General features: G+C 39.4%; 1 protein-coding gene and 1 long non-coding RNA gene across 2 annotated transcripts; one reads left to right on the forward strand and one right to left on the reverse strand.

The window, feature by feature from the left end:
• Positions 1–34992: 34992 nt before the first annotated feature.
• Positions 34993–60652, reverse strand: C5H14orf39 (chromosome 5 C14orf39 homolog). The gene is made up of 17 exons (XM_068685601.1): positions 60567–60652; positions 60180–60236; positions 57298–57424; positions 52625–52714; positions 48589–48776; positions 48105–48147; positions 47571–47691; positions 46935–47029; positions 43727–43866; positions 43174–43253; positions 41721–41806; positions 41558–41622; positions 40377–40447; positions 39165–39322; positions 38512–38647; positions 37050–37107; positions 34993–35900 (listed from the first exon to the last, which is right to left on the reverse strand). Exons 1-17 carry the CDS (start codon positions 60616–60618, stop codon positions 35698–35700), a joined length of 1770 nt encoding a protein of 589 aa, XP_068541702.1. The 5' UTR covers positions 60619–60652; the 3' UTR covers positions 34993–35697.
• Positions 60653–64241: 3589 nt separating this feature from the next.
• LOC137858141 (uncharacterized) lies at positions 64242–66640 on the forward strand. The gene is made up of 3 exons (XR_011097513.1): positions 64242–64915; positions 64991–65082; positions 65194–66640. It is a non-coding gene; the product is annotated as an uncharacterized lncRNA (long non-coding RNA).
• The last annotated feature ends 659 nt before the right edge of the window (positions 66641–67299 follow it).

The following is a 67299-nucleotide window of genomic DNA, read 5'->3' on the forward strand; positions in this document are numbered from 1 at the left end:
CAGAGCCTCCTCAGTGTCAGACCCATTAGCACTTCATTCCTGCAGAGCTTAATCTTGCCACCCCTCCTAGTGCTGGTTCCCTTACTCATGTGAGTAAACAGGTCTTCTACTTTGGGCTTTCTAATCCATAAACTGTTTGCTATTCCTAGAAAATCTTCACCACAAGGAGAATTTCCAGATGATTTCCACTTCTGAAAAGCATGCCTGAGCTGAATTCATTCAGACAACTCAGTGCTATCATAGAATCACGGAATCATAGAATATCTTGAGTTGGAAGGGACCCACAAGGATCATCAAGTCCAACTCCTGGCTCTACACACGACCACCCAAAAATCAGCCCACTTGTCTGAGAGCATTGTCCAAATGCTTCTTGAACGCCATCAGGCTCAGTGCTGTAACCACTGCCCTGGGGAGCCTGTCCCAGTGCCCGACCACCCTCTGGGTGCAGACCCTTTCCCTAACCCCCATCCTGACCCTCCCCTGTCCCAGCTCCATGCCGTCCCCTCGGGTCCTGTCGCTGTCCCCAGAGAGCAGAGCTCAGCGCCTGCCCCTCCGCTCCCCTCGTGAGGGAGCTGCAGGCCGCCATGAGGCCTCCCCTCAGCCTGCTCTGCTCTGGGCTGAACAAACCAAGGGACCTCAGCTGCTCCTCAAACCAGGCATCAAAGCCATGCTAGCCAGGGTACAGCTGGCCCATTTGGCTGCCAGGGCACACTGCTGGCTCATATCCAACTTGCCATCAACCAGAACCCCCAGATCCCTTTCTGTGGGGCTGCTCTCATCCCCCAGTCTGTACAGATATCCAGGGATGCCTCTTTTCAGGTGCAGAACCTGGCACTTCCTTTTGTTAAATTTCATATTGTTGGTGATTGCCCAGCCCTCTAATTTTCCAAGATCTGTCTGTAAGGCCTCTCTACCCTTGAGGGAGTCAGCAGCTCCTCCCAATTTATCCAGGCCTTAGCTCTAGTAGCCAATAATTTGCAGGGTTTTATGACACAAGTTATTAACCTTTCCAATTTAGTGGTTCTGTGCAGCCCCAGCCCCTTAAATATCACCTTTGTATAAACCACATGCCCTGACCCTCCTAAAATGCAAAGATTCTTAATGAAATTCAGCTTTAGAAAATGCAGGTGTTGCAACACCTGCTTTTACTCTGACAACATGTTAATGCAATTAGCTTCCAAAAGCCTTACTGTATGGGGAGCAACACACATGAGAACTCCAGGCATTGCTTTAAGCAACAAGTATCTCTTTTCTTTATGGTGCTAGAATTAGGAGACAAAAAGTTTCATGGGTGGTCCACAGTGATGGGAGAAATCTTTTCCTTTCCTTTTCTTTTCCACCCTCCACAAACAAGCAGTAAAGAATACGTTGCTTTCAGCAGGCAGAATGTCCCTATCGCTTTTAATTGCACCTTTCAGCAAATTTACCAATTGCTCCTTTGCCATTTATTAGCCAGGGGCCAGAGTGTGAAAGGTGGTTGGTTATCTGAAGTGTGCTCTGTGGGGCTGAACTCACTGTGAGGTTGGTGATGTCTAACCCATGGCTTGTTTGATTACAGTCCTGCCCAGTCTAAGGGGCATATTTTTGACCCACAGTAAAAATAAAGCCAGAAAGCTGTATGAGATTTAGTTTTCTGGGTTCTTTTTTATTAGAGAAAGCAGCTGCTCATATTTGGTTGGATTCAAACTGAATTGCATGCTTTGTTTTGCCCATATTACATGGTCATAAGTTTCACAAATCTTAATGTTTAATTAATGTCTCCCCATCCACACGCCATAACTCCAGGCAGGAATCAGCGATGTTACCCAGCTTGCACCAGTTTAACTGCTGGTGCATCTCCTTCAGTCTCCCTAGCTGTCCCCTAGAGCTGGATGTAGATCCCCTTTTAATCACACTCTTTTATAACATGGTGACCGTGGGAAAACACTTTTGCCCACTCTGATGTTTCAGAGTGTTCCCATGAACAGTGAATGCCTGTGTCCAAGCCCAGGCAGATTTTCTTTCTACGTGAGGAGAGGAGCAGCTGGCCTGGTGGCCAACCAGCAGTGCTCTATGGTTGGCACAGATGTGGTTTGTGAATGGAGATGGTCTCAGGAAGCTGGCTCACTCCTTGGCATTGGTACAGACTCCCTGTGGGAGTTTTGTGCATGGCACATAGATACCTCCACTGTCTCTGAGCACCAGGTACTCTGGGCTTTCTCTGGCATGTGGTTTCTAATCACTTCTACCAGTAGAATTGGATGTGGGCAGATTGGAGAGGTTCCTGCTTCCCCTCCTTGAGCTACTTCGATGTTCACTTACCTCATCCCATTACAGCAGCCAGATTGAGGAACCAGCTTTATTGCATCGTTCAGAAACAGGAGCACATCCAGAGCATTCAGGGAAGGAAACCACTTCCATTCTCAGAGCTGGTGCAGACATCTCCATTAACCCATTGTTAATAAGGGGACCATACCTCCCTGCACATGCGTGCACATTCAGCCCAGTGCACTGAGCTGTGAAGATGCCAAACCCCAATCCTCACAGGTTCATTTAGGCATCAGATCTAGACTCCTGCACTGCTTCCCCCTTTGTAAAAGGAAATAATAACACTTGAGGAACCCCCACGTGGTGCTGAGCTCTTCCCTTTTTGTCAGTGTGTCTGTGGAGCACCAAGCACATCCAGGGCACAGTGACAGCCTCTGGGCACTGATGTATAACAAGTAATAGGAGACACTGGCAGCCCATCTCTCATAGCCGGTGTCCTCATGTGCACACTCATCCATGCACATGAAAGAAGGGGAGCATGACAGCTACAAAACCTGAGATGTGAGATGAGGAAAGGCACTAACAGCTCCAGCCAGAAAATGTCATCAAGAAAGAGGTGTTAACTCAGCACAAGTTCTCTCTCCACATCACCTGAAATCTGGCAGATAAAAAAAAATGAAAGGTATGCTAAAGAGCTCTTATATTATAAATTCTAATCACTTTCCTTTACAGTTTCTTTATTTAATGGTTTCACTAAAGTCCTCAATAAACTCTAAACATAACATTTGATCCTGTGAATTCATGCCCATGGAGGTAAGGTGTTTTCATACAAGCAGCTCAGATCTGAAGGTTTTCTTTGCATGAAGCAAGTTGCCATTAGCTTTATAATAATTTTGAAGATGAATTTGCTCCTTGCTGGAATATTGGATCAGCAATATCCTCAAGACTTGCACTCTCAGTTTGAATATGACTTGAACCATACATAAAAAAGAGTAAATTAGGAAATTAGTAAAAGACTGGCAGGTTAAATTGATTTTCTTACAGCGAGATCAGATGGTTGTGAGTATTGAAAATGTTTTCAGATGTGTATTTCTTCCAGGTAAAGTGAACCATGTGTAAGCGAGGCTTAACGTAGCTGATCAGAGGTCTAATATAGGTGTACTGCTGAGCAACAGATTTAAGGGAAACACAGCCCTTAACAATACTACAGCACAAGGGCTGATTGCACACATCTCTGATAGAGAGCAGCCTGTGACACTGGGTAGACAATGTCAGGGGGGACTCTGGCAATCTACCCTGGTTTTGGAGCATCCACTGCTCTTACCCCAATGACAAAGAAGAGCAGCACATTAAAAATGTTTCCCTGTCTCCTTTTTACCTTCCTCCAATGTTAGAAAATAAAATTCCTTCACAAGATGTTTGTATATGCTGCAATTCTATTAAAATGAGATGATAAGTTTATAATGTTTACAAATATACATTTATATTTTCTACATAGTGTCTTATTAGTACTCTAGAGCAATTTTTTTTTTTCAATATCATCTGTCCTGGATGTGTTTTCAAATGTGTGATTTCCTCCTGAGGACTGTGTTTTTTAAACTGTGGGTAAAGAAGTCTCAAGAGAATAAGGTTTTTCAGACAAAATATCCAGGGCACAATATCTGCTTTCATAAAGCTCTGGGCATGCTGTTTGCCATTTCCTAATCTTATTCCCGTTTTTCATGCTATTGGAGACTAACTTCTGGTGGCAAAGTCCTTGTACAGAGAAAAGTGAATATTTTGACCAATAGCTTGAAATCACACATTCTTTCATTCAAAACAGTTAATTAGGAATTGAGCTCTGAAGTTAATTTCACCAAGGTCATTCACTGTTCTATTGGGTCCAGTGACCCTGTCTTAAGTAATCACGGCATTAACATACAAGGTTATAGCTTTCTTTTCAGTTGATGACATAATCTCTTTAATTGGTGTCAGGAGGCCTGCTTATGAAAGAACCATGGAAAACACCTATAGACTATAATTTTACTTTCCCCATTCACAGAGCAAATGAAACAAGCCTTAAGAATGTACTAGAGGCTCATTACATCTCCTAGCCTGTCAACACAAAGCCCCTCCATTTCAGCCAAAGCATTAGGAATGATCAATTCTGTTTACTTCTAACTTCAGCCTGTGAACTATTAACCTTTTCAGCAAAACTGGTGAATAGTAAATGTCAGATAATCCTCTCTGAGAAAGTTAAGAGGGTAGATAATGCATTTTAATTGATTAAAACTTTCATGAACAAAAGTTTAAAATATCAACAGGAGAATCCCTTGCGATTCCTATTTTTGGTGGGATGTGATCCAACTATTCTGCACTGACCCCGGTGTCCACTTTAATTTTATCTTTTCCAAGATAAAACTTTTCCAAAAAATATACTTGAAAATTAATATCCTTCATAGCATAAATTCTGTTTTTAGAATACCAGGTCCCTTTCGCAGCTGGTGTGCACTGGCTTGGCAGGGAAGGAGCTGCACAGATTTAAGCTCAGCCAGGATTTACACAGGTTGTTCTTGTAGGTAGATTTAAAACAAATGTCTCTGTTGAATATATTTGCAAAGCTCCAGAAATAGGTGTAAACACTTCTATGTGTTCTCTTCATTCTGTACTACTAGGAGTTACTTCTTAGCCTAAATATTCGCTTTTTTTTTTTTTTTTTTTTTTCATTTTTTGAGCAGTCTGGACTCTTGTATATTCTACGATTGATCCAACTCCTTTTTCTTTGAAACTCCTATACGAAATCTGTCAGCACTCTCTGAGTGACAGGGGATCTTAAGTTCTACTGTAAACAACACTATACCGGTTTGGGAGATAATAAGATATATTTTACCAGTACCACAGTTATTCATGTCTTCTGCTTTTTTTTTTTTTTCTTCTTTTTTTTTAATTTTTATTTTTTTAATTCCATTGGACTTCTCTAAACCTTCTATTATTTCACATTTTTAACAACTCTTTGGGGTTTTCATATAACCCACTTTCCTACTGTTACACATTATCTTCTGATTGTTCCCAGCTTCATGAAGTTAATCCTTAAATTTTAATTCATTGGTTTAAATTATCTTGAAAATAAATTTTGGTTTTGCTTAAAAAAGGCAATAAAAATTTCAAAATGAATTGATTGGTTTCAGAGAAGCAATCATTTTTAAGAGGGAAGGTTTTAAATATATAGCTCTACTTTTTCTTGGTTGTGGGCACGTAATATATTCATGGTAACCCTTCCTAATCCATTATTTTTTAACAGGTGCGTTATACTCACATTGTTATTAACCCTCCATATCTTCAGAGCCATGGTTATTAAAATAAAGGAAACAAAGAATCAACTTGTTATTTGATATATAAAACAATACAAAATGAGAATAAATGTTAGATCAGCAAAAGCACTGATATAGAAAAGAAATTGTTAAACATGTTTCAGTAACCCAGAGAATAAAGTCAGCAATACCTGTCTCTTATTAGTGAAGTATTTAACCTTTTATCCTTATTCTGTGAGATGAACCCTGAGGAAAGCCCACACCAATTGGCCATGGCTCAGCCACACCAAGCACCAAAAAAAAAAGGATCTGGGTGTAAGTTATTAAATAAGATATATCTATTTTCAATTTGTCCCCAGCTTACTTCAGCTCAGCCCCAGAAAGGAACGGGAGCATTTGGGCAGGAATGAGCATCTGAACATTACAGATACAAGCAGGGAAAGTACTTTATTACCTCTGGAAAAACCCAGTAGTTAAACCATGGCCCTTGCCTTTTATCCCTTCTCTAAGGGAAGGGATCCTGAGGAAATCAGGTTTTCCTGATATTTTCTACCTGTGCTGTGCCCTGGAGCTCTCTGGGACCAGTTCGCCCTTCTTTGCTGTCATGGTTTGGGACATGAACCTCATGCTCCACACTGACATACGGACTAGTCTTACTCTGTAAGGGACTCCAGATTATTTCTGAGGCTACCACTCATTTAGCTGGAGTTTCACACTTGTTGAGTCAGCTGGACCACATCAACAGAAAGGTTTGTCATGTGCTAGTGCCATTACCTGCACCTCTGGAGCTCCTCAGATGCCAGGCCTCTGCTTCCTTAGGTGCTATACAGAGGACAAATGAACCATTTCCATCCCAAAGAGCTCAGTGTGCCAATTAGGGTCAAACCCCAGAGCCTTCAGAGGGCTTGTTTTCTTCTGCTGAATTTGCTCTGGGCACCCATGTGAGCTGGATAGGGCTGTAATTTCTCCCTTATTTCCTTCCTCCCTCTTGCTACTGTCTTCTGAAGACCAACCAAGGTTTAAGACATAGGACAAGACACCCAGCTACCACCAGCTATCCTGCTGGTGGCAGCAGTGACACCGCTCTGCCTTTCCTCTTGAGAAGCACTCCCCCAGACTTCTGCCACAGACTGGAAGAGAGTTCGCTGGGTCAAGACTAGGGTCTTTTAAGCTGAACACCCTGCTTATTCTTTGTATTTAGGTAATCATTATCTCAAAGCACAGCCCAGACTTTATGTGGGCACACAGATCGTTCCTGTTTTTGCTTATAATTTACTGCACGGACTCATGAATAAAACAACTTTTCTTCTCAGACAGCAGTACCTGCTAGTCAAAACAATTACAAAACATATTCAGCTTTCCCCACCCTAGTATTCCTTCAGAAGTAAGGCAGCTTTCCTCCGATGCTGAAACGCACAACAATTTTCCTATTTGTCTTTTCTCTTTTCAAACTTGTTTAAGTCTTTAGGAGCTGGTCTTGGCCATTTAGTTACAAAATGCATGTGCGTGCATGCGTGCGTGTGTGTGCTTCCAGTGAAAAGAAGGGAAAAAACCCACAGGTTTGAGTTTGTACAATGTTTGCCCCTTTTCCCAGCAGGGATGGGTTTTGAGAGCCAGGAGACAAAAAGCATGGCCTCAACAAGCTGAATTTAAAAAAGAACATCATTTTCATTATGTAGTCAATCTCAATTACAAGCAAATGTTTTCTCTGTTGAGACTTTTCTCTTTTCAGAGCATTATGCAAGCCTCTTTTGTGGGTTGAGAGAAAGGATCAGTGGTCAATAGGGAGCAGAGTGTTGTGTACAGTGGATTTTTGTATCCTTTAGTCTACTACATAATGCGTTTTGTCAGGAGAACAGCCCAACATCCTGAGCAGATTTGCTGAATTAAAGAGCACAGCAGGGATAGGAAACTTGTTGCTAGGTGACTGACAACTGCTGCATGTCAGTATCTCTGCGCCGGAGGTTACTCTTTCCTTTTCTTCCACTACTCAGTCTTGCCTTTTAATCTGCATCTATAATTAACTCTCTTAATACCGCGTATCCGTTTGTTTCCCTTTTACTGCGCTTCGGATGGCCGTATCGCCATTATTTAATCTCGAACAGAGGGAAAAACTATTTAATTTTTGTGCTTGGCTTGGCGTGGGGAAGTTGGGGATTTATGCAGTGCAATGTCTCATGTCTGCGCAGCGATGAGACGGCTCTTAAAGACATTTCAGAAGATATGGTCTTTGTTAATCTCAATGCTCAGTGAAACATTTCTGTGTTTACCGTTCTCTCTAAAGCCTGTTTGTTTCAGTTCAACTTAATTGAAACGCGATTGCTTTTAACTGTTTAGGTTTGGTGACCTTCCAAGCTCTTTCACTTGTGTATCTTGCAAAATAGATTTTCTTTGTAAGAGGCTCTTTCTTAAATGACTGGAAATCCAGGGCTGCATCTGGCCTAGATTTGTAGTGGCAGAAGTCAATTAAATGACACTGTTCACCCCGCTTATTTTTGCTGTTATTTTTCGTGTGCAGACCACCCGTCAGTCACATTTGTGAAGTTTCGTGTTGTTCTGAGGATTGGTCAGTGCTGAAGAATTGCATCCCTCATTTGTGTCCAACAGTCAATCTGGAAATGTGTTTATTTTACTTTCAGGTTTCATTCCAAGACCTGATGCAAAATACATGGTATTTAGTGAACATACAAATTACAATATGGTTATATGCTTGCTTTTTATTAGAACGTGAGAAGAAAATATATGTCAACCTTTATTCTGGATGCTCTTTAAATGACACTTTTTCTGTGTCATGTGTGTGTTGTCAGGAAGTTGAATTCAGAAGTTTGAAGGAGTTAAAACAAGAATGAAAGCTCTTATTTTTCCTGCAGGTTTGTAATAAAGTTGCAATCATGGAAAAGTAAATAACTTAGACACTCTTTATACTGAAAATTAGATGGCAATTTAAGAAGAATAGCCAAGTAGATGTGAGAATTGTTGCTGGGGAAAATAGATGACAGTGGTTGCTTCTAGGGCACTATCTCTTCTTTGCTCAGTAATGCCAAATTTGGGGAATTTAAAGGGGAAAGAAAAAAAAAACACCCAAATTGTTAAGTAGGTGTTTCTAAGCAGGACTTCTTTCCCCATCAGCACAAGGGCTTTAATGACACCAGGAGCTGTGAATTGTATCACCCTTGTTCTGTTTCTGTAAAACAGGTCCACTGAGGGCAGATCTGATCACCAGAAGCAGGCAGCATAACAAGAGCAATTTTATTAATATCCATGGTTTCAGACTTCAAGTTTATATCCTGGGCATGTTAGCACAGGAACTTTCACCTATAATTGTGTTGTGTGGTTTTTTTCCTTCCTACTAGCAAAGGGCAAAATCCTACATGGGGAAAGCCAGCTTTGAAACGGAGGAGGAGAGGAAAATTTGCAAACTCTTAAATGTTTGGAGGAACAGCACACGCAGTAATGCACAGGGCCAGGAGAGGGCAAGCACTGAATAGGCACAGGCATGGGGGATGTGTTGGCATTGCCATGCAGAATTTGGAAAACCCCACAGTGGATAATTAAGAAGCACAGATTACCTATAAATTATCAGCCTGATCAAATTCGTTGAACCTGAGTCTTTCCAACCCAAACAAGGTGCCAATGTATTTGGACTCTTCTTGGGATCCCCAAAACAGCCTCATCATGTGGTAGTTTGGAATTGAACTGCAGCAATTCCATCCATTTCTTGTGCAGACAGAAGCCAGTGTTGGTGCTGAATGAAACAGTTTTGCTTTACGCTCTCCTGACTGCTCTGAGAACAGAAGTTGCTCTTTTGTACAAGTCTCAAGTTGGCTGGGGCAGGCATAGATAACTGGGGCAGGCTGGGGCAGGATGCCTGGTCTAAAGGTTAGGCTGTCATGTACAGTGTGTCCTGGAGACACGGTTTTGTCACACTGATCTTCATCATGTCCTCCTTTCTTCACAGTGGTACTTCACCTACATTCATGCTGACACATTTTGAAATGAATTTTGGCCAAGTAGAGCAAACACCAATCCTTTTGTGTGCTGCCACGGATCGAGTTCTGCTCTCTTGACGTGGGTAAATAGTCTCTTTGAAGCCACTTGGAAGAGGTGAGTTGGACTGACTCTGCTACTTGGGGGATTGGTAAAGAATTCAAACATTAGTTAGTCTGAGTTGTAATCTTCAGAGTCACTGACTGACACTGCAAACTTGATGGCTGATTTATATGCTGTCAGTGACAGGGTCAAGCCCACAGCAGTGCCCCAGCTTCAGGCTCGTGCTCTAAGCACAGGAGCAGGTTCTTGTCTTGCTGTCCCTGACTTACAAGGGTGATGGGCACACAAGTGTTATGGCAAAGCAGTCAAAAGTGGAAACTTCCCACTAAGTAAATAAAAGGCTGTAATTTTCTTGAGTGCAAGCTCTAACCCCAGAGAAAGCAGAAGCAGCATCACACAAACCATTCATGTTTACCTTTGCCAAGTCCTGCAGAGGTACATTACCACAGGAAAGCAGGCTCTCTGGCATCAGAGCCTCCATTCTCATCCGACACCTTTCCTCCCCCACATCCTTGTCTTGGAAGCTCCCTCTTGGCTTTTTCAGTTCCTAACCTATTTCATGCAGCAGCTGTGCTGTTGGCACAATCTGCCACTCCAAAGCTGAGCGAGCCCACTGCAGACAGCGATCCCCAGGTAAGAACAGGAGTAAAGGAAGGGAGGTGAAAGGAGATGTTGGGAGAGGCAGACACAACATGGACAGGAGGAAAAGATGGTAGACAGGTAACTGAGTAAGTGTCTTGGTCCCTCATCCAACACTGACCACTCTCTGGACACAAGATCTACACCAAATGAGACCATTTCCCCAAGTATTAAACATAAAATCTACAACCCTACTGTCTGTACCCGTGTTGTCCTTGCAGAAGAAATGCATTGTATGGGACAGGAGGATCATGAGAGAAATGAGAGAAGTCTTTCAAGGCTAAGTCTAAGGTTTAATTCCTGGAGAAGCTTCCAGGCTTCTTCAGGAGAGAAGCTCTTGCACAACGTGACATGCCTGAGAAGTATAGGTATGTGAAGAAGGGCAGTAAGACAGATTATGTCATTAACTACCATGAGGTGACATCTTGCCTACTCTCCTCTTCTGGGAAGATAAGACTTTCTCCAGTGAAGGGCACGAATTCCCTATTCATATCCCTCCTCTTTCAATTCCTACCTTGCCACGCAATGGGTCAGCTACTTGTCAGCACTGGGGACGTATCATTTATTCTTGCTATGGATTTATTTTCTTATCTGGAAGAAGTTGTGAAATAACTGGACACCTCTGTGAAATGTCTAAGATTAAAGGTTAAGGACTGTGTGAGGAGTACAAGCATCAACCATCACACCTGCTTTGCAGAAAACATGCAGGCACCAGCTAGGGCTTCAAAGGGACTCCTTTGATAGGTGACATGTATGAAATACTGCTTAGAAAAGAGCTCTTATTCTGCTTATTTTCACTATGACAGATCCTGAGACCTTGTTATATCCACATGTTGGGTGTTCCTATGCCAGACTGTCTCTTCTAAATAGAGACACCAAACATGACATGAGTGAGGAACAGCTCAGAGGAGCTGGTCAGAAAGACCAGCATGATAATGAGACATGAGAGCCATTGTTTGGGAAGGAGTTAAGTCAGGATTAACAACTGGGAAAAAGGGGAGTGAGCCAAAGGGCCAGGGAAGCCAGAGGAAGCAGTGTGGAACAAGCAGCCCCTTGGCACGGGAACATCCTGGTCAGGGGTGCCCATATAGCTACTTCTCCTCTGTGGAGGTTTCTTCCACAGCTAATAGAAGAAACCTAGACCTAGACATGTCAATTGGAGATTACAAAACGTGTTTCAAATCCCAAAGTATCCTTGACCCACTAAAAGGGGAAGCAGCTCTGCATCTCAGGGATTCTTTCCTGACTCGTCTTGATCTCCCTTATTAATAAATTTATAGACTCTAAGATGACTTGGCCAGACTGTATTCATGTCTAAATTTAGCAGTCAATTTGGTTTATTGCTTCAGGGCTGCACTGAAGAAAAATCAACAAAAAAGCATCCTTTTTTTTTTTATTATTTTTTTATTTTTTTATCACTGCTGTTGAAAGTGCATTTGTGTGAAAATGGATCTGAGCTTGGAAATAACGGGATTTAATTATTTATTAAGCCCACACTGGGGACAGCCTTTAAAAATAATCACATTGCACAACATCTTTTCCACATAGCCACTCATTTGTCCTTTGTTTGTTGTCTGCATGTTGCACTGGGTCTGCCAGTGATATTCCCTACACAAATGCTGCAGGAGGAAGCAGATGTCTTTGAGCTATCACAAGGGAAGGAGATCCTCTTGGTGACCAAGTCACCAACAGCAGGACCGACACCGAAGCTGCTTTGCAGCAGGTTTCTGCCATTTCAGGAGACTGAGATGCATCTCCCATATTTTAATCTGCTCTCCCTCCTTGGAGATATTCGGAAGCTGTCTGGACATGGTCCTGGGCAACCTGATCTAGGTGTCCCTGCTTGAGCAGGGGGGTTGGACCAAATGACCTTCAGACCTCCCTTCCAGCTTCACCCATTCTGTGATTCTGTGATTCAGCTGAGAAACAAAATTAAATCCCTTCAGTGAAATCAATATGACCAAGTAAAACTTATCTGGAACCATCTGCTGCCTAGTTAGAGCACAAAGGAAGACAGTTTCCCAAATTGCTCTTTCAATGGAAAATGAATAGCAGGTTTTATAACAGAATTTCGTCTTGCGGGAAACCAATCAGAAATGCTTTTGTATCTGAACTTAGTAACTGGCTGCATGTCTCATAATCTCTTACAGAGGCTCCAGCCCTGGCAACTGTGAAAGAGTCTTCTGTTTTATTTTGTTGAAGAAAAAATACACAATGGGAATTAGGTTAAAATCTCCTCTCTTTGAACCAGTTATCAGTCATTTGAACAGTTGTTGGTTCAAGGTCTATTTCAACTCATTTTCAAGGCTCGAGTGTGTTGGAGTGATGAAAACCCTTGTTGCATCTTCACTGCAGTCTCTGTTCCCTCTTCTTTTCTGCCCAATTACAACCAGATTCACATTCTTTTAAATGCTCCCACAAAGCTCTGTTGTTTTGCTGGTGAGATGTTGGTGAATGTCCTGGTGAGCTTTCCAAACAAGTGATAATTACAGAAATGTGGAAAATGAGCAAAAGATGAATTTCCAGTCACCTTTTTCTGCTTGAAAATGAAATTCTTCAGAAAAGTAACCAAACTTGTGTTTATTTATGTAGCAGGGAGCTCTGATGCCATTAAATTAGTTTTGACATTTTAATGTAATTAGACAACATTAGTGTCAGATGAGATTCGTTAATGGACCTTGATCTTTGGTGGTTGTTCAAAATTGATTTTTGCACTGGAAATCTATGTTACATTAAATATATGTATATATAAATTCACCTTTCTGCTAAAATGCTCAGCTAATTGACATAAGTACATTAATGAGAGCAACACACTAATAGGATTATATCAATATTCCCCCTGCATCAGCCAAAGACCCAGCAGCAACAGTCATTAATTATTGCCTTATGGTAATCCTTGGCAGCTCTTGCAGGAGTTGGATTGTTCTTCTTTGAGATCCTTCTGCTTTATTATTTTTCCCAGGTTTGTGGCTTTGTTGCTATTTACACTAATGCAATCCCGTTGTTCAAAACTTCAAGCTTGGGTGCCTAAAATTATTCTCCTAAATCTACATTTTTGATAATCACTCTGAAATACAGTCAGATTTTCTCCTCCCAGAACAGCTGCAATTGAAAAGCAACCAGCAAAACACAACTAAAATACAGGATGCTTTTGAGGTCAGAGCCTAACTATGCACTTGGAGGGTTTTTGCAAGAGCAGGAAAGATGAGGGTTCAATTCTCACTAAAAATAAGATTTATCCAACAAAAAGTCCCGCTTTTCTATTTCCAGTCTGGAAATTTTGGCTAAAGATTTCAGCAGAATTACTCCTCATTTATACTAATACTTTTATATTCCTTGCTTTGAACATAGCTGCATTACACTGAAAGAAATTGTTAAAAGTGCTGAGTTTTAGTTATAGGCTAACATGATAAAACAATTTGAGTATTTTGGCACTGGCTTGGTTTTGTGTTGTGAAAAATAACAGTGGTGTTTAATCTTAAACAACATGGGTTTAGTGGTTGTTGTTTGTCTTTTCCATAAAATCCAGTTTTTGTTTATCATCTCAATCCCCCCCATTTTCACCCCAAATACTTGATGTATTGTATATCAGTCCATCAGGCTGCAAACAGCATTTCAGCTGCATTTCTTCCATTGGGTTTTTCTGAACAGAGAGTATCTATATCTCTATATAAAAAAAGCAGAGATACAAGTAATCCCACTGCTACGTACAAGAAGCTGTATGTTTATTACCAGTACCACTCATCCACTCGGGGAAAGGCAGCCTGTAAATAGAGACTATTCCTCTGTTTATAAACCAGTTCATCGCCGTTAGATGTAATCCACTTTGGAAGCCTTAGGGAAAGAAATCCATTAACTCCAGGTAGCTTTGGACCAGACTCTGTCTGGAGGGAGACATTTCCACTTGCAGATACATCTCCACCAGCAATTTTCCCTGCAGAGTCTGAAACAACACGACACAAACTTTCCAGGCTGAAGCAGAGGACTGCATGCTGAAGTGTGACTCTCAGCAACAACCTGAGCTGAGACAGCTGTTTCCCAGCCAATATTTTGGAATTGGCTAATACCATCTTCTTATGAGCCCAGGATGTTGGTGTCCATGAAAGTAAATCTCTACAACGGGTGCAAGATACCTTTGCATTACACAAGCAAGTGGCTTTGCAAACAGAGAGGAGTTGGGGGACAGAGGACAGACCCTATTAACAGCATACAGCAGCAAGCCTCTCTGAAGAGGTGGAAAGAAATAGGTTGCTTTGTCCCAGCCAAAAAGAGATGGGAAATTAACTGAAATGTTCCTGATTCAAGAATTCTGCAATGGCTTGTTCACATAAGTGCACAAGCCAATTAAATGAAGGCAAGATAATAAAGCAATGCAGAGTAACGAAGTACTGCATCATGAAGCAGTGAAGCCTCAGTTACAATGGATCTGTGCCCTTTGTCCCCCAAATTTCTCTCTGCGGTTGTACCCTCAGCTACCTCCCCCTCTCCGGCAGTATGCAACAGACTGCCTGGGCAGGTAGGCAGACAGGTAGGACAGGGAAGCTTAAAGGCTTATGGATAGAAGGAGGAACTGCTGGACAGTCATCCAGATTCCCCCTGTTTTGGGTGATAGTCCTGGTTACAACATCTTGGTTTGCACAACGTGTGTAACACCTGGTCTGATTTTAAATTGTCTCCTAACTTACACAGGATCTTGCATACATGCAAATCAGCAGAAGCAGTCTGGCTTTCTAACCACTTTAAACTCCTGTTCAGAACGGATCACTGCTCCTTGCTACCTCCAGAGAGCATCCTCACTGCTGCAAGGAGCCCTCACCTAGAGCAGAATACCTCTGCTCGGGAAGCTGCACTCACTCGTCTGATCAGAGGGAGCAAAGAGGCGAGTGGAGGTTTCCCAGCTGCGGTTTGCAGATCCCCAGGGAGCTGTGCATGGTGTTTAAGAAACAGGTGGAGAGCAATTAAGGAAAGTCAGCCTTTTGTCAGAGGCTAAAAGGCATTACATAGGGGTGCTTACTCACACTGAAAATAAATAAATAAATAAATAAAAAATAAAAAAGGAAAAAAAAGACATTTATGAATCAAACCAAATTTTTTTATTATTATTATTATTATTTTTTTTTTCCCAGAGACAACAAAGCTTTGGAGTGTCCATTCTGTCTGACCTCCAGCACAGGTGGGACCCCACGGAGATTCACAGTTCCTGCCAAAGGATGCTCACGAGCAACTTTACAGCAGCCACCGAGATGGATGGGCTGGGGAAGCACGGGCAGGCACACCAGCACTGAAGCTACATATTCAGTGAGACTAATGCAGAGGAGGAGCGACAGTCCCTGTTGTAATGTGCTAAGCAGATGAAGCCACCAGGTGTTGTGTTTATTTAAGGTCATGGAAGAAAAGGTTCTTCAAAAAGTGTTGAAAGTAGGTGAGGGGGATGACTTCGTGAAGCGCCTCAGGAAAGCTGTGAATAGTGGCAGCAGGGGAAATGCCAAGAGGTTCACAGAGAAGCAGATGCACAGGATGCTGAAGTTGGTACGTAGGGCATGGAGGATGCGCGGGGGGTAGCACGCGGAGTGGGGAAGAGCTGGAATTATGCAGGGCACAAAGGCAAGGACAAGAAGCTTGAACAAGATGCAGCAGAGAAAGGGGGAGTTAGGGAGGGATTGAAAAAGGCTGGGCTGATCTTGGCAAATACAGAAAGGGATTTTAACAGCTGTGTTCTGCCTGGGTGGCAGGGAGAATAGAGAAAAGGAAGTTTTATTAAATAACTAATAAGCAAATAATTACCCTGGATTTTTAGCAGTGCAATTTGAAAGGCAGAAATTTAGCTCTTTGCATTCTCCCCACAGACAGACCTTGCTTGATTCCTGGCATTGCTGAAAAGAGCTCTGGCATTTTATTTAGCTTTGCTTTCATTTGTATTGAATTTTTCTTCCTCAGTCACATGCACGGTAAATGTTTTCATTTCATCCTGGCTCAGAAATGCTCAGGACTGACTCCTATCTCTCTTACTCCAGCCCTGCATTGCTGCAAATCCATTGGCAAACTGCAGTTCCCTCAATTTTTCTGCGGATGTAAATGCAAGAAGCATCGAGCCTTGTATTTGGATCAGGAGGACTGACTGCCTCTTAATAGAAGCATAATGAAACCATCAAGAGTTTTCATTCAATTAGACTTCTTTTCCCTCTGGCAAATGATTATAACACATTTATAGCGTAATGGGCAATTACTTTATACTCCTTGTCTGTTGACATCTTATTAAGTCTACATTTTCTGTCCCTAACAAAGAGATCAGATATAATTGTTAGGAACTACAAGGAATACATAAGAACTACCAGAATACATTTAAGCAGAATGAATATGTATCTGTTAGTGAGACGCATGATACGCGATGGCAGATTTCTCCACTCCTTTCTGCTCTGGGGAAATCTCCATTACATATTCTTTTATTTCTTCGTACATTAACTTTTCCTCTGATGTCAAAGAATGATCTCTGTGCTGAGTGGGTGTGGATTATACAATGAATTCTGCACTTCTGAATATGAGATTGAGAGATGCGATGAAGGCTGCGGAGGAAAGTTTTGCCCCTGGAGGCTTTGCAGATGCGTGTGTTGTTGTTTGGTTTGTTTTTATCCTGTAGCAGGGAGGCAGGGAAGGCAGGGCAGGGGCACAAAGTGATGGAGTCAGGTCTGTTGTGAAGCACAGTGGGTCATTCTAACGAAGCTGATGTTTTCTTTAGCTTTATAGCATTTCTAATCCAGCCTCTGAAGAGCGGGAAGCTTCCTGTGGTGCTCTGCTACCTTGGGATGTCCTGGTGCCAGGCAATAGGCAGATGCATTCAGCATGAGTACGTATTAATGGGGGCTGTGTGTACGTGTCCCTGAGAGCAGAATACAGCCTTTGGGTTGTGCTTCCTAGCAAAACTCTTGCAGAAGGGTTTTAGCAGTAGAAATCCAGTAAATCATTGCTTTTGAGCAGCAGTCTGCACAACCCACTGTGGTCACACACAGGCTGCCATGGATCTGGGACTCTCCCAGCTCAGCAATAATCTGGAGATCTCATATGTGGCAATAATTCCCTTCTGAGCAACCCTGCTCACCCTGCTGAGGTGTTCAAAACTCCTAGGGACGCACTTAGGTGATGTGCCAAGAAGCATCTCACAACTGCTCTACGCTTGCTCCTGTCACCTTGTGGAATTGCTTTGGGTATGTATCCTATGTGAGACAGGAGGCCACTGACTGTGGCAAACCACAAGAGCTTGTGTGGGACGTGTCTGGGCCCCTGCAAGCCGTGGGTCTTCAGTGAGGTTAGCAAACACCTCGCTGGTCCTCGCTGGTGTCCCAGCTCATTGCATCAGAGCTTCTAATGACTGCAGTGGTTACTTTTTCTTGACTGCCAGGTTAAAGGACAAGCAACAGGGCATACAGAGACCTCTTTCACCTCCTTGGCTTTGTGCTTTGTTATTTCTTAATCCTCTGGGATTATACACCTATGGCTCATCTAGTTTGAAAAAGATCTTCAAGATCATGAAGTCCAACCACCAACCTGACCTACCAAGAAACACCACATCCCGATACAGTTTGCCTGGGAATCCTGAGCATAAACCAGTATGATCCCTGCCTGCCTGGCTGCTATGAGGTCGCTTTACAGCTCAGGGGACAACTTGCATTGCAGACGGACACATGTACATGTACTTGGTTTAGGGATACAGTTTTTTAGCTGTTACCCATACTTTGGGGGTAAAATCTCCCCAGTGTCATCCACGTTTTCACTAGAACTGAAAGCGTTAATTCAGTGCACTGAAGGTGTTAAATTTGGTGTCACTGTCAGAGACTGCTGTGAGACACAGAGGCCAGAAACGATGGCACGTGGGGACTGGTGTGTGCTGTGCTGTGAACCTCCGAGCCTGTCACCAAAGTGCTTGTGACACCAGCGGTGTGCTTTGGTAAAATAGGCGACCCTTTCCAAGTCTTTGTCTCCATTTACCTTTGCATTCTTCTAAAGAATAAGAATGCAAACATCTGTGCTTCTGCCTACTGTTTGCTGTTCTCTTCATCCCATAGGTTCAGGCATTACTTTGTTTTTCGCACCCTACCTAAACTATCTATTTTGCACCCATTTTTCAAGTATTTCTTCTAAAAGGTATTTATCTGGATTTTCTTAAATCAAATACCTGCATGTATTTTGTTTTCAGAGTAAATATGAATTTCATTCTACTTTGATTATTGTTTAATAGCACTGGGATGTTTGGAGGCAGTGTGAATTTTGATTCAAAATGTCAGGTCTTTTTCTGAATAGCTCCTTCAACTGGAGACCTTCCCCATCAGCTCTTTCATAAAGAGAAAGGAGACAAATGGGAAGATAAGCTGACTAGGAAAGAAAGAGATATTCCTTCCCTTGACCTAGAAGCCTGGCAGGACTCTTTTTCAATGCAGTGTATTATGTAGTGGTTTTCACTATTATGCATATATTTAGCAACTGCCGCTCACCAATCTGCAAAGGGAATAGGGTGGTGAAAGATGGAATTCAAGGGAGGAAAGAAACGTGGGAGATGTTTTGTCTCTGCTTTTATATTGCAAAGATTGCACTGGAATATACACAAGAATATATCTCCATTGTAACTTGGGACTCTGTAGCTTTTATACCTTTGGCATCTCTCCATTAATATACTTCCTGGTGACATTTCTGAACAAAAAGACCACTTCAAACTGCTGTCAAGACCAATCAAAAAGCAGCTCTAATTACAAACAGAGGTAAAAAGATGCACCACGGTGCAATGAGGAATGTAGGGGCCTACCAGAGTACATATACCAAAACAGTCCTCATCCTCTAGCTAGAGGATATATACTGAGAAACACTTTGTCCAGGACCTGGATTTTGGGCATCTTTTAGGCAGGTTATTTTTGCTGATTTTTTTTTTTTGTTATTTTTGCTTATTTTTTTATACTTTGCATACTGGCTTGTAAGTAACTTTCACTAACAAATTCTGGCATCTTGAGTGCTTGGTACCTGCTAATGCTTAGATTCCCCATTTTAAAGAACTTCTGGGGGAAAGAACCTCTAAATGCTATGAGTTGTTACATATTCTGAGCATTCTTTGTTTCCTTGCCATTATTCCCTGGCAGATTATCCAGCTTGCACATAAATCACTCTTGTGGACATCGTGCAAGCAATATAGATGAAGAGGGTCTGGTGCAGAGTCACAGAAATGCTGCTGTTCTGCTCTTTCTGAGTTAATTTGAGTATCTTCACCCCATCTAGATCAGAACTGACTGTATATCATAACGTGACCCATAAGAAGTAGTCCAATGGCTGAGTAGTCTAATGCACAGCTCCTGCTTCACCCTGCTGAGGTTCCTGGATATGTCTACGCTGTACAATTTAAGGAGTAACACTTCATGCTGGTACTTTCAACGCAGCAAAGAGGATCCAGTTGCTCACTTATTCATTTTAAAATATTACAGACAGACTGTGAAGACAGAACTTGGTTTCAGTGTCAGGAAAGAGAAAAAATGTTCTGCTTCAGTAGCCATGTCTCTGGGTCTCCATAAAGACAAATGGGGAAGACAAGGGAGCTTCAATTCCAGAAGGAGAAATAAAACCCTGAATCTCAGCACTGCGATATGCAACAGGAGGAAAGGCACATCTGAAAGGTATGGTAAAGCCAGCCTAGATAGAAGGAAAAGAGAAAAGGGTATGAAGGTAACTGTAAGACCTTAGGTATGTAACTGATGCATGTTTATGACATAGGGCAGCCATCTGAGCAAACATACAAGCCAAGAGGAAATAAAGTCAAGAAAAGATATAATTTTCAGTATAAAATATAGTTATTTAATACATGGTTGGTGGGGCATCTTAGAGCAGATCTTGTTTTCTTTGTATATGCAGGTATTCAGCATTATTTTTGAAGTTTATTGCAATGTCTTTGTTTCACCTCCCATCTGGTTAAAGGCAATTCATTGTGAATATCGAGTGCTTGTTACTAGAGAATTATTCATTGGATTGAACTGAGCATAGAGTGAATATTCAGTCATCAATCCTCATCCCTCATCATTAGTCCTCACCTGCTGGAGTCCCTCCACAACTGCAGCACAAATCCCTATGCAGGACAACTTGAAATTGCCTTTCTGGCCCAGAGGACCTGGTGCAGGGGATGTATGCACAGCCTGTGACCTAACAGAGGAGTCAGCCCTTAACCAAACAAATTCAGAGAGAGGCTAAAGTAGCACGGCTTGAAATGTTGGCATTTATGGTCTCTTCACTGTCTTCAGCACCGGGTGTATCAGAGCAGATGAACATTTCTGTGAAAGCATCCATCAACTGACTAAACCAAGTGCTTATCAGGTGCCTACTATGGATTCACTCTTCATTCTTGCAGTGGTCACAGACTGGAGAGTGAAAGCCTCCAGGTGAGCCTCCACCACAAACCTCCTGTGTTCAATGGCTTATACTGACAGTGTTTCTTCAAAGATATTTTTTGTTTATATTACAATGAAAGCCCAGCTCACTTTACGAGGTGCTTAGTCTCTACTATAGGCTTTTAGAAGCAAAGTGTGTGGCTCAAGTTAATTCTGTCCTTGGCTCTGCAGTAATCCCAGTAATGAGAATCATTTCTTAAGTTACCTACTACCCACTGCAAGAACTATTTTTGAGTGGACACTGAAGCAATGGAGAATCCCATAACACCTGGCTATAATTTGGTGGTTGCAGCAATCAGAGGCCAAATGACCTTACAACAAAAAAAAAATCCAAATTTATTTTTCTTTATCAAAGTGATGATTGATTGGCTTAAGGCAAAGCTGGTGACTAACCATATGGGGATGTCTGTTACACGATTGGATTAGTGTTTGCATCTAACTGCACTCCAGCTCCAGCGTTGGGATCTATAGGAGATGATAAAGCATGATTAGCCTTGTAACCTCACTGCATGTTGTAACTCTTTAGCCACAGAGAAAAATAAAAATAAAAAGGAGAAACTAAACATTGAGAAAAATAGCTATTATGTCTAAAATGCCATTCCTTTTTTTCCTAAACTGAGAGAAGCAGTAATCAGCAACACAGAAATACCAAATGCAGATTCTTATTTAGTTCAGCTTCCTCTTCCAAATGCCTCTACTGCTAGAAGATGCAGAATCTTAAATGGTTTGGTCATTTGCCCATAAAAACTGTCAGAGAATTAGATCAAATTTCTTCCTTTCTTGGAGAAATAATAAATGGAGAATAATGGATTTTACTGACTAAAAAATATGAATTCTTCTAAAGCTTTCTCCATATTCTTTCAGAAATTTGTTGCCTCCCCTTTATTCAGTTTTTAGAAAATAGTACAGGGCTGTTTTTTTCTGCTTTTGGATGAATGTGGAAAAAGAGATTTTAATACTGAAGAACCCCCTACCTTCTAATATATGAGACGGCTTGGGTTACTAATCCCTATTACTAGGAGCAGATGCTGATTGTCCAATTAATCAAAGCAAAACATTAGGCATTAATTACACTTAGTAACAGAATAATTGCTTGGTTTACCTAAACTGTGGTAGGAATGCTTTTTTTTTCTTTCTGAGTAGGATAAGCTTATTTAAATTATGTCACGTGCACACTCACAAAACATAATGAAAATAGATCAAAATCTGCTTTGTTTTGCACATCTAAGAGGTGAGTTGATTTTTGAAACAGGGTTAGTGGGTTGATGTGTAAGTCTGAGGAATGACTGGTCCCAGATATGTTGTGGCAGAGGGGAAGATTGTTGTGATATAGGAGAAAATACTCCATAATTCTTGTGTAGAAATACTGGGAACTGTTTTCTATTTCTGCTTCCCCTGGTCGAGGCTAGAATGCTTGGGGGTTCAGCCCTTCCACTGCAGTACAGTCAGTCAAATAAACCCCCAGTGTTAGTGGAATAACTTCTCTCAACAAATAAAGCTGTAAATAACCAAAGGAATAATCTAACAGCTGTAAATAACCAAAGGAATAATCTAACAGCACATTATGGTCTTTAACATATTCTATGTATATGTGTTTTGTTTTTTTTTAATTTAACTTCCTTTGATGAGATGGGCATATATGTTCCACCTGGATTTTAGGCACCCTGTCTGTCCCAGTGGTGTAAAGAAAGGCTGATGTGGCCAGACCATGCCCGTGGCACCCAGAGCTGTTCCAAACATAAAGGAGAGGTAACAGTTGTGTCAGGAAGATCGGAGCATGAAAGTATCTCTGTGCTAAAATAATAAAAAAATAAATGAACAGCATTGGCCTTTCCTGCCAATAGCTTTGGAAATGCCATACCTTTCCCTGGAATTTCCCTGGATTCACCATCGCTATATCCCTGGTGAATAAACAAAGCAAAAAATTAAAATAAATAAAATAAAATAAAATAAAATAAAATAAAATAAAATAAAATAAAATAAAATAAAATAAAATAAAATAAAATAAAATAAAATAAAATAAAATAAAATAAAAAATGCTGTCAAGCATTTGGAAATGCTTTTGCCAGGTTTCCACCTGTAGTTCTTGGAGCAAGCAGCCTAGCTCAGCTTTGCTGTATTTCTTACCAGTAGCCTGTCCTATGAATGTTTGTGATATTTCAGGTATAGAAAAATGTGTCTCTTCAGTACCCTGACAAGGAATGAACCTTTTTTCATTCCCATTTAAAAGAAAAAGAGAAAGGTGGAAGTAGAGAAGTGCCTCTTTGCAGGATGCCAGGAGACACACACAGCACTTCTCTTGCTTTTGTGGAGACCCTTTTAGGCCTTCTTGAGTAACTGGCCTTAAGATAATAAAAAAAAAAAAAACAAAAAAACAAAAAAAAAAAAACAGACGCCCTTGTAGTGGATGCATTCTCAGAAACACATCCTGGGCTTAGCAACCCAGCACTGGCATTGAGAAGCACTTGTCATGGAGAAGTTACAGTGTCCTAAGGTGACAGGGACCGTGTCTTCCTAGCCAGGAGTAGCTGTTCCTCCTCTGTCTCTGCTGCGATTCCCAGCCGTGGTCAGAGTGTCCTGTTCCTCTCGTGGAGAGCAGATGGGAGCAGCACCCAGGTCAGACGGCTCGCAGCAAGCTTCGTGCTGAACTGAGCATACATGTACCTGAGAAACCTAAATGTTTCTCACACGGCTTCACAAAAAAAAAAAAAAAAAAAAGCTGATGGGCAAGATATGAACTGCTTTTTCTTCCTAATTTCTAATCTAGAATTTCTTCCTAATATCTAATCTAAACCTACCCTCTTTTAGTTTAAAACCATTACCCTTTGTCCTGTCTCTCCACCCCCTGGCACAAAGCCCCTCCCCAGCTGTCCTGCAGCCCCTTTAGGCCCCGGCAGGCTGCTGTGAGATCTCCCTGGAGCCTTCCCTTTGGGCTGAACCCAGCCCCAGCTCCCTCAGCCTGTCCCCACAGCAGAGGGGCTCCCTCCTCTGAACATCCTTGTGGCCTCCTCTGGACTCGCTCCAGCAGGTCCCTGTCCTTATGCTGGGGCCCAGAGCTGGGTGCAGGGCTCCAGGTGGGGTCTCAGGAGAGCAGAGCAGAGGGGGACAATCCCCTCCCTCGCCCTGCTGCCCACGCTGCTGCTGGTGCAGCCCAGGACACGGGTGGCTTTCTGGGCTGCAGGCACACGTTGCCAGCTCATGTTGAGCTTCTCATCCACCTCCACCCCCAGGCCCTTCTCCTCAGGGCTGCTCTCAATCCATTCTCTGCCCAGCCTGGGTTTGGGTTTGGGATTGCCCCAGCCCAGGTTCAGGAGCTTGCACTTGAAAACAAACTGTAGCTAAGTCAAATTATGATAGCTTTTTTTTTTTTTTTTTTTTTCTGAATCATTCAGTCTAATAAAAGGCATTACTTCTTCTTGTAGACTTTTTAGCACATAAAAAATACTAATGACAGTAATGTCATTATTAACATGGTAATTTTGATCCATTGAGAGTCGAGACGCAGGAAAACTGACTTGCCCAGAAACGTATCCAGTTCTTCAGAAGCTTAATAAAACAAATACATTTGGAGCTTGACCATTGAATTTAATAAAATAGGACTGGCCCAGAAATGATGAAGCTGCATTTATGGTTGCTTTAATTAGAAATGTATTTAATGGCATAGATACACAAGGATGATCGTGGCTTTCCCTTCATTCAGCAGTTTGTTTAGTCTGCACTAGTGCCAGGCTTTCCTACATCCCCATGTGCTTCAGGAAGTAAGAGGCTGACAACTGAAGTGCGTATGCAAGAGGGAATGTATTGCTGTTTGTTTGTGTACATGAGCCTGTGTCTGCACGTATTTCGTTTATGGAGATAATGTTCTTGCTGCTCATGAATGCTTGAACAGCCGGGTCTGCCAGCCACAGCAGCGTGTGAGTGCTACTTATACCATGCTATAAGTATGGGCAAGAGGAACAAAGCTGAAAAGCAGTTTGTCCTTGCTTTACTTTCCAAGGCTTTGAGAAAGTACTGACAAGCAATGTAAACCAGACACAGTTATCACTTGGTTTATTACAGAATAAACACATCATCATGTGAAATAAATTTATGATACGATAAAAAACATCGCCAGTTTTGGAGAATCCTGTCAACAAACTTATTTTTTTAAATCAGTTGGTACCTCTGGCTGTCACAAGGAGATGGTGAGGTGAATTCTGAGTCCATGAGCCTGGCTCCATCCATCACAAAACCCCAGTGATGCACACATCCTCCGTAAATGATGCTCTGAGTGTCCTCACATTCCTGACAGTACATCCAAGAAGCTGGCCAGACACAAGTCCTGTTCTAACGGTGTGCAAGCAGCTCGCACACAGAAATCAATTTTAGCAGAGCCTGTCAGGCTGGAGCAGCGCTTAGATCAAGTGCAGCCCACTTCACTAACAAAGAGCAGCCGCTTTGGTTTGCTCTGGTCAGCTCTGCAGAGGGACGACCCTGGCATTCTGGAGCACTGAGGCACAACGTGGGGCATGAAAAGATGCTTCATGCAGTGGTCAAGCCCGGCCGTGCAGCGGGGTGTGCCAGGCCAGGCACTTGGCACAAAATGGGGGTTATGCAAGCAGAGGCACGCACAGGCTTAGGCATTTTGGCATCACAACTTCCAAATTTCTTTGCTACTGTCCTTCTCGGCAATGGTTTTACTTTCTGAGCATCGGACTTGAGCATCTCCCCTGATCACTGCCATCTAAGTCGATGTAATCAGCCACTGAGGTACCAACAATAAGCTTCAAAAGCAGTAAGAAAGCCGAGGGCCCTGACCAGCAGCACTCAGCCACGTCCTCGCAGCACTGCCCAGCCTTCACTGGAGCCAGCGCACAGCAGGGAGGAGATGCTGATGAGGCAAGCAAAGCATTCAGGTCAAAGAAAAGTGATTCAGCTGGAATAAACAGGGCCCGGTTGGGGATCTGCTTTCCCACCCAGTGTTCCTTCATTGTGCTTTGTGATCCTGTTCTTCTCCTGATATCCTGCCTGTTGCTTACTTCTGTTTTCTTGCTTGGCTCCCCTGCCTCAGTCTCCGTTTAAATGCCCACCCTTGCACCGTGTTTGCAAATGCCCCTTGTCCTCCTCTGGATCTTACGACACCTGCAGTAGCTAACATTGCATCTGGCCAACTGATACTGCCAGCTTCTTGAGAGCTCACCACCAGTGAGACTATCGGTAGCATAAATAGGTTTAGTGGTTCACACCCACTCCCCCAACTTTTATTTTCTCACACAGGGGATGGAAAAAATGAAGAAGAGGCCCAAAGCTGCCTGTCTGCAGGTCCACTCCACCTTCAGTCCCACTGTTGTTGGAGAAGAGGTGATGGCAGCGTAAGAGCCTGTTTAATCATGGTATACTCTGCACACATGTGTCACTCTGGGCATAATTTAATACAAACAGAATTGGCAGGGATTAAGGTTTTGTTTCTGCTCCCACTAATAAAGGCCAAAATCCCCATTGACTTTACAGAAACAAAAGCAGGCCTTAGATGACCCACCACTGACATTGTAAGGATCTTCCCAAACACGGGATTCTTTGGGTACAATACACAGAGCCATATGGACGGCCTTCTTTCCACCTCCCCCAACAGCTGCCAGAAGCTGTGATGCTGGCTCCAGTATGACAATAAAAATTACCCCAGCGGAGATGGCATTTACTATCTTACACATAGGCCTACACAATCTGGGGTAAGAAAGAATAAATGCATTGCGTCTGTGGTGCTAATTGGCAGTCTTTGTTTGATACCAATGATTTTTCCATAATTTTTTCTTCTGTGCTATTTGCCTCTCTCTGCCTCACCAGATTTGCTCTTTCATCATCTTTCTAGACTGACATACAATTGAAAGGACATCCAGCACTTTGAAAGCTGCTGTTCTTCAGGTTTTATAAATTTCTCCCAGATTAAGCTCTTGATGACAACTCTGCTCAGAGCATGGCTTGTCAGTAACACTGATCTAGTGGAAACAGCCCAGTTTGAGTCTGGTGAACGATGCCTTCCTGAAACATCCTACAAAACACAGCCAAAGAGAGGAATTCTATTTCCCACAACCACAATTTCCAAATGCCTAGTGCTTTTCTTTTTCTTTTTCTTTTCCTTTTCCTTTTTTTTTTTTCCTTTTCCTTTTCTTTCCTTTTTTTTTTTTTCTTTAATAAATAATAATAAAAAAACTGATATTTTATTTTTTAAGGAGTCCTACAGGCTTGATGGAGCAGACTGACTGGTACCGACTGGTACGGAGTTAAGCAACCTTAACCCCCATTGGCTTCCAACTGGAAACCAAAGGTGCTCAGCACGTATGGGAAGCACTCAGGATTTTATGATCCAGCCCACCATTGTCTGCCCAGTCTTTTAAAACTGTGAAATATTTAAAGTTTGGACTCTCTCAGAATGCAGCCCTAAACGAAGCTGTACCCTGTGGGCACTTCTGCAATATACATGCTAATTGCTACATACGTCTCCTAGCTATACATATGAAGTAATTCAGACCTGTGCTTGCTTTCACTGATGAAGGGAAAACAAGAAGGATTGCTCCTGAATCAATCTTTCGAGTCATAACAGCAGTGATGTGTTCCCAGCTAGGAATATTTACACAAGGTTTACCCAGTTCTCACATACAGGGAATAAGAAAGTCAAACTAGCCATTATTTAGGAGTAGCTGAGTGCACAAAACTAAGTTTTGGTCCAATATTACGCAGTTCATGGAATCTCGACCATAACATCAAAATAATTTAGCAGTAATCATGTTTTCCCTTGCCAACACCAGGGTCACACTGCTCATACTTTATAACTCCACTGCAAATGCAGCTGTATGTATTGATACTTAACCATCATTGAGTCATATGAGTGAAGGGTTAATTATATGACTTCACTATTTGAACTTCACCTTTCTCTCTCTTTTTAAACATGATACATTCATTAAACTGTATACGTATTACAAGCCTCAGTGAAATAACTTTCTAATTATAAGGACTAGGGCTTCACCTAGGGAAACTTGAGGTAAATGTTACCTACATGTATGTATAGGCACTAGGTTGTAAAAGTTTTCAAGAGACATGCTCAGCATAGTATTTTTCTCTTCCCTGCTCTGTTACTGCAGAAAACCTGTCTCCTGCAGTTATTTTGCACATCCTACAAGGATCAAGGATTTTGCCAGATGTGAATGTACACACATGACAGACAATTCCATGGAATTAACATTTTAAAAGTGGAGAGTACGTTTGTAAAAGTACATTTGCTGCTCCTAACTTCATTTAGTAATTTACAAAGACAATAAATAAGCACTGACCATCATCTGTCAGCCTTGATATGATGATAATAGCAGATAACTTAACTATTTCTGAAGCTCTGGAAGAAATCACTAACCCAGCAGCACTCCCTTGTCAAAAACATCACGGTAACTGACAATGTAAGCCATGAAAGACAGAAAACAGAAATTCGAATCATTATTTTACTTTATGCCAATACTTGCAAATGATGAAAGTGCTCTGCCCAGCCTTTGACAATCTACTTTATTCCAGCAGTGTCAGCTCAGATAAGGCTCAACAAAGGGAACTGAAATACATACGCTATCCACTGGAGCATCTTTCTTCTTTTTCCTTTTCTCTGATGTAAAATGTTCTGTGTTGAAAGACTGACACCACAATATGTGAGCTAGCTGCAAGAAACAGGCAAAGTGGAGTACGCTGCTGCCAGCCTTATGCTGCTGCAAGTGTGTAATTTGCATAGTGAAAAAGCCTTAAGCCTCCGCCCTTTGCATGTGCTTTGCATCACAGAGCTGCCCAGTGTAACACTAATTGAACTTTGCCAGCACAGGAATTCTGTTTTAGATCATGCGTGTCTTCCTCTTCCTCCCAGACCAGTGCAGAGACATCAGCAGAAGGTGTGCGTGGACCTCCCATACCCAAGCAAACCCCACTTACTCTAAGGGCAGAGGAATTGCAGAGAACTTAGGGCAAACCCACAGGTGCTTTATGTACGAAGGTAGCTGATCTGTATCTCATAATTTTCTGATTCCTCAGAAAAGACATTTCATATGATTGCGGGTTGCTGGCACAAAAATCTCTTGCCTACCATTAATATTTCCAAGTCTTTCATGTGGATGCGTAGCCCTTGGGAATATTGACAGCCATGGAGATAAATGTTCTTTACACACCCATAGACAGTCCAGCAGTTCAGATGGAAGCAACAGATTCAGATCTGACCTACCATTCCTGCTTGTGATCCTCTTGTAGGTTTGAGGGAAGTCTGCAACAACCCAATGTCCCTCAACAATCCAACCCCAAATGCCATTCCTCATTATGCTACTAGGGGCTGAGAGATACTCAGTGACTGGGGTAAGGGGCAGTTTCTTCAGCTAAGGACAATCCGTAGCTGTAGTGCAACACAAGACAGCGAATCCAAGTGTCCCATTGAAAAACAGCAAGAATATCTCAGGAATATTTAAAAGAGCAGCCTGAACAACTAACCTCTTACGTGCATCTAATTATTGGCTTTTTTAATGATTCTTCAAAAAGTCACAGGAATTGGTAATTTAGATACAATTCTGTGGACAAGTTATAACACAAAATTCTTACCACACGTGGCACCAGGCACTCAGCAGACCCCAGTCACATTACTCTGTATTTCTTTGTATGTGGTGATGCTGGCAGCCCCTCAAGCCCCATAAGGGAAAGCCACTTTCGTAGCTCTCAGGTCCATGAAGTAAGGCTAAAGCAGGAAAACAAAAAACAAAACAAAACAAAACAAAAGGCCCCTGATGATGATTCACAAGTATTGGTTCAAGATGGGAAAAACAAAACAAACCAAAACCTAAGCTATGTTCTGCACCTGTCTTCTTCTAACAGAGCAACAGCAGTGACAAGCAATGGGGATTGCAAGGACAGGTGACCAGGGCCTTGGTTTAACATCTCACCTCGTAGATCTCATTAATAATAAGCTGTGAGCCTCTTCCAACTGTGAGGGAGAAAGAGGCAGTTACATGTAGTAACTCCTTTAATATAAGTAGCGGTGAAACACAACTGGTCAAGCATTTGGGGCAAGATTCGGAAGGAAAAAACAAACAAACAAACAAAAAAACTTTAAAGTATGCATTTTATCAGGTGACATTTGTCAACACATCCGGGATGATTTGAAGCTGTGATGAATGCCAGTCGTACTTGGGTAATGGCTGGAATGCTTCAAAGGCTTGGCATCTCCCTGAAATGTAATGGGAATATTGCTTACAAAGGATTTTGTTGCTAAATGTTAATAAACATTTTTACTAACTTCTTCTGGACATAAGCCCTTTCCATCTGTGGTGGTGAACATCACTGATCTCAGTACCATGTATTGTGTGGAAACCATAAAACTAGCCAAAGATGAGCCTCAAGAAAAAGGAAGAAGCAGCAAGAGCCCACCCTTAGCTGAAGGCAGTCCCACCCAGCAGAAGGAAGCAGAAGGGATAAGAACTGCAAGCCCCAAACAGATTTTATGCACAGTCAACTACCAAGGTTCCCACCAGCCATAGCAGCTGCTTCCCTACTAGACAGAACTTTTATTTACTTAACCCTGCACTTCTTTCCCTGATTTTCCCCAACCAAAATCTCAAAGTGCTATGGAATAGTGTGCTGTGAAATAATACTGTGACTGCTTTTTGGATTATGGTATGATATGGAAAAATACATTTATGCTATTAGAACATTTGACAGTATTTCCCCTAAGAAATCATAACGATCAATGCATTTGCCCTTTGTATATGTTTAAACATCCTCTTCACATTGAAATGTTTTGGTGTTTAACTTTCTTCTGGCAGGATCTGTTGATTTGAATGAAACTAAATACAAACTACATATTATTGTGGAGGAGAAATTATTATAGAAAAGAAGAAAATCTGGGACATAGCAAGGTGGGGGAAAGATTTACCTTTTCAAAGGTAATGTGTTGCAAGTGCTAAAAAGAGCATCATCTTCACATCAAATCAAGCAAGGTACAGGATTCAAGAAACAACGTGCCAAGAGGCAATTTCTCAGCAAGATGTTAGCATCAGAACAAAAGCGATGTGTCTGGAAGCAGAACTGCTGAGCTGCAAACAACCTGGGTGTGAGTCAGAGAACATTAGGACAGTGCCTGTCCACCAGGAATACAGACTTGATTGCATGTGACTTGTGTCAACTCTGGAGACATCAAGAGCAGAACATAAAAGCAAGGCAACAGATATATTTCTAAGTGAGCCGTTCAGCCTCTAAGGCAATGAATCTGGCAACAACTCAAGTTCCAAGAGAAATCATCAGCATTCCAGGTTTGTGTTCCATGGTTATAGCCTTCAATCCTTTTTTTTTTTCCTTTTTTTTTTTTCGTTTTCTTTTTTTTTCAGGAAAAAGGTCACTAACTCATCCTGTTTTAAATCATTAAAAGACACAATCATCTCCTTTTAGACTAGCCCATAACTTTGCAACCAGAATCCAATTGCCTGTTCAGGCTCATTAGTGTCTTTGGATCTTAATGACCCACTCAGTTGCAGTAAATGAAAAACTAATCCTTGTTTTATGCCATTGGCCGAAAAGGATTAGCCAACTCTTGCTACTCATGCAATCAGCCTTGCACCAGGGAGATTACTACCATCTAATACTGTAAGTCTACACATTCCAATCTGTTACAATAAGTAGCACTTAAAGCTTATTTCCTTTAAATGCTTAAGCGTATTAATGCTATAGTATAAGACTGTTTTCTTATGATGCAATGATTCTTCTATCACTGTCCCGACAGTTTGCATTTAAATATATACATATATATGTGCTGTGATGCCTCTTGACTTCCAACATTGTCTTAATTATGTTCATAGTCTTGAAAAGAAAATTGAAATAATTTTTTTCTCTGTTTAGGGCACAAAAGTGGCAGGCAAGCATGGGATATTTTTGGCACCCTACAGTAAGTCTTAACAGGTAGCTAAACATAGAGCTACTACTTATAGTTAATGTTCTCTACTCGATACCATGGGTTGTAACTTAGTTTTGTAACTGTTTGGTTTTTTTTGTGCAATTTTTACAGCTCATTATTCTGGTTGCTCTTCTTATATTACTTATAAAATGAGTGGATATTTGTACGAGTTGAGTCTACAGTGTGATACTATATTCGATTTTTTTCTCGAAGTATTCACACAATGGTATTGTTGAAAATTTAGTATTGTGAAGAACCCATTTCATCACTATTACGTGCCTCATTCATACTTGAATATTGAACATTTTTTCTGCTACAAAATGAAGGAACTCTTGTGTTTTTATCACCTTAAGAAGTATATATTATAAAACAATTTAATTTGCCCTAAAGAGTGCTATGCTGTGTGTATATGTTTTATATCGATAGACTGAGAACGAAGTTACAGAAAAGGAATAAATTTGACAATTTATTGGGAAACCTGATTTTTGAGTGGAAACAGTTCAACAAATGTGCAATTTTCTATCAAAGGTGTTGTGTGAAGCCGTAAATCAGCATTACATGAAAATAAATGATATATCCCACAACACCTGGAAGTCATTCCAGGTAGCCTTTACCTCCTAGTTTCTAAATTAATTTTAGCATGAAACTTGTCCAGCTGTTGCATGTTTGTTAGCTAAATGTGCTCTCCAGTTTATAAGCATGTTTTACATTTGGGCATCAGTAAAATTAACAGTAAAATAGTAGATGGGCCTCTGGTCAAAGTGTTACAGAAATATCACCTTACAAACTATAATGAATATTTTTTGCTGGAAGACCACTATGCATGCCAAAGGAAATGTGGACAAATGTTCTTTGTGTTAAATCCCATTGGGAAACTGGCGTCTCGATATAGACATTATTTCTCTGGGAGAAAGAAAAATTAGGCATGACTGTCCTCCTCTCGGCAGCAGGGGGTAAGAGCATATTTTTTTTTTCTTCAGTGTTTAAAAATTGTACTCAGCAAATTCAAAAATGGACTTATTCAAATGTTAAGATGTTTCCTACAGTTATGTATTTAACCAGAACTGATCTATAGTCTTCTCTAATGCTGGCTGATGCACTAGCTGTTACGAGGAGTTTTCAGGTGACACGGTTTTCTGCGCAAATTGTAATTAAAAACTTAGATGGAGTGGTAAAGATATCAGGCCCTAAATAAATATTTACCTTCTGATTAGAGTACACACACAAGATTGAAAGGCAACCCCCTGCTCTGTTTATTTAAAAGAGTGGGTTGGTTTTTGTTTGTTTGTTTTTACTATTATTACCTTAGGGCTCAGTTACAAACCTGAACTCTGTTTTACTAGGTACAGTACAAGAGCAGAACAACAAGACAACCTCCACCTCTAAGGGTTCACAGCACCATATTACCACTTCGGAGACAGCTGCACAGCTTTTAAGAGATTACAGCTCCCCAGCTGCCATTGCTGGCATGCTGCTGGAGGCTACTGGTCTCCAGCTAAGCTGCAGTCACCTGTCCCTCATCCACAAGAGTCCAGAGTCAGCTAAGTTAGCTTTCCACACTTTCAGCAGTGATAGAAGTTAAATCTGCCAACTCTACCTTGAGGAGTGAGGAACAACCACACATTTTTTCAACTTTATCTGCACCACGGGGCCTGTAATGGCAAATAACAAGTGGTAATGAACAAAAAAGCACGCTGTTCTCAACCAACCCCTGCTACGTTGACAAGAGGATCTCTACCTACACTTTTCGACCAGAGATGGGTGTAGTTAGATGTTCATGTAAAGGACAGTAAGAACAAAACCTTTCAGTGTGAGAAGTGTTCATTTCAGCAGCCCAGCAACATGACCACTATTGATTTTATATGCATAATAACAAGGGATTAGGCAGAAACTGACAGTTTCATTTACAATGAAAAATCCCAGTACATGTTTAAAAGTAGTTCATGGTTGTAAATCTCTGAAGAGTATTCCAAATATTGTGTGGTTGCCTCTTATGAAGTAGCTTTATTTTTTATTTATTGTTATTAACAAGCCTATCCTATTTCTCTAAATAATCATCCAGCAGGATCTTGAACTGTGGTTTCTCCCACTTCAGCCAGCAGCCTTGCAGTATACTACTGCAGCATAACAAACATCTGAGACATAGATGACAGAATTCATCAGATAACAGGAAAAGAAGGTTCAGTTATAGAATAACTGAACCAATAAAATTGCACTTCTGGGCTTACTAAATGATCTCTGAAGATTATCTGCCAGTAGCATATCCTAACACACTACACCAAATAACACAGACAGGCTCTCAAATTTGCCTTTAGACAATTAGGTGTGCAGCAAATTAGAAAAAATGTTTTAAATAGATAAGCATGGAAGCCCATATAAAGTCTACCAAACCCATATGTGTCTTATTAGCTGTATCTCTGCAGCACTTCACTTAAGCTTCCTCAATCCATCTCCACTCTGCTTAAAAAATGCCCAACTTCCACCAATGTCCAAGCACAGGTACTGAAGGAGAAGCTGGGCTGCATGAAAATGGTCCTACGGCATTTAGGGGTTTAGTGGATAAAAAGTAGTGGCATGGATTACAGCTCTTGGTCATTTTATTGGACAGATAGTGTTAGGACAAGAGAGATGGGTTTTAAACTAAAAGAGGAGATATTTAGATTAGATTTTAGGAGCAAGTTCTTTACTCAGAGGGTGGTGAGGCACTGGCGCAGGCTGCCCAGGGAAACTGTGGATGCCCCATCCCTGAAGGTGTTCAAGGCCAGGCTGTACGGGGGCTTTGAGCAACCTGGTCTGGTGGGCGGCATCCCTAGTGGGGTGGAACTAGATGGTCTTTAAGATCCCTCCCAAGCCAGGGCATTCTATGATTCAGGGCTTTGTGGGTCAGCAGAGGGAAGAGCAACGCTACTCCCCTTTGGACCTTGAAGACCTTTGATTGGTGGACTCGACAGACTATAAGGGTAAGATGATTTTCATCAGCGTGTTTCACTCAGTCCATGTGCCCTCCTGACTAGTTAGTGCACTTGCAGTGTCTTCTGTGAAGTTCACTGAATAATACCGTCTTTCTTTTATTTCCTCTGCTTCCATTCCAGCATCGTGCTTGCCTGCTGTTACACAGAGTATTTACTTCAAAGTAAATTACCAAGAAACAGATATCCCTTATAAATTTATTAGGAGTTTCAAAAACTAGTAATAGGTGTTTCACACGTAACAGAAACAAACAAAAAACATAAATAAAAACTCAAAAGCGACCTCGTATCTCCTTCAAAGGCCATAAATGTGAAACTGCTGCTTTTGGAGAGGACAGTTCTCAGGCATTCACAGGGCACAGTGGTGTGGTGGCTCTGAACAGTAAGCACTCGCACTCCTTGCTGAGTTACTCTGGTATCATTTTCACAAGCACCCAGTCCAGAAACCAAGCCATTTGTGGAGAACTGGTGGATACGCTTGTATTGACCACTGTTTCACTCTGGAAACTGACTTAGTATCTTTTTTATTTTTTTTTTTTTTTTTCCTATAAAGTGGAAGGATCTTACTTTGCTTTCAGCATCTCAAGTGAGACAGAAGTTTAAATGTCAAGTATTATTACAACATTATTTCACTTCAGATATTAAGAGATATCTACAAAACCTTGCACAAAATTAACAAAAATGTTTATTTCAAACATCTTATAACAGATAACCAACTTAAAAACACTGTAACTCAAATTCAGCTTTGTCTGGTACAATAAAGTTACTTTTACTAACACTTTCTTTTATTTTGTATCAGAGACTGAAAGTACTCATCTAGAAGTACTCTTTAGATGCTCTCTCACAGATATTGAATTAACTCAACATGCTATTTTAAAATGGTATTTCTGCTGCTTGTAAGTGCCAATTTAGGGACAGTGTATCATAACATTTTATGAAAACAACATGTTTAGAAAATAAATAAGAAAAATGAAAGCTGCATCTCAAAGCATGTGCTTGCTGGAGATACACATGCTCTTGCAGCAATTGCAATAATGTATTCTTACATGAAATGAAAGGAGAAGATGAAATGCTTTGTACTTTAACTTAAGAAACTGAAAACATTTGTCAAGGCTAAGTAGGAAAAGAATTTAAAAGGAAGGCAAAGGTATTCAAAAGAATGTAGATGGCTTTGTATTTTGTAAGGAAGAATGAAAACCTTTCACAGAAGGAGACTGTGATGATCTCTGATCCTGTCCAAATGCAAATGGAAAACTAAAGTCATCTTTTCCATCTCCAAATGCGTGAGAAGTCGAGTCCGAGGGGAAGGGAAAGGCAAATGCATCCTCACTTTCTGATTTCCCAAATAAGCTTCCTATATAGAGTGAATATTATATTATTAGATTGTCTTACTGAAAGAATACTTTATGCATTCAGCATAATATGCTTCCTTTAATCATATTTTACTCCCAATGCCCACTGCATATCAGACTACAGGTGTGTGCTTATTTCTGCACTAGATATGGTACTTAAAGGAGGGCATTATCAGAAATTATGTAGAATGAAGCACTTGAATGATTTAGAATAACAAAATACTTTACACTTTTTAGTATATACTGGGTGAAATATTTTGAATACTAAGCAACCGAGTCTTTGTAAACTGACACATTTTTGTGGATTCTTTCTTCTCTGAAAAACCACTGAAATATTTGGAGAAACAAAGCTATAAACAGGAACCCCCCAAGTTTTACATTCAGTAACACAAAATTCATACCCTTTTCTCTGCAATACCTATGTATGCATATAAACTTTTGTTCATCCACTTCAAAAAAAAAGTGGCTTTGCACCTGCAGAACCTCTAAAAAGAGTAGATTACAGTTCCCTTCAGAAAAATGCTTGATCAAAAGTGAATTTTGATCCTACTGTTATCACTGAAAAATTGTCCTTTCTCCTCACTAAAGCCAGGATTTCACACAGAATGTATAAATGTGTGTGGCTCACTTTGTATGGGTAGAAGATATGGTTTATGAAGTCTCATTCTCCTCTCTCACTCGTGATATTTTTACATTGTGTACCTCCAATGATTTAAAGTGATGATCAAGGTTTCTTTTATCAAATGAAAACTTTGCTTTTGTTACAGATGCGGGGGGGTGGAAACAATAGATGTATTTTTCTAACACTGAGATAGTAGCCTGAAGTTAAAAAAAGTGTTTTTTACCAGGACTATAGCTTTTTACATTTAAAGAACAGAACTCCTTTCAGGAATGAAAAGGCTTACAAAACTCTGACACTTAATTTTTTCTTTCCCCTTGCAGCCCCTCTCAGAGTTTGCTTCAAATACACCTAATACAATCACTATTTCTGTTTCTTCTTTCTCACATTCCTTTTTTCCATGAAATTGCACACATTTGAGGTCCATAAGACAAGTATGAAGAGAAAGATTCAAGCTAGTCAAAAAAACAAATACAACAAACCACTAAACCACAATATCACAAATCGAAAACACAAGTACTTTCAGACTTACCAAAATCTTTCTGTGGGGACATGGGATTCAAGTGTCCCACAGGATAATTATCATCTGTCTGAAACAAAGCAGACATTTTATTTAACAAATTTAAAAGACAGAATGTAACTTCTAATGCTGATATGTAGTAAGTGAGAAAGACATATTCATAGAATCATAGCATGGCTTGGGTTGGAAGAGACCTTAAAGATATCTAGTTACAACCCCTCTGCCATGGGCAGGGATGCCACCCACTAGATCAGGTTGCCCACCAGTGAATATTAGCATTTGAATTTCAATTTATATATCAATCCCTGAGTTTGCACGGTCAATTCTTTGATACATTTCATGCTTTCCTTATTTGAGGTATATACGCAGAATCCTTAGGCAAGATTTATAACAGGTACTTAAGTCCATATTAAGACCTTCAAAATTCCCATCTAACTTGTTAATTGTGAAGAGTCAAGTGACTGCTAGAGGCTGGTAAATTCCTGAGCTGTCACAATATAACATGGGTTCTGAGAGTATTAGGTGACTTACCTACTCACTTACCTCACCTTACCTAGCCCTACCTCATTCCTAAACAGCTCACAAACTATCCACCATTCTATTTTCTCCTACACAGGGCTGATGATAGGAGATATCACCATCACATATTTTAAGAAATACAAAATAAATATTGACCCTCTTTCCTCTTTTAGATTTCACCTAGTAACCAGAAGACTGAGCACACCCACTGAAATATGAGATACCTGGGTTCAAGTCCCTTATTTGTATAATGGGATTTGTATCTGCATTACCAGTGAGTGGTACCTAACCACTGTGTTACACACTGACACACATCTATCCTGAATATCCAGTTGCCTATCACTTAGCCTAGAGAGAATAAAAATTACTCTGGAACACTACAGCTAGGCAATCTGCAAAGGATAAAGAGCACTAGCTGGATTCCAGTCCCTGTTCCAATTAGTTGGCTACCTCCTCCATTTAAATATAGATGCTAAAATATATTTGCTTTTCAGTTCTACTAATAAATAAACCTTTATTCCTTTCCTAAGTGTTTTGCATTTTGTGAAAAATGGAGGATGAAAAAAAACAACAACAATTTAAGTGCCCAATTCCCCACTGCAGCAAGACAAAACCATGCAGGATTGGCATGTGTGTTGTAAATTCTGCCAGGGTACCTAAAATTTTGCATTGCAATGCTAAACCAGTAACCTTTTTGTGAATTTAGTCACTTGTGCGCCTGTGTGCACTTGTATACCCATACGGGCAAGATCCAGTCCTTGATCAGAAGTCATCACAGGAGAATCAGCAGGTAAGGATATAAGCTTTTCCTAAAGATATCAAATGTAAAATTAAGCATGCTAATAAAAAAAGGCTTAAAAGATGATCGTTCAAGAAATCCTCATTAGCAGTCAATACTATTTTATAGCATTGTTTGCTTTGTGGAAATTCAATATTCTTATGTACCCGTTTTTACCTCATCAGATGAATGTTCTGCCCCAAACACAGAAGAATCAAACAAATTAAAGCCAGGTGACTTCTGGGAGAAGTTCATGAGAGAAAAGAAAGCCGGAGATTTTGATGTTCCTTCTTCACAACCGAAATTGTGAATGCTGTAAAGACAGAAGGGAAAAACTTACATTAATAGTTTTTTAAAAGTAGCACAGAGGGCTTTTTTGTTGCTGTTGTTATATTTGTCCTTATTATGTTTTGTGACTTTCCCAAATTACTGTATCTTCCATCAGTAATTACTTCTTGCAACACAGAATGGGTAATACAGCCCTTCAAATCAGACTGTTCCTACCAATTTTACTCGTGTTTCAAAAAAAAATGCTTAAAGACAGTAATTAACAAATATTACTGCAGGAAAAGAAAACAATTTTAGCAAATGAGCTACAAAGAACCTGCCTCACATATTTCTAAGCAAAGTCCCCCTCCATCTTGAAAAAGCTACATTTCAAGCAGAAATGATAGTGTAAGAACAGAATCTAACTCAGAAAAAAACAGTATTTTCAGAAGAGCTTTCTATGGAAATCTTTCTGTAGTATCTTTCAAAAAATAGCAGAAATATAAAATAAATATAATTACAAATTAACTTATGAAATCTAAATATAAAAGCTGAGATCATACAAGTCAAATGGAGGTGTTTTAGAGAACTGGGTTTTCTTCCCCTTTGAGTCAGGTGTTCCAACAAACTCAGGTGTTTCAGGTGTTCTTGGAAAATGTTCTGCACTTTCTTCTGCTGTGTCTGGATTATTTTCATTTGACTTAAAATAGGTATGTATTTTCTGTTTAAAAGAAACATATAATAACATTTATGGCATATGTAATTTCCCCACATATTGTTTTAAACACAGTCATCGTATGCTTTAGGCTTAGTTAGATTTTTTATTTTCATAAAAAATTAAGGGAATTCAATAAATTCTCACAGTTACATATTCTCCACAGTTACAACTGTAACCTTAGTTTAACTAATTAAGATGGAGTACTTCTGATTGCAATTATGTATGAAAATTTTCATTCCAAAATTAAGAAACTTGTAAGCTGACTGAACAAAAATGATTTGGAATAAAAGAACTCTCTCTTTCTAAAGTATCTCTTAGTTAATGCTTTAAGTCACATTGGAATCCTCGTGCTATTCTAGTGAAGTAAAGGAACATAAACCATCAGAATATATTTCATCTGACTATTTCCTCTTTCTCAGAAAATGTTAATGGAGAATATACACTTGAATTCTGTAGAACAATTTCCACCAGGCTCAATATTGTTTTAAAGATATTTTTCTCCACCAGCTGCCAGCAGCCATGAACCTGTAACCAACTAGAAGAAGACGAGTATCTCAAACTTGATCTCAGTATCACCTGTACATGCAAGCTGTACAAACAACTAGCTTGAATATTACGGCATGGTGAGTTTAAACTCTCATTCAAGTACAGATTGTAGAAGTAGTGCAAACGGAGCCTTTTGGACTCTGTAGCCAGCATAGAGCCTATTTTCTAGAGTTTTGTGGAAGAAGTGAGTTTCCCATGCATCTTAGCTCACACAGATGAAAGTTACATGTACCAGTTCTATCTATAAAATGCTGTGCATATGGACATAGATGGCCCATAGTTAAGGTAGCATAAAAAAGCATTAACATTGACAAGGCCAAAAGCAATGATCATTGTATTAGTAATCAGAAGACACAGATTGGCTTCTCTCCTCTTGGGTGCCTTAAAGTGAGTCACTTTGCCAATTCCTGAGAAATCTAATTACCTCTTACCAATTGATTCAAATACTTCAGAATAGTTTGACTGCAGTAAATAAAATAACTATGTCTGACATAAGAAACATTTTCCTTACTTGAGGTATATACGAAGAATCCTTAGGCTCATCTTCTGCTTCTTTATCATCACATTTGGCCTCTTGGTCTTCTATACAAAGAATACAGTACTGCTTGTATTGTAACAACATTTTAAATGGATAAGTAAAAGTTATGTTGTGGGAAAGAATCCTTGAAAAAGATTTACTAACTTGGCATTGCTATTGATAAGGAAGTGTTCCAACCGTAGTCTTCATAATAACCCACTTTGTGGCCATTTTCATAATAGTTACCTCTCGTTCTGCCACTTACTCACTAGCATTAAAGCAATGCTAAAGCTTCTTCATATTGTTTGGTGTGTTCTTCAAATCTAGCTATTGCTCCCTGAGTGCTACTTTTGTCTAATCCAGCTGTTGCGCTCTGAGAGTGCTAATACCAGTCAATAGAAACCACGTAGAAACAGCATAAAAAGCACATCCATATGAGACTGATGGAACATATCTTCAAGACCTGGGCCAAATCTAGGGTAGGAAATGAGAAGAATGCTACCCAACCTTCTGCTGAAAGCTTTAGACCATGCAACACTGTAGGCTAAGATCCTGTGTTTCAGGACATATAATTAGGATCCTATTTATAAAAAAAATAGACTATAGTTTTTGAAATGCATCTAAACTGACAGTGCAATTAGGACAAAAAAAAAAAAAAAAAACATTTAAGCTACAGCTCAGTGCCCTGGGACTTCAAAACTGTAGATGCATTTGCAGCTACTCTGTTTTGCTTCTGAAAGCATTTTGTGCATACTTCTTAATTTTCATTTTTTAAATCTTAATCTGATGCTTCAAGCTTCCTGAATTCCTTAGTTTGCTATAGCCCTTTTCTTTGCATTTTATCATGCCTTTTGGGTAGATTTTCACACAGGTTTCCAAACAGAAACTAAGAGCGTAGATTTACAAGAGATGCTGGGAGGTGCCCTTCATTAGCAATGGTTAATGTAGAATGCATACCACATTACTGCACAGTTCAGTCTCCATTTAAACTAGGACCCAGCCTGCCTACTGTATTCTCAATTTTAAACTAAATAATCAAGACGTAAAAGGAAAACAAATGGTGGTCCATTCATACCAGGGTGAAATTTTGGGTCCTAGAATTTTCCCTTTTATCATTTTGTGGTCTAGTTTACAGTAAAAGCACACCTGATCAGAAAATGTCTGTGGTACTTTACCTATTGCTGTATCATCACTCTCGAACTGTTGATTAGTAGTCACTTGCTTTGGAGGAACTACCTGTCTAAAAGACAAAAGTTACACTGCTGTTTGTTTCAATGTGGATTATTTCCATAAACTTTAATCTCAAGAACGAAAGCTACTTCATTAGAGAAAAGTTACCTGAATTGCATTTGGCTTTGCAAGCTTGCTGTTGATGGAACTTGGGCAATTTGTAGATTATTAGTCCATGCAGTGTCCATAACCATCTGAAACATTGCAAAAAATCAACTGAGGCAGCATATAAAATTGTCACTTCAACAATATCATTCTGATTTCTCTTTAGGCTGTTTAAATCCATTCTGTTAATCTTTGCTAAACAATTATGCAACATATACACTTTTTTGCCTGTCTGTTTTACCTAAGATTAACATTTTTCTTCTTACAGCACGATACCCAAAAGCACTTCCATTTTTCTGATAAGGTTGCATTCACAGCATTGATAACTAGAGGTGAAAAAATAACTTCTCAGTCATAATAACATTACATAATTTACAAACTTTATACATGTTCTCTATTACTGCAGCCAGTTTGGTCCTGATTGGCAATACAGCACGGGCTGAAGGGCCTGTCTCCATGTCCTAAGGTCAAAGAGGGCACACATAAGTGAGTGTCTGCTATGTGAACGCAATAACTGTAAGTAACAAGAAAACACTCCCACCTCACAGAATTTCATCAGATCAGAAGCTCTCTCTTAACATGCAAAACGTATTTGTGCCTTAAGGGCAGAGTGGCACTAGGAATCTATGCCTCAGCGTCAGCTAACACATCAGTTCACAGCAAGTTGATAGTTCTGGTTTGTTTTTAATTTGCAAAATGCTATCAAATTGAATTCAGCTTGGGGTAAGGGACAAAAGTGCTGGGTATGCAGAATCTGTCTGCCACTCACCTTCTGTAGTTTACCACGCTCCTCTTCCGAAGCATAAAAACCTCCTTTCCTTCATTCTTTTTATTTTTCCCTCAGACTCCATCTTCCTGTTGTTGCCATCAACCTTTCTCAAAATTCCCTTAACTTTGATTTACTGCTTCCCACTATTTTCTAATGCAATTCCAGGTCCCAGATTCCCATCCTCATCTTTGGATTCATGTTGTCTTGTTTCATCTTATGAAGGTCCTCCCTCCCCACATTGTGCATCACTTCTTTTGTATATTTATTTTCATTCCCATTATTATTATTATTATTTTCTCTTCTTTTTCTGTCCTATTAAACTGCCCTTATCTCAACCCATGAGTTTTACCTTTTTTCCTAGTCTCTCCCCCATCTCTTTGCAGGGAAGTGAGCGAACAGCTGTGTGGTGCTCAGCTGTCTGTTGGGTTAAACCACAGCATCTACAAAGATTACTCTAAATTTTAAAAACATTTTGCAAAAGTATACATATTTTCAGTTGAATTAGAACTAGTACCACAGATTTCTATTACGGTTACCATGTCTTCAGCGTCCTGGTTCCAGTGTTAACTTAGCTTAAGTTTTATATAAGATGTTATAGCACTGGATATATTTGAAGTATTTTCAATTTAAACAACCATACAAAACATTATATAATCCCATGTTTTTACCAGTGGGAGAACTGCATACCTGTGACGGATTTTCTGCATGGCTGGAGGAACTGCTAGTAGCAACTGAATGTTCCATATGTTTCTCTTTTTCTTCCCTCCCTAAATTAACAAAACTTACTTAATACTGTCAATAGGAGTAAGAATCCAAAGCACTGCACTGTTAAAGTGCACTTATCAACAAAGCTTAGAAATTTTCCTGCTAATGAATAGCTAAAACAAAGGTATCAGAAAATATGAAAGTTATCAAACAAATCACAGCAAATACTATTTACAGGTTGATTCAGTTTAGTTTAGTTTTAATTTTTTACAAACACTGCAAAAAGTATGCTTCATTTTTCTCTGGCACTATGTATTAACTATACCCACCATCTCACTTTACTCATTGCATGGATGAGAGAAGAATCAAAAGGTTTTCAGAACATAAAGACAGGTATGTACTCAACTTTCATTGAAAGCTTGGAATCAACTATCACAGTAAAAACAGCTGAGTACATTTGTTACCATGGTTTTCATTTATTTACATAAAAATAACCCAAAATGTTCACAAAAAGATCATTGGAAACACACTGCACCTTTGTCCGTTCGCTTCATAGAAAATCTAATAGTTTGTACAGACTGGACTGATTTCCGGGGAATGCACGGGAGATGTAATGGTTTATACAGTTGATGTTTCTCATTTAACAAAGAAGGATGCTCACTCTCTTCAAATATCCTAAAAAAAAATTAAGACAATGATTGAAAAAGAAAGGAAATCATAAAATACAACTGCTTCAAATAAACGGAGATTTCAAAGGAGATGCATGATTCCAGAGAGGTTCTACATCTTACAGCTCCAGCAATCAGTAAGATTTAATTTTCCCTTAAAGAATACCAGACAGAGAATACCACTGAAAGCAGGGACATGAAATAGCAATAAGATGATCATAAGAACATTGCTGACTTGAATTTTGTCAGTCTCAAAGAAAAGTATTAATAGTTTTGGTTTTACACTTTTGTAAAAGAGCTTTAATCATAACTGTAGCTCTGCAATCACACTTCCACATTTAAAAACACTTTTTCACTCCTTGAGATTGTCCAAAATACTTATACTGTAGGCGGACAAAAACAAAACAACAGCAAACATTTTCACTTGTAGGGTAATTATCTATGTATGGTAAATAGCCTTTTACGGAGCAGAAAGACAAAAGTTAGCAGAACAATTTGGCACAGGAACATTTACCATTTTTATTTTAATAATGTTTTATTTTATTTTCTCTTTGGCATTCCTGCTTGATGCCTCTGTGCTTCTAGCTGCAACATCTGCTTTTGGCTGACTAAGCAAAACTACTCGGAATAACTGAAGATTCCAGATTTCAAGAAAGCCAGTCTTCCTGGTTTTCTTGAAATTTTTCATAAATGAAAATAAGATAAAAAATACGATGAACTTTATAAGGTAGCATGGAGTAAAGTTAGCAATACTGCTGGTTAAAACATGCCAGTGTTAGAAGCACTGGTTAAGATATCAGACCTAACAACACATTAAACTCAGGTGCATGCTCAACTGTGATCACAGAAAATCAGGAATGCACCTCAGTCAAATAACAATGATGAAAAAGAAAAATCTTTACCAATAAAGTTGTATACACACTAAGTGCTGAGCTGGACAACAACCTAACAAGCTACAGAAATCACCCAATATATCAAACAAACCAGAAAAAAAAAAAAAAAAAAAAAAAAAGTAAAATGTCTATTTCTTTTATTTACAGCAATTATAGATGTTACTTGTGTCAAGAACGAGTACTATGGGAAGTAAGATGTTTACATGACCAATTATCTTTAAGATCAGATGTGGAAATCTTTAAACCAAGGAGTGATAAAAGTAGAGCTAAGCAGAGAGCCCTGGCTAAAACTGCTCACTTTGTTCAGTGTGGCTCATTTGGCCACTTTATCACAATCATCATTGAAAAATGAATTGAACAAGGCTGCTGATGGTTGTGATTTAGATTGCCATTAACCTTTTTTTTTTTTTTTTTTTTTTTTTTACACAGGTTAAGATGCCAATTGTGTTTTTACAAGTTCCTGGAATCAGTTTCTGTGTGTTTTTGTAAAACGTAGCAGACAACTCTCTATATTTCTAGAAAATTGCCATACCTTAAATAAAGTTTTCTTTTACAATATATATCTATTCAGAAGAATGTGTCAAATGTATCAAAACTCTCTTTCCATCCTTCTTTTGTAGCAGAAGATGAAGATACCTCCTGCTTCTTCACAAAGCTCTTTGCCTAGGAGCCACAGTGTAGTGACTGCAGAACAACTCACAATAGACTCCTGCCTTTAGTACCCATATTCTGCTGTTATATTTTTGTACATTGTCTTGAGTCTGCAAAGGTTTTAATTCATATAACTCATTATCTTAACACATTTTCTGTTTGATTTCTCTTTACAGTGATTATAATCACAGATTAAAAAAATACCTATTTTTAACATCAGTGGTTACTTCTACGTTTCTGTGTTTGTCTTATTGGTTAATTCTATGCTTCCTTTTTCTTTTAATATACTAATGCCAAATAGGGATATTTTAAAACAATTTTTCCACAACCCTTTATGCTGAGGATATTTTTGACAAGAACAAGCTTCAAAAAACAAAAACAGTAATCAGTAATCATGTTGTGGTCTGATACTATAGGCTATATCTCACATACATGGAGGTAAGAGAAATGTGAGTTGCAATACCGTAAAATGTTTACAGAAAGTTATAATCATGACATAAGCCATGGAATTATTTCTTCCGTAAGAGCACCAAAAAGATCTACTTGTATGCAACCAAGAAAAAACTTCTGGTGAAAGGAAAAGCACCTGAAAGATCCATGACAGAGATAAACATACAACTGGAAGGTCTAGCAATGCACCCTATGAATTTCTTTCTATTAAGTGTTTGATTGAATACTTCTTACGTCTCCACACTCTGAATATAAATCTTCTTCTCCTGTCATTTTGTTTCTGCAGACTGAACATACTTGGGTGCCTCTGAAAATTCCAAGGAAGGGTTTCCAAACTTTTTCACCTAGTCTTACAACAAAGTGGATTTCTTGCTTCCCTTTGTTTCTAAGATCTTGCCAATCATAAAAAGCTTAGAAGGCAGAACAGGTATAAGGCTTTAAACCATGAAAAAAATAATTTGATTAATTCAGGGATATAAAAGCAGATAATAAAAACCTAAAATGTCCCTATGAAAGGAGCTTAGAGAGTGAAGATGGCACATTTCTGTACACATGGTCCACTAAATTCCAATTCAAAACTCTAAAAAACTTCTTTTTCAAGAAGACCATGGTGTAAAACCACTTGGAAGACTTTTGGACATATTTTAAGTTTAAAACAGCTTTTGGTCTAACAGAAACAGTTTTAAGGGTGATTTTTTAATACTTACAAGAACTCCAGATGAGTGCAAGATGGTTCTGATGGTGATTTCAGTCCTTGTAGTTGAGCTCAAATTAAAGTGAGTCCAAGTTGTAAATGATAACTAGGTAGTTATCAAATTTACTAAACGATTAATCCTGTCTATGAAACTTTCACTCATGCTTCTTTTTAAGAACCAAATTAAGAGTTAAATTTCTTAAGTAATTCAGAGCTGAAGACGAATGACATTTGTAGCCATGACTCCTTTTCACCAATTATGTGTTTAGTAGAGTTAATGCACTTTATTTCTGACTACAGTCACTGTAAATGTATCCAAAACCTTTAAAACTATCCACACAGATGTCTGGATCAAAGCAAGGGAAAATAAATAATTTTTAAACATACCTTTCCTTAAAATTCTTTGGCTTCTCTAGACTTTTCAGATTTTTTCCTTCAACCATTTCTGAATCATTTTGATCTTCTGTAGTCTCTTCAAATCTCTTAAAAGATAAAGAACAGATAAACATAAAAATTTGAAAAAAAAAATGTGCTGCAATTAAAATATGTGCAGTACAATGACAAGTTTTCTTAAGAAGGAAAGAAAAGGAATTTATGCAATTCTTACTGTAAAGCATATTTAGTTAAATACATTCAAATGAACAAAACCTTCTTAAAAATTGTAGGACCTGTGAAGGCAGTATACTCAAGCCCTGTGGCTCCCAAAGGAATAGTCCTGTTAAATTTTGTTGAGTATGCTCTGGCACTGTTGAGCTAACATGAAAGTCATTGCACACAGGTCCTTGAGAGAATTATGGTATAAACTGAGGTCAACAGAAAGAAAGCTTTAAGAGCCTTTATATTCATGGACATCTCTTCTCCAAGAAAACATATGTGATGCTATAGAAAAATAATTGCCAATTCTTATATCATCCTGTTGGTCCATGTGCTTGAAAACGTACTTTTTTTGTTTCAGCAAATGACAGTATAAACACCTACATATATAAAGCATACTTATATAAAAGAAAATTAAAATGCCATTACCTTTTTAAAATAATTAATTTTCATTTCTAATTCCTCTGCTTCTCTTTCTAGTTCAATTGATTCTTGTGTAGCAACTTCAGCAAGCTTTAACATTTCCTGTGTTTTTTGCCTCAAAGAAGCACTTTCATGTTAAGGGACAAACATGGCAACATTATTTTTTTCAAGCAGTGAATACTAACAGATCCCTCACAGTTCTATGCCATAACTGAAAATTACAGAGCTACAGAAAGCTCTGACAAATCTACATTTCATAGACAAGTCTCAAAATCTAAGTTCAGTTAGTCTTCTCCTCCTTAATGAAGCATTTTGACTGATCTGTCATTAAATGAAATTGTACTTTCTTCCCTCAAAAAGCTCCCATAAAATTTAACTGAAGAATATTAATTGACCTTCAGTTTCCTCATAAGGAAATGACTACTAGAGCCACTCTAAACATAAATAAATAATTATTATACTTTTTTAATAAAAACAAGTGAAAGGTGAATAGAAACTTTCCTCCCCATAAACTGTATAAACACTATGCATCAAGGATACATATGCAAAGCCCAGTCATTAAAGGATTTGAAAGGAGCAGGCTCTGCAGAAACAAAATTTTGTTTCAAATCATTAACAAGTCTAATTTTCTTTACAAATACAAGATAAATTAGCAGTTCAGGAACACTTATCATTGCTTAGTGTACATAACAGAAACAGCAGTAATACTGAAGGTAATGCCATTTAAAACAGAACAAAAAACATATATGAAAAATAAATTTACATTTTTGAAAGTCTAGTTCTAAAGTAATTTGGGAATGTTTACCCCAAGAAGCCCAGTGGCAAATCAGCATGTGTATTTTAAAATCTTGTTCCAAATCTCAATTTGCTACATTTTTCCCCCTTAAAAATGGTGTAACAAAAAGAAGAATGTTTAATCGGCTTAAGAGAAACGGTGATGAATTGGTGGATTTCTGTACAGCACTTCTAATGTGCAGTACACTAGCAACAGGCTGTGCAGTTTAAGTGTTGATAATAATAGTACCCAGAATGTCCGAGCAAGCGTCTTCTTTCAATTTATATTGTTCAGACTGCTTCAGAATTCTGTTTTGGATTTCTTCAATCTCTTTCTTTTTTTTGGAACACTCCTGTGCAAGAGGGGTTTCTGCATACTTCTCACGGTGTTGCTCCAAAATCTCTTTATACTGGATTATGTAATCCTGATACATTTTCCTATAAAATAAATCACAACTTTTTTCCACTTATTAAGCTATTGTTTATCAGGAAAAATTGCCTAGTTTATGGAATCAGCTCAATTAGACTTGCTGTTGTTCTTCAACAAGTCATATTACTTTTAGCATATCACTATTTGACTCTCATTGTTCTCTTCCAGCTATTTTTATGGATCATTATATTGGACATAACAAAGAATACATTCATGATATAAAAAACAGTCATTATTTTGACAGGAATGTAGACCATACCATGTCCAAAGGTAGCTCAGCAGATGACAAATGTTTCTTCCTTCTGTAATTATCATGAAACAGCAAGCCAAATTCTGTGCTTGTGTTCACTGGCACAACTCCAGTGTTTTCAGTGGAGCTGTATCAAACTTACACTAAAAGAGGATTTGGCCTAGCATCCAGGCTTTACAGCAGCCTGATGCATCACTCAAGAGCTGCCTCCAAGGAAATGCTGAGCAATATGAGTCTGAAGCCTTAAGCACACACATTAGTGTGTGTTAGTCCTAAAACAATAGCATTATCTATGCTTAAGGTTAAACAAACATTTAAATGTTCAATTGGCAAAGAGCCAGAATACTCTTTTTTTTTTTTTTAGGACTGCCCTCAAAATTAATCCTACACTAATACAATTTCACTGACACCGTGTGAGTACATAGCTACAAATTACTGAAGTAAGTAGCATCAATTAAGAGGCCCCGTTAAGTAAATGTTCGTGACATCTTACAAGTTTAAATAGGCTTCAAAAAAAAATTGCTATAAAAACAAATACCATAACAAGCAATTGGATGTAATTCATCACATAAGGCTGAAAATTGATCAATATTATGCTTGGAAAAAAAGAAAAAAAGAGAAAGAAAAACACTTTTGCACAGAGCAGCCATCATCTTGTGTTAAATCAATGACAGTGACTACATTGGAAAAGACTTTACTTGGTCTGTTTTCTCATTCAGACAAGGAATTTACAAAGATAGATTGCTAATGGCAGATCAATATTCAACTATCTCATTGGGAAACATCTTCTGTTACACCAATAATGATGCTAAGCATAACTTTTGTTACAGGTCATTTCCAGTGCAAAAGTAGTATCTTTAGCTGAGTAATTAACAACACTGAGTAATTAACAAAAGAGCTAGTTCTAGTTCTTAATGTCACACACATGTAATGCAAGTATAAACCTACTGGAAGTCTGTATTTCCCACACGACAAGTCTTAATCACTTACAGTCTTTTAATAGTATGAATAACAACCATAGCCCAGTATATTTCTCTCCGCATTTGAAAGCAAAAGCTTAATAACTATTTAAAATGAAATTAAGTCATTCATTTAAAATGTTTGTATTCTATTCAACCTCAGGATGAATTGGACATATGTAAAATACATAATAACAGTTGACAGAAAGAATTTATGCCGATGGTACACATTTATAAAGACCTACCACAGCTCCAGACGTATAGCACATATCATTAACACAGCCTGGTCAATTAACTGAGAAATAAATATTACACAGAGTTGAGATTTGTGTATACTGTATCAGATTTTCAAGGTATGAAAGATGGAAGAGATTTAGCTCTATTGAATGTAATAGATGCTACAAACACTAGCTGAGCAAAAATGAAATTTGCAGATATACAATTAAGAATGCATTACAAATAAATGTGAAAAAAAATATATCAAAATCATATAATTTGTTGCAACTGGTACATTTCAAACTTCTGAAAATAAACCTCAAACTTTAAATATATGCCTTTCCCAAAAGTGTATTTTCCACTGATAAATATTTAGAGCCATATACAGAATAGTGTAATAGTCTTGAGAAATTATCACAATTTTTAGTATTTTTCCTAAGTAATTCACATCCTCCAGTTCATGTAGCGGAACATAGGCTATCTAGAATTCAGCACTGTTCACACTAAAGTCATTAGAAAAAGTTCTAATTTAATGTCAAAAGGAAAAAAAGACAACATCCAGAAAACTCCTGAACACTACCTTGATAGTTATTTATTCCTCTTTCCTTTTTTTTTCATTGTTCTTTCCATCCTGAAAATATCACTTATAAAACATGATACATAAGTGATACTTTCAAGATGAACTTCCAGCACTACGCATTCTTATATGTTCTTGAAACTAATAATAGAAAGAAAACGGAATGTTTTTAAAACCTCCACAGTAAGTGCTTAATTAAATGTAAATTGATCTGCCCATCTTTTAAAAACATCTTTCAATTTAAAGCAGCATGCCTTGAATATCCACTTATGCCAGATAAGATGGGCATTTAGCACATGAAGTTTTAAATATACTTATTTGTCTTCCTAATTTATATATTTAAAATTTGTTGACTGCACATCTTGCTAATTTGAGTACATAATTAAATGCTTCAGTACACAGGAACTGTATTTGAAAGAAATATCTGAAGACCAATTGTGAAAAATATATAAATTAAATTCATTTCATCATTTATAGTCATGGTGTCTTATAATTAAGCTCAGGAAATAAATAAAAAAAAATGGGGGGTTGGAATTGAAACTAGTTATCTAAAGAAGCAATTCAAAAGTAATGATTCTTCGGCTTGTTAGATCTAACTAGTAAAGGCCAAAATGGCTTCATCATATAATCATAGAAAGGCACTTTGGCCTTATTTTTCACCAAAAAGCCCTAAAAAAGAAGACATCTATTTCTGCCGTCTAAAACTACTGGAAAGAAGAACACATACAAAAGAACAAAACCAACTTAACTGTAGCTATCTACAGTTACATCTCTAAATTGGTATTTAGGTATGTAGATGGATCTGTCATGATTTTTTCAGCATAAGGCTGACCAATCTCTTCCCCTTCCCAAGCAGATCAGTAAAGGTGAACAGCCTCTCTAAAATGAAGATCACTTTTATATGAGTGTTAAACAATACTTCACAGGGTTAACTTTGCACACCCCATTTTGAAAATTTCAGTGAAGATTTTCAGGAACTGTTCTTTATCCTGTTCAACGTAGGCAGCTACCTTCCATAACTAGCCATTTTTTTAAAATGTAGAAATTAATTAGTGAAGATGAAACTTAAAAGAAATGCCACTTACTAAACAAAATTGAACATGTAATTAATACTGACAAGAACCTTACCCACAACTGGTCTTAAGATGATTATGGAGCAGGCTTTCCTTAGGCACTTACCTTATTTTTCATGATTATTCATTGAATGTGTATGCTTTGTAGTTATTTTGAAGAATATATAGAAGTATATTATTATATTTTTTTTGCGTATTCTAATAATCATATTCAATTCATATTCACAAATAAGAAAGGCTCAAAATTATCTGAATGCATCTGTTGTCTTATTTAGTGCATATATGAAAGTAAAGGCTTAGGGTCATTTACATGATGCTTCTGAAAAAAACAGAACCTCACTATTTTCCAAAAAGTCTTCCCAAACCTGAATATCTGAAATACACTATGTGAAGATGTGTCACAATAATGGTTAAAAAAATCTTTAGATAAAACATGTTCCTGCAAATGTGGTCAGATATTTCATATTTCTGCCAAAGCTGAAATATTAATTACCTTTATTTCACAGGCTTTTCTTGAAATTGTAGGCAATTCAACAGTGTTATGAAAATTTATGATAGACAGTTAGGAAGCAATTGAATTTGGAAAAAAGCATATTTTATCCTCTTTCATTAGTAACTAAAAAGTAGCAGATGAACTCATAATAATATAAATCAAATATTCTTTTATTACACTGAAAAGTTTACCACAACTTTCTGATGCAGACTGCTTTCTTTGCTGATCAGCTTAGAGAAGTTAATAGACACTACTGCTAGAAACCTCATCTCATATGATCACAGATACCTCTCATTTTCTGTAGCTTCTTGCAAAACTTCGAGTTCATTTTTCAAATATTCTTCATGCTTGCTAAGAATTGCATAGGTGGGCTTCCAGCTGTTGAGAAAGTAGAAACGTGTATAAATGGTCTCTCCTAATAAAAAGGCATTTAAAAATGAAAACATCAAGTTGCTTTGGGTAGCTAACTAGAACAATTAATGTTTTGAAAGCCAAACATAAATGGTTTTAATGTAGAAAGCTTTTACATGCATACATTTATTTTCTTGAGATTTTAAGTTGCAAATTCAAGAGTATATATAGGATTAGCAATGATTATAAAGCACTTTTTAAGGGATAGAGTGAACTTCACAATCTTTCAGGACCCTGGTGCTAAGCATTCAGGCATCAAAACACAAATTTTAGGTACTCAGAACAGTACCACCAGTAAATCCTTTAAATGTGTATGTTCTTGGAAATGCATGCTGCTTTTTCTCAGCAATATCACCAGCACCTATCTCATACTTAAATGCAAGAAGCAGCCACCAACTCAAAACCTCTTCTATTTGCTAAGCAAGTCCTGCTCAGAAAACAGCCAGAAAGAGATGCTGCCTTTCAGTACAATAACCCAGAGACTGCAAGCACTGACCTGGAAGTCTGGAGTCACAGATTCCTATAGAACAAACTAATAGGTCTGCTTTGCCTCCTCTCATGTGGTTCTCCAACAGCCTTGAAACACAAATAATCCATTTTGTGTGGGTTTTGTTGGTTTGGTTGGTTATTTATAATTTTCAGGAGCCTCAGATAATTTAAGAACTATGATGCAGCTCACCAAAGTGAAGTTCCCACAGCAGGATGCTGTAGATTAGATGAAATCACAGCAACTTCAGGAATGAAAGGACTTCAGGACATGATGGACTTAAGATTCCTGAAGCTATGCCAACAGTACTTTCTCAATATCCAGGTATTAAAGATGCCTCTTCCCTGAATGTGGGCACTCTATGAAACAGGCAGATAAACTCTGATTCAAATAAAATTAAGATGTGATCTTTAGGAGAGGCATATAGTGGGTCTTTAAAAGGAAAACAACCTGCCTGAAAAAAAAGATAAATACGGAGAATGAACCATTAGGGCCTGGATGTCTCCTACCTTCCCAGCTGAGATACCAGCTATCAGAAAAGATGTTTTCACAAATAAATGTAACAGCAAATTGCCATGGTGGGGCTCAATTATAGATGGTAAGAAACAAACTTAGAAACCTTCAATGAATGGAGCCTTCAAACAGGGAGTAATCTTTTATGAAGACTGAACAGACACCTAAGTGTTGTGAGGTGAGGGAAGAAACAGAAATATTAAACTTAAGCCTACAGAGCTAAATAGATTATTTTGCTACTGACATTCTTCTCATTCAGAGAGAATAATCTCTGTAGTGACAGGTTGTAAACAGCCAAATTCTGAGATGCTGAGAGCTGAGATTCAGATGATGGCTGAATCATCTGTGCTACACTGGTACAGAGATCCCATTTACAATGAAAAAGAAGCACATGTTCCCTCCAAGTGAACCTTCTACAGAAAAAGGCAGCACAATCGCTCTCTCCGATAAGGGCTTATAACTATCTATAAGTTCAGCATTTGTCTAGAACACAAGCTACTCTGGGGCAACACAAACACCTACAATGAAATTTGCATGGAACTATCTGTCCTAGGAGATGTGAACGTAAGAAACAGCTTAAGGAAGACTTATATAGATCCTATTAAAGATGAAGATTGAAGAGAGAAGAAGAAAACTATAAGCACCTGAAGCACAGCTAGCTGGTGACCAAATAAAACTGGAACAGGAAAGATACGGGTCAAAAATTAAGTTACATTTAAAGGGATGGAAATCGATGAGGAGAAGAGAAATGGCAACACAGAACAAGGTTACAACTGAACAAAGCAAGCAATTCTCTACTGGAAACTGAGAGCAACTGAGGATATATGGTACTGTTTACACCGTATATTCACAAGTACAGCACATAAACAGCATTTTGGGATGCGAGTATACCCTGTGGTTCAAAAGCGGAGAGCTTGTAGCATGCAATCATACAAAGTAGGACTGTGCATTTGCACAAGCGCTCCAAAGCTGGAGTAGAACAAAGACTTCACAATTAAATTGCTGAAGTCCAATATCCCTGAACAAAAGATAATGTACTTCAGGTGCTGAAAAAAAAAAAAACAACATATAATCAACTTTTATAACAGCCATAAAATTTGTCAACAAAAAAAGCTGAATGAGAAAGTGCAGCATCCATCCAGGAAAGTTAGCATTATTTGGCACAAATTGTTTGAAGCTACAGTGATTAAAAAGTAATTAAAAAATGCTACTTCACCACACCTACCACAAATTCGGCAAAAAGCTACACTTCAAAGAGGTCAGACTTTAAAAAGCAGAAAGCAACAGCACATGCATAAAAGTGCACTGGCACACAAACACTTTTCTTCTTCCAGAAAACTTTGTATCTTTCTTTGGAGGAAAAAAATGAGCAATGAAAAAATGAGCAATGAAAAAGTCATGAAGTTTTTGTTAACCAAAGTGCAAACCATGCTGTGTGTTACATTTTGTATTCACACTTATTCTGCACATGCACAAAAACCACGAAGTATGAAAAAAGAACAATGGAAAAAGGATAGAAGTAGTCTGATCTATTAGTTTGTTAAATGCATCACTGTTTCAAGGAGGTTCTTGGTGGCTATCACATTTATTTGTCTTTCCTTTCATTGGCTAGGGTATAAAAGATCTTTATTCACACTAAACTGAAAGCACTAAAAATTTCCTGTGATTTTGCAAATGGGACGAGACAGAAGTTTCTTTTCAAATTAGCAACATTCTGAGTTTATCTGCCTTTATTTCCATGAAATCGCACCATTCTTGAACCCAAATTAAAACACCAGAAATTTTAAAATCATATAAGGAAAATAAACGGTAAAATTGGAAAAGTTCCCATCTACTGTATTTCACCACATATTCTTGTTTTGGGATCAATATGTCGAGTCTGAATCACTCAATCAACTAAATATTTTTAAAATGCCATCATTTTTCTAAGAATATGTATTCCATTTTTGTCCCTGTGTGCCTTCGGTTCTTTGTTAAACAAACCGATATGGATCTTTGTAGAAAACACAGTAGTGTCCCTATATGTCTCATGTATTGTATTTTCTGTAAACTTGTTGCATGTAAGAATCCAGTATTTTGTTCAAAGTCTTTGAACGTGCTTCAGTATGTTTATGATGCCTAGTAATCCAGACAAAAATTAGATTCTTTGAGAGCTCTATTGAGCACTACTGGCAACTAAATGTAATAATACTCGTCTTTGAATCAATCAACTGTGAGGACGATTGTGACTTGAAAACAATATCTGAATTTACAAAATTGACATTAGATCATGCTCAGTGTATATGGAGCATCAACTAGATAAATACCAGAAGTTTAAGATGATTCTAGTACATAAGGTCTTTATTTGTCTGATCTCGTAGCCAGGGCTTGATTATTGCAATTTTCAGTACGTTGTTAAACAACATTTTCAGTAATATAAGACATGAAATATCACCCTTCTGCAAGCATAGTCTTTGTATGAATAAACTACCCATGAATGAGCCATTTCTCAATTTCAGTCTCTTTACAGTAATGCCATTGATTATTCCTTTTAGAACCTCACTCAAAGTCCTTTGAATTCAACGATTAAAAATTAGGTCAGATCCTTAATTCTACCCTTAATTTTTTGTTTCCATATTTGCATCACATAACAGTTACAACTTCAAAAAAAGAGGGAAGTAATGTGAATTATTTCAGTAATTTACAAAAGTATTAGAAGTATCTACATTGTGCTGTAAGAAAGAATTTAGAAATCTCAGAACACTGAGATTTTCTTGTCAAGCTCAAATTTTTTTCCTAACTTTTCATGATAAAGCTATGAATCATTACAGAAAGGCAATCAATTCAAACAGCTACCAACTATACCCACTTCAGACACTATTGATTCCATTCTTTCTTCTGTTTTCAGATAGTTTGAAGTAAACCTAGAGAGGACCCTGATCTATCTTCACTTCTCTTTCTTATTCTTAGAAACACACATATTCTCCATTCATATCCTGCAAATTTTTTTCAAATCTGCTGCAGACATTATTTTCAAGCACTCATCTCTAGACACAGTTTTGCAAGAAAACAAAAAGAGTAAGATATGCTAACAAATCACCACTTCAGCTGCCAAGAGCTAGACAGACTTTAGAAAGATGAATACTGGGATGAAAAGACAGGATTACATCATCTGTGCCAAATTTTCTGTATTGTCAGATGTCTACGTTTGTCAGAACTCCAATGTATAAAAAATTAGAAAAGTCATGGTTCTAATGTTCATGTTCAACCTTACTACCTGAGTTTATTAGCATGCTGCAAAGATGGTACCTGTAACCTTTGAACATTTTTATTCTAATAAAGCACTAAAACAGGCAAACTTAAACATAGCCTGTTTTTCTCTGATTTATTTGTTCAGGGGATGGATAATACTGCAATTCTTGTGCCTGATTCACAGCCTAATAAATAATTGGAAAATACTAAAGTTTTCTTTTACATCACTCCTGTCTGAGCACACATATTCTTATACTACTTCCTCCGTGACTTTCTTAATACCACCTATGACTACAAGTTCAGTTTATAGTGTACTTACGCGTTACAGCTGTCCTTACTATTCTCATTTTGCTTGCGTAAATCAGCAATTGCCTCGTTGCTGTTATTTATATTTTCCTTCAACCTAGCAATTTCATTCCTTTTTTCTGTGATTTTTACAGAATACACTGAAATATAAAAAAATATGTTAATATGTTGTTGCTTTTTTTTTCTTTCAATACATCCATGAAATAAAAAGTCTACATTCAGAAGGAATCAAAATTTCTTCCAAAATACTTGCACTCAATAGTGCAGATGAGCGGACAGCCTGCAATTAAACAAAGCAACAACAAAGTGAGTGAAAAGGCTTGAGCTGTGTGGTACCTTAATTTTCATTTAATATTATGAGATTGGCTTTGGAAGGAAACACTGATGCCGATTTTGCATCCCCATCTGCATAGAACTGAAGTAATTAATAGTGGTAGAAAGTAAAGCGCTCTTATTAATAGTTAAAGCTGACCCTTGTTTTCTCTGGAGGCCACAGAAGTACATGTGTCTGCAGACACTAGAGGTAGTATACAGGAAAACTGGAGTGTAAGCCACTTTGCCTTTGCTAATGCTGGCATCTGGGGAGACTGATCGGAGTACAAAAGTTGCTTGAGATAAAGGTCTCTTTTAGACATGTTTTCTTTTACAGAAGTCCAGAAATACAAATGTTTAGAATGGGAAAGTTGACTTCAAGAAGGGAAAAATAAAAACATCACTAACAGTGTACTAAAAGCATGTACTCAAATGACTGCCGAGATCAGAAACAGATAAATCCAAATAAAAAAGGAATTTGCTCAAATTGGAAACCTGTAATATAAGATAAATTGATGTACTGAGTAGCAGATAAAAGTTAATGAGGAGCATGAAATGCAATGAGCACAACTAGGTGTACGTTTTTACTCTGTGCTGTTTATTTATTCTTTCCTACAGGGTTTCAGAACTGCTTGTGCCAACTCTCCCTTGCCATCACGGCTTCCCTGATGCACTGTAAGACAAAGGCAGTGTCCCTAAGCAGAAGTCACTCAATCACAGCCATCCTGTCCTCCTCATCAATTACTGTTCTAGAGCTTCAAGTTTGGGCCTGGTTTTGCAGTACTTGCTACATAGTCACTACGCCACCTGGGTTGAAACCAGTAAAGAATATCTGTCAGAGATGTACATCAGTTGGTGAAGATGAAAAGAATCCCAACATATTTTAATATCTTAATACCTTGGATTGCCTTAACTTAGCTTGAAGCAAAACTACTGGACAAGCAACATACGCTTAATTTCTGCAGAAAAAAGGTGTATTTGAAAATAGCCTGCAGATGACGTTTTGAGATTTACCAAGATAAAACACAACTATATTTTAAAAAGTCTATTATATAATCAAAGCTACACACTTAACATTTCATTTAGAATTTTCTATAAATAGGCATTTCTGAAATAAGTGAATGAGATCCATCCCACCCAAGTTTACAATACAGACATCTACACCACAACTAGATACACGTGGCACCAACCACACTCACTATGGAATGACAGAGATTTTTTTAAACCATACTTTATCTAACCTACTTTAAACTCTTGCTTTAGGATGAGACAAATCACACCCTAGAAGTGAATCTTTCTCTCCACTGATTATAGAGGGACTCCAGCCAAAAAGTCTGATGAATCCTACACCAAAAGTCAGAGGCTGAATGACACAACTGTTCTTCTGCCAAGTAATACATACACAGAGACTAAATTAAATCAGTGGAGCTATTTCTGGGTAAGTTTTTGAACAATTTAACCCAAACATTTAGAAGTTCATGTGTTGCTTGTGAGTTCATGCCTGTATAGATATTTCTGAACAGAACAAAGCAGCTATAGTATGTTACTACATGGGCTTTGGATTTCCGCTAGAAGCATCCTAATTTACAATAATCTTACATAAACTTTAAGACAAGAAATAGCTCTAAGTTTAAATTACATGACCAAAGAGTTAATACAGAATTCTAGATGTAACAGATTTAATGTTATAGATGTTTTAAAGTTTAAAATACTTCAATTTAATATTGATAAACCTCTAGATATATAAGTACTTCCTTTGACATATCAGTCAAGATTATTAGAAATACAGGAACAACAATCAGACCTGAATGCTCTCTTATTCTTCTTCTTTAAGGGTATGAACTTCAGTTTCTACTTATGGGGTACCAGTGATGAGCACTGATGTCCTCAGGTCGTCTAAAGAATAGTTCCTCTACAGCCATTCCCGTAACTGAGTGATGCACATGGCAATGTGGTAAAACAAATCAGTCAAGATCTAAGATCTAATATGCTGTTTTTTAGTCCTGGGTAAAAAGAATTGCATGTGGAGCAAGACTTTCCCATTGGGATTACTGTTTCGGATTCCGAATAAAATTTTCAGCTGCTTGACTGCAGAAAAGAAGAACCAGGCTTGAGTAGGACACAGCAACTAAGAGAACTTTCATTATTATAGGAAGACAGAAAGAGAGGAGAAGCAGTGAGGCAGAAGTCCAAATCTGGGAAGCACAAAAACCATGAAGAAAGAAAGGCAGGCAAGTGGCAGATGTATCGAGCTAGCACAGCTGAATCAAAGAACTGCCAGTTACTGTGAGGAGCCACAGAGTAAGAGCAGGAAATGGCGCAGCATGAAACTGGCTGTCCATGAGACAGCTGAACAGCATTAGCTAAGAGTCGAAAGCAAAAGCAGAGTCTGCTAGGGAGAATCACCAAGTATTGATGGCAAAAGATGAGGTAGGGTGAGAGCAGGACACTGGACAGCTTTCATTATTAAGCTTGCTTCCGCCCCCGCAACTCAGAACATGTACCAGGACTCATGAAACAAAAGCAGTGTACTCAGTGATACAAATAAAATGATTATTAAAATGGTAACTTATCACTACTCACAATTTATCTGTTGATTAACATGTTCCTTTGCATAAGAAGTTTGCTTTAGCTGGAAAACTGAAAAGAAAAATAAATGCTTTTTCACATTTACCTACAATAAACTGTGAAATAAATGTTGTGCAATATTACCTGCACACACCAATAAACAAATATTTTAATGAGATATCTAAAATTACCCCTTCAGACAAGCAGTTTTGCCATTAAGTAATTGATAGTGCCCTGCTTCATAACCTCACAATGAACAAAACATTTTGTAGGCAATCACCCAAACCTTAATACTACAGATTTACTTGTTTGAATTTAATGTAACTGTAAAAAGCTGAAAACATTACTATATGCACAGCAGCAGTAATTTTCAGTTAAAAAATATATGATATAATGACCTACCGAACTCGAGCATAAGTTTATCCAAGTTGCTTAAGAGCCTGTCACTCATCATGTAAACTACAAAAGAAAAATGCAATTCATGGACTTACACAAGCAATCCAAAGCTTTACTGATACAATAAACAAGTCAAAATTGTAAGATAATACCACACGTTTTAAGATAAAAGGAGTAAAACAGTTTTAACTGCATATGAATTAATTATCTAATCTATTTTAGTGGAACCAAATTTCTCACTGATTGTGGTAATGGGCTTACTGAAAGTCTAAGCCACAGTTCAGAAAAAGGAAGTGTATAATTTGGGTAAAGGTTCCTGGAGCAGCTCTAACCTTGAGAGGCTTAATGTTCTTAGGAGGCGTGGAGAATGCAAGAAAAGATGCTTGTGTACAAAATGTGTAGCCTCTACTCCAGCTGGTTTACTAAGCCTATCGACCGCAATGCTGGTAATGGAAAAGCTTCTTATCCATTCTGTACGCTCCTCCTGGAGTAATTGTGAAGAACGTTTAAATCAGAAGATGTGTACATAAGAGTGATTAAAGTCACAATTCACATGCAATGGAAAGTGGATTATTACAAATTCATTCTTCTGTTTGTGTAGTGCTGCTATGTGCAGAAGTTTAATTAATTTTTTTTTTTTTTTTTAAATATAGTCACATCATCTTGCAAAAAGGATGCAATCACCATCAGAACATACTGAACCCAGGTAGTTAGCTCTGACACACTTAACATTACACCAAGTTATTTGAAATTTGACTGTCCCACAATGGCTTCTCTATGGGGAGAATACTTCCTTGGGTTGTGTGTAAAAAGTAAAACCATGATCAATTGGTGATGAGAATGATATTTTAATCCAGGATAAAGAGGAATAGAAAACAACTGCAGAATTTAACTAAAGTGGCATTAAGACTACATACTGTAGCACTGAGACTGTGAAATCATGGGAGGAGGGAAAGGGGGGAAGCATTTAAAGTGCTGGATGTTTGACAGAAATGAATTTGGCTAATAGTTAAGTGAGGATCAGAACACCTAATCCAAGAGACTGGATTAGAACAGGCAGTAATAAAAACTCTGAGAAAGAGATAACAGCTTTACCAAACACATTTAAAAGATTGGTATCCTAGTTCCTGGTGCCTGGAAACACTTCAGATAGCAAACAAAAATAAGAAAAAAAAGTCCAGAAGTACTTCAAACCACAGGTCAATGCAAAATATTTTTGCTTTTTCAAGATGTGGAAAAAGAAGTAATTTCTTAGGATGTAAAAATTAGTTGGGTGCATATATTAAAGATCTGTTAAGTTTGCAGCATGCAAAATGAAACTATCACAGTAAACTGTTGACTGATGTGTATCTGACCCTAAATGTATTTAAGTAGACACTGCTAGTTAAATGTCCTAGGGAAGCATATGAATTTCAGGAAATCTGTATTGTAAGTAAATTGGGAGTCAAACAGCAAGCACCATTTGGAAAACGTTAATGGCTTGTTTATTCCTTCTCTAGAAACAGTTTAACAATGTTTGTTAGTTGTTTCCCTGACAGTTCCTATAAAATCTGCAAGAAAATGGGGCATGTACGCTACGCAGACGTACAAAAAAAAAGCACAAGCATGACTTTAAACATATAGGAGCTTAGAAGTTCTACTCGTTGCTATATAAATCACAACACGAGGTCCACCCATAGAGCAGATTATGCAACTGCTAATTATTAAGATGAAACATACCATTTACTCCTTTAAAATAGTTATGATACATTTTAGTCTTTGAATGCTTTTGAAAAAGAGAGAAACAGAACTAAAGGGAGAGGGGTGTTTATTCCCTCCTCTCCGGTTTCACAATACAATTTCTTTAAAGGGTAAAATTGCAGAAAATGATAGTGCTTCGGAAAGCATGTTTATGTAAAACATTTATATTCTGGACATTGTTTAAATGAAGTAACATGACTACAAATGACAAATGCTGTCCTGTGTTATAAATTCAGAGGACACATGTCCCTGGTAGAAAGGGCTAAGAGATTCAACTACCTTGGTAATCTACAGGATTACTGTAGATCTTAAAAGCAGCGGTAAGCACTAGCCTGCAACAAAAGACGTCTAGATTTTGGACAACTGAAAACTTCCACGATATGACTGTCCTAAAGGATTCTTGGTCCTACTGGAGAAAAGCTGCATCAAACCATTAGCCAATATTGGATGACAAATTAAGATGTTCTCATATGAGGCTGTTATTAAGTCTGAAAGAGGTACTAAAGAGCAGAATAATTGCTCCATCAACTTCTGCTACAGCAGAAAATCAGGCATTTTTAGGAAAGGTTGGGATACTTACTTTTCCCAAAGCAATTAAAAATCAAAACTTTTATCAGATGTGGTGATTAAATCGATAGCTTTGGTAACAATGTATTTGTCATTTTTCTGGATCTTAATGCCAAAGTGTGAGGAATATTTAATACATATATTAAACAGCTTCAAACAGTAATACTTCATTTCTAATGGATGTCTCCACTTAACGCTGCCAGTGCTATTCAGAACGCTGCCAGGAGAAAAATGTTACTGTACATCTTGCATTTTTGTACCACATTAATAAATGTAATTATGTGAAATTCAACTGTGGCAATGAAGTTTGATGCATTACGAGATTGCACTGACTGCAGAAATCACAAACAAATTGCCTGATTATCTGCCGGAGTATCTACCTATTATCACCATACTAACACTAATGCAGTACCTCATAGCAGACTTACAGATGTAGTTTCATATCCCACCTGACAACATTACTTGGTTCTTCATTAAAAGGTGAAAAATACCCATAAGATAAGAGAAAAATTCCTTCCTTAAAATCAAACGCCCAGCGCTCAGATTGAACCACGAGGGCATCCTTTACAAGTATTACCTTCCTAGAATAAGCTGTGATGTATGTATTATTTATATGACCCTTACTCCTTTGAATTCCGTTATGACGCTCAATTCTGCACATTGCTGTGCAAAACCACTATTTTTGTTAACTTTATATAAATCATTTTAACTCCACCAAGGCTTTTGAGATCGAGGCGCACCTCTCTCTCCTATGTTGTTCCATTACCCCTTAACACTCTTACGTGACTGATTGTTTGCTTCTTGAAATTTAGTTGAGTTCACATTTCTGGGCTAAATTTTATGTCTGCAAAAAGCCTGTGGCTCTCATCGTGCTGTTACCCTCCTCTGCCCCTCTTCTGCTACATCGTTTGAGGAACCCGGTAATGAGGCTTGAACACCGCATTCAAGGTGACAACTGCTGCAGTTTTCCCTGCTTACAACAACACCGGAGCCCTTTCCTGACTGATGACAATTCTACAGCGCTAGTTACTACATCTGGGTTGGCATAATTGTACGGCTCTTCATTTCTGAATTCTCTGTTTTTAACACTTTCAACGCCTTGCCACCGTGCCTCGTGTGCCATGCCTTCATTGCGGGCGCGTCTGTCGAGTCCTCCCGGAGTTAAACACCTCGATTGACGCATTTTACCTAATCGGGCACATACAAATTAAAATCTATTGCCGTAGACGATTCTCTGAATTCCTCGAAATAAAAAAATTAAGCCGATTTTTGACTAAATTGTAGGGGAAAACCCGCCTTGCGGGGCACCTGGCGGTCCCCGGCTGAGCTCCACAAAATGGCCGCGCAGCAGCGGGTGCCCCCGACGGGAGCGGGGTGACGGGGTCGAGTCGCTCAGTGGCCGCTCCACCTGGAGCGGCCACTGGAGGACATGGGCACCTGGAAGGTGACCAGGACGTGGTGGCCCTGAAGTGGTTAGAGACACTGACATTAGGGGAAGGACGAGGGGCGCCAACACAGCTATCCAGGGCCTGAGCCCCGGCCGTCAGCTGGAGGGAGCGCGGGGCACGACCACCGCCTCGCTCCCTCAGCTTCGCCTCCGCGGCCTCGAAGGGAAAAAGAGGCCGACCCTGAGCCAACCTACCCCGGGAAGAGCCCTGCGCACCCGGCAAAGGGCCTGTTCTGGAGTCGGCTACGAGCCTACTTCACCCCTCTGCCTCCCAGAGAGGCTGCAAAATGGCGGGGCAGCGCCCGCCTGTCCCCGCCGCCTCCTCCCCTCAGCGCCGCCGCTGCGCGGCCCTCCTCGCCTCGGTGCTGGTGTCCCCCCAAAAATAACCCGTGAACGGCGAGCCGAGAGGGAAGGAGCAGCCTTCCCCTCCTCTTCGGGGAGCCACGAGCGGGTGAAAAGCGATGAGGATGCTCCACCTGCCGGGCAGAGCGAGCAGGCGGGCCGGGCGAGGGGGCTGCAAGGCCCCGGGCGTTTTCCTTGCAAACAAATAAAGGTTTTTTTGGTGCCACGCGTGATTCTGGCCCCACGGGTGGGGGAGCAGGTGTGTTGGAGGAGCCCCCGGCTCTGAAAACGTTGAAAACACAAGTTTACTGTTGTTTTTTCTTCTATGTTATAGTTCAGGCCCTTCCTGCAGACCGCCTGGTTCTGTTACCTCTTCCCCTGGTGCAATCTGTAGCAACTCTGGAAAAGTCAGCGACTTTACACCAGGTTAGGTAACTGGAGGATCTGAGCCAATACCTAGTATCTGCTCGGGGTTGGTGTTTTATACATTTATTTATCCTGTGCTTGGGAATGATTTCATGTTACGATTTTTCCTAGTTGCCCTCATGCTAGATGCTTTGCACTAAGCTAACCCCGGAGCAAGCCGAGCAGAGATCACATAAAGCCTTCTTCACATCTACAGAGATGCAGCCCAGCCCTCCGAGGGATTGAAAACGCATTAAAGTGTCATTCTTCACATCCTGGAGCAGGGCTGGAAGGGGAAGCTGCTGGGGGACGCCACCAGCCCCGTCAGCTCTGATTCGCGCCACCAGCTCCTTCCCTTGCTGACGGTCTCGCTGCTCGCCTGCACAGAAGTTGCACTAACAAAATTGTTTGCCTTTATTTATTGATGTGCAGCATTACACGGCAGAAATGCACAGCCCAAGCTCGGAAGAGGCTAGAAGCTGATACTTGCCTCCGACCAACTGTAGTAGCTATGGGGTTGGGTTTTATTCCCTGTCACTAAGGCAGAGGGTGGATTTAAAGCTACCAATAAACGCAAGAAAATAAGCTAGATGGGAAAGGTGAGGAGGGTATAGTGTGGAGGGATGGAAAGAAAAAAAAAAAAAAAAAAAGACATCAGCAATGAGGATGAAAGAAGAAAGGGCAGAGAAAATAGAAACAGGACAGAAGAGACAAACAGAAAACTGTTTCTGCCACCCGCAGCACGGGTGTCGGTCAGATGCGACGCTGCTTTCAGAAGAGTGAATTGAAGCAACAAAAACGCAGCTTCAAAGAGGAATAGCTGACCTACCTGGCTGCCGGTCAGAGCCGGAGGGGAATGAAAAGAGGGAGACACGTGAAAAGCAGCGTGTCCCTGTGGAAGCAGCCTCTGCGCTGTGCCCCCCTCCGCATCTCCCCGGTGCCCTGGAGGGGAGAGCAGCCTCCCTGCCTGGCTCCCAGGGACTCTTTAATTCCTGGATGCCCTTAGGGCCTCCGAAATCACTGTTTTGCAGCCCCCCCTTCACAAATCGTTAAATAAAGCCATCGAGAAATCTCTTCAAAGCTTCAATCTACCTTAAGCAAGTCTCTTAAAGACCCTTCCCTAAACGTCTAGGAAGAGGAGTTTAACACCTCTCCATGTCCCAGTGCTTTAAGCAACGATACCAAGAGAGGCTGAGGTTCCCACAGGTCCCACCCGAGCTCACCCGGAAGGGTGCCAGTCATTTCACCAGGCTTTGGATAAAGCCAGCGGGGACTTCCCGGTTAATTCCCTCTAAGGACTGTCAAGAGCTGGTCCCCACTGGGGTTCTCCGGGGCTCCTGAGCTGCTTTAACCCATTTATTTATTACAAGGACGCCCGACCCGAGTCTGTCACAGTGCATCCACCCAAAAACGGTTTCTGAAGGCTGCAGAAACGAGGGCTTTGTGTCCCGCTGGTTCCTCCTTGTTTGTTTTGCCTTGCTTCCCAACAGCATTCATCTAAAGAAACCCAAAGTCATAAACAACTACTTTCATTATCGACCAGCAAGCAGGAAGGACTCTTTCATAGTATCATCTCCAATCAATGCTGAATGGCTCGCATTCCTCTGAAAAGAGATATGGTCAATGCGGGGCTCTGAAAGGGCTCCCAAACCAGCTCCCTCCCGCCTGGCAGACCACCAGGGCTTGTGACTCCCGTCGCGGAGAGCCCTAACACTGCCTCTCTGTGGACCCGGCTCTTGTTTTTAGGGCTTTACATGCCCCTTGCATTTCGGCCAGCTCCCCTCAGCCTCCTCCAGCTGATGCAAAGGGCTAAGGAGCCCCGGTCCTTCCCCACAGGCAGGACACGACACCCTGTCCCCGCGTCCCCATGAACGAGTCTGGGGACATCTCTACAGGGCCAGATCCCCCAAGAGGAAAGCAGAGGAGCGTCGTTTTCTTTCGCTTCTTGGGTCTCCCATGGTTTTCCTCCCGCAGAAGGAGACTGGCCGGTGTCTGCGCTCCCACGGGGTGCCGGCAGGATTTTGGAGATGCCGAGGGGGAAGCAACCCAGCCAGGTGCCCCTGACCCTATTTCCGAGCCCGGGGTTCCAGAGCTGGAGCCGGAGCTGGACTGCCCTGGGCGTGCTGCTGCTGACAGAGCCCCCAAAGCTGCCGAGATGCTCCCTCGCCAAAAAACGAGGGACCCCAGCTCCCCCTCGAGCAGCCTCCATCCGCAGCGAGCATCCTCTGGGGTCCCAGA

This window comes from Anas acuta, chromosome 5 (assembly GCF_963932015.1).
Source record: "Anas acuta chromosome 5, bAnaAcu1.1, whole genome shotgun sequence".
Taxonomy (NCBI): domain Eukaryota; kingdom Metazoa; phylum Chordata; class Aves; order Anseriformes; family Anatidae; genus Anas; species Anas acuta.

Excerpts from the sequence above, each read along its gene's own strand:
- C5H14orf39 (XM_068685601.1), bottom strand. The coding sequence starts at position 60,618 with ATGATGAGTGACAGGCTCTTAAGCAACTTGGATAAACTTATGCTCGAG. Across the intron at positions 43,254-43,726 it reads TATGAAGCGAACGGACAAAG|GGAGGGAAGAAAAAGAGAAA; the intron begins GTGCAGTGTGTT and ends TTGTTAATTTAG. Across the intron at positions 39,323-40,376 it reads ATTCTTCGTATATACCTCAA|AAAATACATACCTATTTTAA; the intron begins GTAAGGAAAATG and ends TCTTTTAAACAG.